Source organism: Hakea prostrata, chromosome 5, assembly GCF_041222555.1.
Source record: "Hakea prostrata isolate BN-2017 chromosome 5, UWA_Hpros_2, whole genome shotgun sequence".
Classification (NCBI taxonomy): Eukaryota; Viridiplantae; Streptophyta; class Magnoliopsida; order Proteales; family Proteaceae; genus Hakea; species Hakea prostrata.
In genome coordinates, this window is record NC_142604.1 from 4727584 (window position 1) to 4780254 (window position 52671).

At 38.3% G+C, this 52671-nt stretch overlaps 4 protein-coding genes and 1 pseudogene across 5 annotated transcripts; 3 read left to right on the plus strand and 2 right to left on the minus strand.

Moving 5' to 3' along the window:
• Positions 1-1454: 1454 nt before the first annotated feature.
• LOC149014560 (exopolygalacturonase-like) lies at positions 1455-3189 on the minus strand. The gene is made up of 6 exons (XM_089155276.1): positions 2998-3189; positions 2760-2903; positions 2497-2673; positions 2115-2404; positions 1797-2025; positions 1455-1691 (listed from the first exon to the last, which is right to left on the minus strand). Exons 1-6 carry the CDS (start codon positions 3187-3189, stop codon positions 1455-1457), a joined length of 1269 nt encoding a protein of 422 aa, XP_089011402.1.
• Positions 3190-8363: 5174 nt separating this feature from the next.
• LOC149014561 (cinnamoyl-CoA reductase 1-like) lies at positions 8364-20953 on the plus strand. The gene is made up of 6 exons (XM_089156354.1): positions 8364-8780; positions 12164-12333; positions 12852-13037; positions 18635-18797; positions 19512-19701; positions 20069-20953. The coding sequence occupies exons 1-6, from the start codon at positions 8666-8668 to the stop codon at positions 20199-20201; spliced, it is 957 nt and encodes a 318-aa protein (XP_089012480.1). The 5' UTR covers positions 8364-8665; the 3' UTR covers positions 20202-20953.
• A 2518-nt stretch (positions 20954-23471) lies between these two features.
• Positions 23472-25365, minus strand: LOC149014562 (exopolygalacturonase-like). The gene is made up of 7 exons (XM_089155280.1): positions 25356-25365; positions 25016-25086; positions 24780-24920; positions 24515-24691; positions 24133-24422; positions 23815-24043; positions 23472-23708 (listed from the first exon to the last, which is right to left on the minus strand). The coding sequence occupies exons 1-7, from the start codon at positions 25363-25365 to the stop codon at positions 23472-23474; spliced, it is 1155 nt and encodes a 384-aa protein (XP_089011406.1).
• A 1432-nt stretch (positions 25366-26797) lies between these two features.
• Positions 26798-37203, plus strand: LOC149014563 (uncharacterized; annotated as a pseudogene). Its single transcript, XR_016173415.1, has 9 exons — positions 26798-27378; positions 27681-27910; positions 28025-28800; positions 28862-29124; positions 31522-31659; positions 32362-32602; positions 33980-34114; positions 35695-36565; positions 36653-37203. The product of XR_016173415.1 is annotated as an uncharacterized LOC149014563 (transcript).
• Positions 37204-43370: 6167 nt separating this feature from the next.
• LOC149014564 (3-hydroxy-3-methylglutaryl-coenzyme A reductase 1-like) lies at positions 43371-47623 on the plus strand. The gene is made up of 4 exons (XM_089156002.1): positions 43371-44475; positions 45396-45577; positions 46155-46498; positions 46680-47623. The coding sequence occupies exons 1-4, from the start codon at positions 43472-43474 to the stop codon at positions 46920-46922; spliced, it is 1773 nt and encodes a 590-aa protein (XP_089012128.1). The 5' UTR covers positions 43371-43471; the 3' UTR covers positions 46923-47623.
• Positions 47624-52671: the final 5048 nt, after the last annotated feature.

Consider the following 52671-nt stretch of genomic DNA (forward strand, 5'->3'; position numbering starts at 1 on the left):
CTACCACATTACTGAGAGATTTGAGACTTTCGATTAGAGTTCTTGTAACGCCGTTCTTTGCGATTGGTTGTAAGATCTCCTTTTGTCTTTCATTTACAAGGTGGAAAAACTCTTATTCTTAGCCCGTGGACGTAGTATACCACATTGGTGTGTGAACCACGTTAAATCCCTATATGTTTTCATTATTGTTTTTTTTTCCGATTAGCTATTATACGGTGTTTGTTCTGACAATAATCTCCATAATGACTTAGGCCTCTACCGTCGCACATAACAGATTCTCTTTCATGGTGATCAGAGCTCTTGCTGCTGAATTTTAGAACTCAACAAAGGATTCAAGAAGAGGATCAAAACCTCTGATCAAGTTGAAAACCAAGACTTTAATACCAAAAAATGAAGAACTAAATCAATGGATTTGAAGTAGATTCTTGGCCTTCCGCCTTAAGTTGCAGAGGATTGAAGCTTCAAACTGCACATTCACTTGCGTTAGTGTGAGGGAATTTTTTGATAAGTTCTAATTTTTTGTTCTTTTTGTAAATCTGTTTGGTATATCAAATAAAAGTAAGAACCCTTACCAAAAAATAATGATAAAGATAAAATAAAAGAAATCAAAACGAAAGAAAGATGTGATTTTGTTTAGTTTGGTAATTTTTTTTCCCTCGTATTTATTTTGGTAGGTTAAAAAAAAAAGTGTTTCATACACGTGGGTTCCCTTAGTGGACCACAAACTAATGTTGGGTCCCCTAAGCGTAATACATTATGTGTGGGTCCCAACTAGACTAACATTGTTAGCCGCCGTTAAGTATATTTAAATTTCAAACGGAGAAGGACCAAAATGCCATCATATTATTTAATACATTGTGTTACTGTATATATTAACCATAAAATTAACGCTTAATGACCAATTATCTCTTTTTAAAACCATATATTAATTTTCTCCCCCCACCCCCCCCCCAAAAAAAAAACAATATATTAACACAATGTATTAAATAACGTAAGGGGCATTTTGGTACCTTCACGTTTGAAATTTGAATATACTTAATAACGACAAATACTGTTAGTTTGACTAGGACCCACACATAATATATTACATTAAGGGGACCTAACCTTAGTAAAGAAATAAACGAAATCCAAAAGGACACAAATGTATTTTCATCATAAAATTTATTGAATTAACTGTTAACCAACTGAGTGTTCTTAGTTGGTTATACATAAGGAAATTGGGGGATGGAGATATTACATATGCCGCCGGCATGGTTGAACCCACGACCTCTCACTTTCGAGAGAAGTCAGGTTCCTAGCCATCCTACTAACCCTCCATTGGCTAAGGGGGGCATGGCTTAAAATTATGGTAAAAAGAATCCTTGAATCGGTATATTCCACCTGACAAGATGTTAGATTTCAGTGGGCCCCCCGGGGGAGATATTCACCCTCTGGAGAGGAGCCGAACCCTATGTTTACAGGGTGGATTTACATGCTGGAGGAATCTGGGTTCCAATATATTTGGCATTGACATGCTGACACGATGACGTAGTTGCGGTTCCTCCTGTTGCAGGTTCCAAGTGAATATCTTCAAGATTCACATTCTTACATGGCACCCCTTGGCTACACTCCAATGTCACCGCCACTGGAGAAGCTGAAGTTCCTGTAATGTGCCTGAAGGACACGTCACTCAACGCAACTTTTGATGGTGCCTGCAATATTAATCCATTTGTCATGTTCCAAAGTGTTTGTTAAAACGCCTCAACGAAGCAAAAAGTTGCAGCAATGAATGAATTTGGTGGTTTCTAGCTACTAACCTTTTCATCACATTTGGCGTAAGGACAATATGTCTGGTCGATGATGATTGGATTAGTAACACTTTTCATTTCAATGTGTTCAAAGGTCATGTTAGAAGCCGCACTGGCGTCAGGTGAGTTTTGCCATGTCTTGATCCTAATTCCATTCGTTGTTCCACTTAATTTACAATTTTCAACAGTAAGCCCTCTCACATCACCTTCCTTCGGGTATTTCCCCAAGCTTCCAACACTACAAGAAGCAATCAAATCAACAAAATTCGTGAATGAATTTGAGGTTTTGTAGCAGGATTTAAGATCAAGATCGATTCATGCACCAACCTGATGCCGTGACCAGGTCCGCAAGTGACACCATTGATGTGGACATTGGAATTGGCTTGTCCGATGGAGATGCAATCATCGCCGGTACCAATTACAGAATTAGAGATGCTAACACCACTGCTTCGTTCTATGTGGATTCCATCTGTGTTAGGGCTGTCTCCTGGTGCAGTGATTGTGATATCGCTCCCTTGGAAGTCTGTGCAGCTGAGCAAAGCAATGTGGAAGAACTTGCTATTTAAAGACTTTATCCCCTTCACTATTGTTTTGGTCATGCTAACAAACTTCACACTCTGCAACAAAATAAGTTACCTTTGTTAATGAAACCCTAACGATAGATTACACAAAACCAGCAAGTAAAATAGTTGAATCCATATCCACTTACTGTTGGAAGAACTTTACAATCTTTGAGACTTTTAGGGCATTTATTGGCAGGCCATGATACAGCGCCTTGGCCATCAAAAGTCCCACCTCCGGTCAACGTCAATCCGGTCACCCATCCAAACTCGACCCAATCATCTGAATCATACTTGCTCAAATCCGTGATTGCCTTCAAGTCACCCTGTACAGATAATCGAAAACCTCATGTTAGGGGACAATCCAATATGTTTTGAGAAGAAAGAAATGATTTGTTTGCTATAGAAATACACCTGCATCCTGGACAGTAAGGGAACCAAGTGTTTTGCGGGGCCCCTTGAATTTAAGGGGACCAACTAAGAAGCTTCCTTTTGGTATGGAAAGTGTCGCTGAACCTGAAGATTGACATGCTTCTTTCCAAGCCGCCATGAAAGCCTGCAAAATTTAGGGTTCATAATCTCTCTCTGCAAACCATAAAAGAAAAAATAATAATAATAAGAATGAGAATTAAGAATTGAGGATTGATTACGTTGGTATCGTCGCTTTGTCCATCTCCTTTAGCGCCATAACGCATAACGTCGAAAGTGCCGTCGGAGCCTCCTGGTGCAGCTGTTGTTTCTTTAGGGGTTGGTGCAACTGCTTTTTCTCCAAGGATTCTTTCTCCATTAACAGTCCAGGTAAAAGAAGTTAAGAAAAGCCAGAAGAGAATAACACCTTGCATAATTCTTCCCTTTTTTATTTGGCTTTTTCTTTTTCTTTTTCTTTTTCCTGGATGGAATTTAATTTGTTTTCAGGATGATCTTTCCCATTTTCCTCTCAACAGGAGATTCGAATTTATATGAAATTCAACATTATGATACTTGGGTTGGATACCAACGGCCATAACTAACTTCTTCCAAGAATATCTATTTTTTTCTGTAGCCACAATTGTCAGTTAAAATATCCACCAGAAATCAGGAATGAACTACCTATTATCCCTCTCTTCCTCCCTTCCTTCTACTTCTGCGGATGTAAGCACTCTATCTTGGTGACATCTTCACAAAGCGAATCAAATGCATAAATTTTTATTTTTAATATTAAAAAGAATCCTTAAATTGCTAAATCAAACAACATATATTTCCTGCATGATTATTGCATGCATCTTTTACGTTAACAACCTTCTAATGCATGTTTTTGCTCCAATTAGTCGAGTGGAAACTTTTGGTTCTGATCCATTTTGCATTGGTTTGATCTCTCGAAATCTCTTAGAGTAATGGTTTGAAACTGGAGAGTTCACCTCTTTAAAGACTGAGCTGGAAGAACAACTTCACTACTCTCAGTGCTCTCTCTCCTGAAAGAAAAAAAAAATGGAGAGAATTTCCATTATGCTCTTCATTTTATTCATATCGACAGTAGTTGTTTCATTACCAGATGATTCAACGGAGATAATCTCCAAGTTCCAACAATACCTTGCCCTGAATACTATGCTATTGCAGATTACATTCACTCTCAAGCCAAATCCATCGGCCTTGAATCGCAAACCCTTGATTTGAAACTCTGCAGGGATTGCATCACCCAATGAAAATTATCGTGTTTTCTTTGCGGAGAGATGTCCATGGTGGTTAGTGATCAAAGCCACTGGGGTCAAAACTTTACGACATAGGTGCCATGGAGAACTTATTGAAGAGCATAGAGATTGTGAGGAGGTTCTGAGCTGCCCAACTGGACATGGTGAAGGCAAGTTTGAAGGAAGAAGGCGATGTCATTTCAGTGAACATAGACTTCTTGAAGGCTGGGGCACCATCTCCAACTGTAAGCTAAAGTCTCAAAAAGTAAAGAATTCTTAAAGGTTGAAAGAATATATTGATTCGAGACCTAAAACTCATTAGAAGTTTCAAACATAAACTAATAATTCAAATTTGAGCAAAACAGGGGAGCATAGAATGTCAAATTACCCAAAAAACCACAAAAGATAAGAATAAGGGGAGGAGAAAACTGTATATAAGCAATAGGAAGGGAGAATGATAGGCCCTAGGATCATGCCAAGTGGCAGAGAAAGAGAGGGGGGGGGGATTAAGGTTGATTATGTGTTATAAATACCGGGAAAATGTGAATAGTTAGGGATTATTTATATGAGTGCTAACGGTGTGCTTTGTGGGTGATTGGCAAAATTATAAGCAATTTATCATTATTTTATCAAGTAAATAACATTAGTTTTGTTGAGTATGGCTCATGCTTCTCATTGTGTTGCCGACAGGCACGGGTCCCGCTACCCGGTGAGCGGGCGGAGGTGTGGAGGCAACCCCTCCATAGCCTGTAGAGGGTCCATGTTTTTGTGGGCCTCGAAGTTTGTTTTTAGTTTGGGGCTAGGCCCATGAATAGCGGTGGCTTAGGGTTTCTAAGCTCCTATATACTTATTCTCATGTAACAGAGTATTATATGTAGTTGTTTTCATGAATAATATAGTGAAAAACCTAATGTTATTGGACATAGCCTCAGACTGAGGTGAACCAGGGTAAAATCCGTGTCTCCTTCTTCCTTGTTTTCTATTCGATTGTGTGTGATTGATCGCTCTAATATTAACAATTTTGCATTCGATTTGCGGGTTCCTAACAGAGAAAAAGACTTGCAGCTTTATTAAATGGTCACTGTCTTATCAGTTCAAAATAACTAGACAATGAGCCCAATCATCTTTTGTTCAGAATAAGATAAAAGTAATTTTCATCTGGACATTTAGTAAAATTTCTTTCATTGATTGTTGGGATCTCCTTCACATAATACCTGGATGAACTTTGGGTTTTACATTTTTACCCTGACAAAATATTCTGTTGATATTATTTATCTATGATTTGGCAGTTTTACTGAGGTAGATGAAGCTTCTAAGCTGAGTTCAGAGAAATTGGTGCGGTTGGGGTTGAAATTCAGGCCATTAGAAGAGACTCTTGTTGATTCTGTTGAAAGCTACCGGAAGTCTGGTCTCTTGGGTTAACCAAATGACACTTTTCATTGACTGTTGATGAAGATGATCTCATTTGACACTCTACAACTATGCATGAGGGGTTGCTTCACAAGGGTTGACGCTTTAGGTCATTTTTATGTCCTTAATATATATGGTGTTTTGTTATGACAGCTGAGAGACCATCTTTCTGCTTCTGAGTTTGCCTTTACATTTTTTGAAGATCATAAAGCCTTTTTCTTTTTAATAAAAGAATGAACTGTTAAGGAATAAGGCTAGTTAGTATTGACTGTCAAATGTGGATCACATGTTCTTCTCTTATGATTGTTTTAGTTTAGAATGTTTTGGGACATTATAGGAATGTAGCGGGTTTCACTCGCAAGATAATGGATTCCAAATGACAAGCTTCTGGAGTGTCTCAGGCATCTTGATACATAGACATGATCTGGATTCACTTGATTTTGCATCTATTAAATGGAAAACTACCCAGCAAAGAACATTGTTTCATCTTGGCCATGCTCCCTTCTCGGGGTCATGCTTCAGTGCTGCGCCATTACTGCACAGCACTATGCTGCCTACAGTCGAGATTTTGATCTTGACTATCCATTTTGCACAAGTAGGTTATCATCCTTTTGTGAAACGGACGGTCGAGATTTTGATCTCGACCATAGGCTGCAGGTGCTCCACATTAATTATGCAGCATTCAAGCCAAACACCCTTGGATGGTGTGTTTGTTACATATATCGCGACTTGCCACCTTTTAATTTTCATCAAGTGATTATTTTTTCTCTTGTTGTATTGGTCTGTTGCTGGTAGATTCAAGTTGCTGCTTGATCATATGCTTTGACATGGAATCTTGTAGGTTGTTTTGATAAATAGTAAAACCTAAGAAGGTATCAGAATCCAAGAGAAGGAAATTATTCCGAATCAAACACATATGACAGAAGGCAACAGAAACATGGCTTCATCGTTAAGTGGAAGGGGAAAAGAACAAAGAGAGGCTGACAGCGTTAATTTGCTGGAACATTTGGTTATCGCGGAATGATTTGCTTTTCAAAGATATTAATGTGCTTTTCAAACTCAATACGGATGTTACATGGGTGGGCTCGAAATGTGGTCTAGGCCTCATGATTAGAAATCATAATGGGCCCCTTTGGTAGTGGTGTTTACTTTGGCAAAGATCTCTGAAATTATTGAAGGCGAGGCTCTGGCCTTGAGAGAAGGGCTTCTCCTTAGCGTTAGTGAAGGTATCAAATATATTGAGGTAGAAGTGGATAATCTAAGTCTAGTGAACGCTGTATTGGGTACCTCAGAAACTCCTAGGTGTATTGACCCTATAGTTTGGGATATTAAATATCTAGCTTTTGAAGTGCTAGATTGTAAGTTTGTGTATTCTCCCAAGAAAACTAACGGGGTTGCTGACTCCCTAGCCAGGAAGACAATCTCCTTATTGAGTAGGAAAGAGTGGCCGATGTAAGTTTTTGTTTTTGTTCACCTGATTGCATTCCTGTTTCTTATTCTTTGAAAATTCCATTTGTGATTTATTGGCATTATCTCGTCTACTAGTCTATTCTTTTTTTTTCTTTTTTTCGGTTAATCAGTCTATTCCTTTTTTCAGTGCTAATACTTAGCATGCCATAATTTGTTCATCTTTCAAGAAAGATTTATTAATGAATAAACTATTATGAATGATTACATATAATGTCAATTAATTAACCAAGGTTGGAGTGGGACTGCGGCAATGAGAAAGGCTTCATTATGACCAAAGGGTTACGGGTTTATAAACAGTTGCTTAGTGAGAAATGATCATCTATTGTGCACAACAGTGCATCTATATACCAAATAGAGGTTGAGATTAAAATCAAACATAAGGCTATCAATAATTTTTTTAAAATTTAAAATCAAGTTTTTAGTGTCAACATTTTTTTCCAATATAGGTGTACTATGTATGAACAGTGAAAGCCACCAAATTTTTTGTTGGTGATGCTGAATATGCAAGATTAAAAGGTGATCACAAATGTTCTTTCAACATTGTATGTAGAACGGTATACTTAGGATCTTGGGTTTCATTAAGGTACTATTATGGTAAACTTACAAAATCTACAAAATACTGGAATTGATTTTGAGTAGCCAAAATCTTCTTAGGATCTTGGATTTCATTAAGGTACTATTATGGTAAACTTACAAAATCTACGAAATACTAGAATTGATTTTGACTAGCCAAAATCTTTCTCATCTTGTTTCTTTTCGAGTATCTAGAAATTGTTGGGACTTAGAGGAGTGGAGAAGACATTGTTCTAATTAGATAGTTTAATTGCTTTTCTAGAAGTAGGGTTTAATGTTTCCTCTTGGATCCTCAGTTGTGTTCCGCTCTAGCCATCTTCATGTATCTTTCCCTCTGTAGGGGCCTTGTAAGTTTAACAATATTTGTATAACTATTTATCAAAAAAATAGTTCACCCCCTTCTCATGTATCAAGCAAAGGAGTTGAACACCGTTGTTATGTGTGATTGACTTGGTAAAATCATGAAGTTTTTTTTCTTTGAAAAAATTACAATCATGAAATGAAATTTAGTAATATTACAACAATCAAATGGATATGGACATTTAGAATTTAACCATTATTCTCTCAAGTTCACTATACATTTGGAAATTCTATAAAAAATTATGAATCAAACACCTTTTTTATTATTATTATTATTATTTTTTAAATTTTTTTATTTTGTCTATTTTTTTAAATATGCATCAAACTTGAGACTAAAAATTTCATGAAAAGTAAAACAACAAAGGAAAATGCTAAAAGTGAAAAATTATCTCGAATTAGAGGCATGATGCAAGCCCTCATTTGATAATAAAAAATCATCAAATGAGGGATCTTTCCTGTCTATTTCGCTTCTGTTTGCTGATGGGCATGGCTCCATGCTTGCAATTTTAATCTGCAGATTTTACCCAATTGTCAGATCTTAGCTGAGTTCTTGCTTTGTTTTTTTTCTTTTCTTTTCTGGTTAAAAAGATATTCATTAAGTATCCACATATACATGGTTCTTGCTTTCTTGGTGATGGACCTCGGAGATGGGAAGAACGAGAGCAATAGATAAACACTCCAGTCGCTTTCTTACGCAGAAGTCAGCTTTTATCAGATAGCCATTTGGCATGCTTTCTTTCTGAAAGCATTTTCAGATTAGATAATACAAATACAACAGGGATGCTGGTGTCGAAGGGAAAGGAGTTGGGTTCTGTAAATTTTTGCAGGTTAATCGTCAATGGCAGAGAGGGGAAGAGTTTGTGTGACTGGTGCAGGTGGCTACGTGGCATCGTGGCTTGTGAAGCTTCTTCTTTCTAAGGGCTACAGAGTCCATGGAACGGTTAGAGAACCAGGTAAGTCCATTGGGTACTAGATTTCAAGGCACTCCATTTCTTTACTCTTTATTGTTTCGTTTCTTTATTTGATTGATTTGATCAAATAATAATGAGTTTTTTTGGTTGTGCTTCATTCTTAAAATGGGGGTTGACACATGAGTTATATGCCTTAATTCCTTTAGGTTCTTCACCCAGGTCAATTTTTTGTAACTTAAAAGTTGTTAGAAGAAATAAAAGAGTAAAACCCTTCATCGTCCAACCTGTAGATTCTCAGAGGCGTTAATTTTTGTGTGACTAGTCCTTAATCTACAGGTTTGGTTTTTGTGCTGATCACGTAAATTTTGACTGATATTTCTTGGATGCAATTGATAATGAATTCATGGAATAGACTGATGAGTTCATGGACACGTTTGGAATTGGTTTCTGTAGAGATCTGCATGCTATCCCTGTGTTATTCAACAACAGCCAGAGAGTGGAAAATAAAACCTTCAGTAATTCTTTAATCGATTTTCCAGAACTAAATCATGTCCCTACTTCTTAGATCACTTGGTGGCAACTTTGGGATGACAAACTGGTTTATTTGGGGGTTGTACGGTAAAGTTTCTGTTTTGTTTCCCTTTTCTAAGGTAAGAAATAGTTGTTGCTGTTTCTATTTATTTTCATTGTGTCTCACTGTTTCTGGGTGCTGAATCACGAATGGTTGCACGGAAAAATAAAACATTTCTGTAACAAAAAAATGGGATGAAACAAGGAAGAAACTTTGAGTTTTTAGGATTTCAAAATAGGAGATTATGTTTTGATGTGAAGAAGACAAAAATACCCCTCTGCTGATTCAAGAGAAGCGTTCTTTTTTTTTTTCTTTTTTTGGGGTGAAGTTTTTTCTAAGGGGTGAAGCCAGTTTGTTTCAAAAGTTAAAAAGCATAAGAAACAGCAGACACATGGCACATCCTCTGTAATTGCATCAGTTTTGTACAATTCCCCAAAAGATTGTGCAATGTGGCATTTAAGAACCACGGACCCAACCAGAACCAGAGTTTCAATAAAATTCAAATGATGGGTGGGTTTAAGTACAATTCAAATTTAGTTTAAATTGGATAACCATTAGATAATTTAAATGCCACATGGCACAATCCTATGAGGGAATTGTAGGGAATTGCAGAGAAAGGAATTACAGAGGATGTGAATCCGATTACACATACATGATTTGGGTTGTTTCTGTTCCGAAAAGGGAAAAAAAACAAGAAACAAGAAACAAGGACCAGAAACATACAGCTTCTTCCTTTACGGGTTCTGATTTAAGGAATGTAGGGACAATGGCAGGATTAGTAGCACAGTAAACAGTACATACTCTTTCTTTCCCTAACATGAAGTCCAACAAAACAGCTAGTAACTGTGAATTGTATAGGGAAAAGTTCTCTTGGATGACTGTCTTGATGGGGTTATCTTTGCCAACTGGAGGTGATGTGGTCATCAAGGCTGTTAACTAGTTGAGAAATGCCTTTTGGGACCAAGTGTCACATTGAGCTTACTTAAAATGTTGTGGTGCCTTTGTTACTCAAAGATTAATTTTTTTTTCTCAGAAAATACACACATTCAGACAAGAAAAAGACACACACCTAGTTTTTTTTTTGCTTTTGTGAAATCCTTTTGAATTGAAATTTGACATGATTGGCTCCACCTTAGCAGCCTCATGGCAAATAGGGTCCTATCATACTTATCTTGTTAAGCTCTTTTTTCTAATCAATTTAAATAGTAGATAAAGGGAATGTGCTGTTTTTCTTGGAAACATTAGGTATTGTCAAACAAGTGTTTTGTTGGTGGCTCCATCTGAGGTGTTTGTAATGCCAAAACTCAGACCTGTGCACCATCTTTGTGGATCCTGAACTCTCAACTCACCACTCTGTTTCTTGAATTTCAGCCATAAAGTGATATGATTTGGCAGACCCAGACAGTTCTTAGGGCAGGGATGGACACCGAAATGTATAGTTTTATGGTTCACCATGGCTCTAGGGCAAATCATGTTTTAACATGGCTCTTTATTCTTCCATTTTTCCAGTTACAAAGGGCTTTTGGTTTAAATTTTAAGCGAATTCAAGCTTAAGTGTCCTTTAATAAGAGTTTAATTGGGTTTGTAGACTATGCTGCCAGATGGGAGAATCCTTGTAGATTTTGGTAGTTCATTGTTAGAACTGAGTTGAGGATAATTTCAAAAGATTTGTGCATGGTATGGGCACCATCCACAACTAGCTTAACAAGAAGGCAACTGTAAAATTTTGGCTTTTCCATCACAAGAGCCTTTTTTTCCTGGGTCTCAAAGGAATCTTATTGCACAAGTCATGTATGATCCTTTGGATAAACAGTTGTGGACAGGTTTCATATCTTGATCCCTATTCTTTCTTTCAGTTTCTTTCCAATTGACACCAAATTGTTGATAATTTTGAGGGGAAAAATTTATCATGTTAATCAATTAACTTCATTGGATTAAGCAAACTTTGGTTTGAAACGATGTGGTTACACTAATTCTCCTTGAAAGGTCTTAATGGAATAAGCCAGTATCTTAGATTGAAATACTTTGTGTGAAGAGATGAACTTATATGGATGTTTAAGTATAATCTGTGTGTTCTGATTTGCTACCTGATTTGTAGGTGGAATGTAACAAATATAGGGGCGATAAAACTGTTCACAGTTCTGCTGAAACTGAGAGCAAGTCTGATAGCAGACCTAATAAATTTCCACATGAGTTTAACATGGACAAAGATGTCACTCATATACTTAATAAATTAAGTTCCAGATAGAGAAGACAAATCTATTAATAGAGTTAGAGGTGGACTAGAACTTAGTTGACCTCCAAAGATGACTACCAAGTGTTCAAAGGTTATCTTGGCCATATAAGTTGTAGAATGAAGAATAAAAATGAAAAGCTGGGACACTCAAAAGATGATCACATGGGGCAAATGGGATGCAAGAGAGAATATGTTCCTGCAAAATTCATCTTGGTCAACTACCAGCTCAGATCACACCCTGATAATTGGGTCATCTAGATATTGGATTCATGAATGTAAAATAGAGTCTAGGATCATGTGATCCACAGTTGTTCCAGAAATGTCGTTGAGAGTATTTAGTGGACGGCATCCCCACACCTGAAGCTTTGTAGTTTCACATGATAGTCGTTTTCTTCAGTTCCAGACAGGTACAAGGGGTTAGAATGTAACCTATGCGTTATAGATTCACAAATCCCACAGAATGAAGGGGTTTTTTATTTTTAAATTTATTTATTTATTAATTTTTTTTTTTTTAAATAAAGATAATTTGTTCACTGAAGGCATCCAGCATAAATTCTTAGCAGAGACCCTGCTAAAATGTCTGAAATTTCCAGTAAGATAGTCTGAAAACTCTTGCAGGGGATGTGAAGTATGCTCATTTGATGAAACTAGATAATGCCTTGGAGAACTTGCAGCTCGTCAAGGCAGATTTGCTAGACTACAGCTCTCTTCATGCAGCCATTGCAGGATGTGATGGAGTATTTCATGTTGCAAGCCCAGTCCCCCAAGGAGAAGTTCTGAATCCCGAGGTAAAGATACATCCTTGATGCTATATCAACATAATCATGTATGCCAGCTGGTCCAAATGTGTTCCATTGTATCTGTACTTGTGTTTGTCTCAAATACTTTGGAGCTAGCCTGATGCACCTGAGATAAGTACTAGTAGCAGCAGCTTAGTCCTTGAGGCATAAGACATGTGCTGCTTATATAGGATGTAACCTAAAGAAAAACAAATCTAATGCAACTATCATTATCTTATTATGCCATGACATTCTTTGGTTGACCAGAGAAAGGTAGCGTGAGGTGGTCCTTTGTTTTTGTGGACCATCTTCCAGGTTTCCTCATTTCTTAGGCCAATGATGATTTCTTCTCTGGCACATCAAATATCTGTTTCCCTCTTTCCTTCCTTGTGTTTTTAACAAGACACAGAATGAAAAGTGAATTAAAACTGATGTTGAGCAATTTTGATTTCCTACTAAAAAGGACTCGTCTGCATTAGATTTGCACATGCATTTTCTGTGTCATAACTTAGATAATTATTTTGTAGGCAGAACTTATTGAACCTGCTGTTACTGGTACTCTAAATGTAATCAAGGCATGTTCTGAAACAAAAGTGAAAAAAGTTGTGGTTGTGTCATCTGGAGCTGCTGTTGTCATGAATCCATCCTGGCCAAAGAATCAGGTTATGGATGAAACGTGCTGGTCTGACAAGGAATACTGCAGGCAAACCAAGGTAAGCTATTGAGAAATATATGACACATTCACTGTACTGGTGTTTTTAAAGAATAACTCAGATCAGTCGGAGCAAGTGAAATGCTTGGATGTCTCCATCATTTTTGATCTGCAATTCCTGAAACTCTCCCTATCTGTGCTGTATGTTTTTATTATCGCAGGTATGTTAATGGCAGAAACAACCACGATTACTATCCTACCCACAACAGGACTTGTGCTCTTGGCCAACAAGCTACCATCACTACTTAAAACTCCCAATCTAGGGTTTGGAATAGCCCCAAATTCTGCCCAGTTTATTGTAGTCATAAGTATGTCAAACCCTCAAACATACATCAAACCCAGATCTCCGATCAACAGTTACATGAGGATTAGCAACTAAAGAGCACATAGAGAATAACAGCATCTAACAAATTACAAGACATAAATCCACCATACTCCAATTGAGCTCTCCTTCATGGCATTGATGAAACCTCCGGATTGACGGTCAAATCTGAAGGTTAGATGTTGCTGGATAGCTAAACAGAGAACAGAATAAAACAGAATAAACGAATAACCAAGGTACCACAGATCTGAATCAATTACTGAAGGTCTCACAATTTCGACCACTGTTCAGCCGCATTGATCTGGTGATTAATGCCAGCTGAACAGCAAGGTAGTAGTGTTAGATTGAAATATATAAAGAAGAAAGTTTCCCAAACAGTAGGCAAGATGGGATCTATCAAATACAAGAAGAATTCGGTTTCTCATTCCAAAACCAGCCAATCCTCATTGCTGGTCTGGCTTCAAACCAGATTCAAAACTGACTCCTACTGTCTCACACAGATGCAGCAACATATTTAATAATGGAAACCATCATTACCTCCTTTAAGCCCTTCTTTCTTGTTAATTAAAAAAGTCACTGTTACAGACATAGAAACTATTATGTTGTTATAAGTTCTAATGGCAACAGTTAAAAATAGAAAGAAAATAGTAAGATCCTGCTTAAAAGTCCTATGCAAGACACATAGTAAGCATAAAACATTAGTGGACTGCTGGGCTTGAAGGTTGACTCTATCTTTTAAAGTTGGCTGCATGACACAGCCCAATTTATCATAGGCCCAATGGTATAATATTCATGGGCCACACATGGGCTAGCCCAACTTAGAAATAACACTAATGGGCTACACTTAGCCCACATTCTAGAAGGGAGGGAGATTCTAGAGGAATCTACATCTATAAAGTATCTTGTCTCTAGAAATATCCCTAGAAATATCTAGACCCACTAGAATATTCCTAACCATTAGATTCTAGACACTTGTACAAATCACAACCATTCATTGTATCCTACCTCACCTATAAATAGGGAGGGACTCATTTGTACAAAGCATCAAACAAGTGAGCAATACAAGTTCTCTCAAGGTTCTCTTTGAGCTCTAAGCTTTCTTCTACTCTCTCTAGCTGGGTTTTAGGCTGACTTAGTGCAAGAAAGTGCTAAGTGCCGGCACGGTGGCTAGTCAATAACAAGGCCGTGACATTTGTGGTATCGAGCTTCGGTTGGGTGGCAGCGTGGGGAAAACACGATGACGAGCGAGTCCGAGACGTTCAATGGTGCACAAAAGGAGCTAAACCGTGGGAGGGAGACCCACACCACCAAGGATAGGCGCAAGGGCAAGGAGAAGTCCGTTGAAGTTGGTGCTACTATGGAGCCACGTCTAACACGGGTAGAGTTGGCGATGGCCGAGGCAAGGGAACGCCTCGACGTTGGGGAGCAAAGGACCGAGGAGCTCGATGGCCGGATGGACGAGCTCAAGGAGTTCCTATTGGGTGCTCTCAACACCATGGAGCACAAACAACAACAACAGCTGATGCTCTTCAAACCCAAGTGGTGGAAAGGATCGCCGTGGTGGAAGCTCGTGTGCACGAGTGAGTAGAGAAGTAGCAACGGCAAGAGAACCACGATTGGAGGGAATGTGTGGCGTGAGGCACCAAGGGTGGAAGTGCCAAAGCCTAAGGCATTCGAGGGAATAAGAGATGCTCGGGAGGTTGACAACTTCCTATGGCACATGGAGCGGTATTTCGAGGCTACGCGATGGAGGACGAGTCTACCAAGATCAAGACCGTGCAACTCTACCTCACCGAAACCGCAGCTCTATGGTGGAGACGAGGTACAACGACATGCAAAGAGGTCGTGCACCATGACACATGGGAAGACTTCAAGAAAGAGCTTAAGAAACAATTTTATCCGGAGAATGCTGCATTCTTGGCCCGAAAGAACATCAAGAGGCTAAAGCACACGGGGTCGATTCGAGACTACGTGAAGGAGTTCTCAACACTCATGTTGGAGGTCCAGTATGACCGAAGAGGAACTCTCTTCGACTTCATGGATGGGCTCCAAAATTGGGCCTCGCAAGAGCTACAACGCGAGGTGTACAAGATCTTGCTACGGCCATGCGGCGGCGGAGTCCTTAATAGAGTTTAGAAGGGACGAGTCAAGGCCAAGAAGAGCAATAATGGCAAAGGTGGGGGAGAGAAGGGGTCAAAGACCGACCACACAAGGGAAGGCACAAACAAGTCTCTTCGAACAAGGAGGGTGGCAAGCAAGAAAAGAAGAAGAAATCCAGCACAAAGACAAGTGCCCTGGATGGACCACACAGGGATTGCCCAAAACGGAAGGCCCAAGTGCACACTCGAAGATAATGGTGAAGAGGAGGCGCACAGGGATCAGCAGCGGCGGGCATCAAGGCCAAGGAAGACAAAGCCCCACATCAACAAAGGGGTGATGTACGAGAGGTGCGACAACGGCAAAATGGCAAGGGCCATGGTGAACGGGGGCAACACACAACTTGCCAAGGAGGAGGCAAAGCGTGGGGCTCAAAACGAGCAAGGAAAGAGGGAGCCAAGCAGCCAACCGAAGGCACGCCCATCGAGGGAGGCCAAGGAGTCGAGATGACAAGGGCGGAAAGGCACCGTGGACTTGCGGCGGACAATGGACGACGACTTGGTGCGGCATGGAACGACACGGGTCAAGGTCGACCCATGCCATTCTAAACAAGGTGTGCAATGGAGGAAGGAGCACCTGTATGGCCCAACGATACAAGGGACAAGGAGGGGCCGAGGCTCCGGCCGCAACCGAAGAAGGGAGCCGAAGAGGGGCAAGTCACACAGGCAGCACCTGGAAGACAAGGAGGATGTCCCCAAGGCAGCCGACCGAAGGAGGTCAAGAGAACTCAGAGGAGTTCAAGGACGGATGCCCCCGAGTGCCCAAAAGCCACAACCAAGGCAGAAAGGTTGGATGTGGCTAAGTCCACAGACAAAGCCACGAAGAAGATGAAGAAGTGGGCCGACATAGATAGACGACCGCAAACGCAATAGGGGACATGGTCATGGTGAAGTACTACCCCAACAATCAAGTCCGCGAAAGGTGCACAAAGGACGGCCGCGGAGAAGGGCCGTCAAAACGTGAAGAAAGTGGGTAAGGTCCACCAACAGACCTCCCACCAAAGCAAGATCCATCCGCCCAGCAAGATGTGAAGCCACCAAGGAGATGCGGAGGATCCAGTCGTGGGACCACAAGGGCACCACAAGCAAACAACACAGACAAGGAGGCGAACAAAAGCGGACGAGAAGCCAAACGGGGGGCCTCAGCAGAGTAAGGAAGTGGAAGGGATTGCCCGAGAGCGAAGCAAGGGGAACAGAAAACGAGGGCAGCCAAGAAAAAAGGAGGTCCACGATGAAAACACGACGAGGACGCGACGGAATAGGTGGGGGAGAAGACAAGCAAACAAGGCCCAAGGAAATACAGGGACACAGCAGCCCAACAGAAAAAACAATGGGCACACAGCCACACAGAAGGGAGGGAGATCTAGAGAATCACATCTATAAAGATCCCAAAAATCCCAAAATATCTAACCCACAAATATCTAACCATTAGATCAGACACTTGACAAACACAACCATTATTACCACCCACCATAAATAGGAGGGACCATTGACAAAGCACAAACAAGGAGCAAAAAGTCCAAGGTTCTCTGAGCTTAGTTTTTTTAGTGGGTTTTAGGCTGACTTAGTGCAAGAAAGTGCTAAGTGCCGGCACGGTTGGCTTAGTCAATAACTAAGGCCGTGACATGCAGCTATCTATGTCTTCTTCCTATGAATGTACCATTGCTTGAACCTGGATCTACATCAATTCTCCCTGAATTGAAAGCATTCATCTGACAAGAAATGTGTGATTTTTACCACATTTCTATGTCATTGTATTGGTCATCGACGTCTTTATTTTCATTCACCATAGGTGTGGAGAACTGTGGCATCTATAGGGGCATGTTCAGTGTCACCCTCATCTGAATGGTGTCCCAAATAAAGTGTTAGATCAGCCACATAGACACTTCTATGATGGTTGTATCTGGTGGCAGCTCAAGCAAGTATGCAGTAGAACCAACAACAACAATAACAAGAAGCATTGTCCCAACTAAATGGGGTCAACTACTTGGGTTCTTGCCTTCCAATCAGCTTTGTTTGAGGCCATGCTATCTATAAGGCCTAAACTATGCGTGTCCTTTCTCACCACTTCTCTTAAGGTTATCTTAGGTTTGTCCCTAGCTCTTCTAGTTCCTTCAATATGGATTATATCACTTCTCCATACAGGAGCATTTACAGGCCTTTGTTGAATATAGTCATGCCACCAAGCGACTGTCTTGTAGTTTATCACTTATGGGAACTACTCCCAGACCAACTCTAATATGATCATTATTCTTTATCTTATCCTTTTTGGTTTTGCCACACATCCATCTTAGAATCCTTATTTCTGCTACACTGAGTTTATCTATACGATTCTTTTTAACAGCCTAACACTCTAGACCATACATCATAGCTGGTACCTTTTAAATACTCTTTTTCTTGGGGTGCAAGTTATTAGTGCTTGGATGTGAACCTTTGAGGAGCAATTCAAACTAGCAGCATGTTGCATGGTTGAAATTCAACACTTTGATGAAGATGGTGAATGGACACCTCAGACTTCTCATTACTAAGGTTTGTTCAACTGTATGCACCTTGGTAACATGCTGTAAAAACTTGTCCTCCATTGCTGACCCTTGCATGAGATGGGACAAGAAATAAAAGTCTTTTAGGCTGTAAACTGACTATTATATCAAAGGTGCTTTCATTAATTCAATTAGCCAAACTTTTATCTGCAAAGCCTGCAATGTCAATAATAGATGATTAAGTCTTCTTATATCTTTAACAAGACATTATGAAAGACTAGCTAAGCTGTATTTCACTACTTCAGTCTCATCATCCTTGTGTAAAAAGAGAGACATAATTTTGTATTTGCCTGCAACTTCAATGTCTTCTGAAAATAGTTCATAAATATCTTGTCAGTCCCTTAAGTTGTGCTTCCACGTTCTAATAAAATGGAATAAATGTTTTGTATTTGTTTCACCTGATACTATCATCTTGATTAGAAATTCCTTTTTTTATTTTGTTTTATTTTATTATTATTAAATTTTTTTTAAACTTCTGATTTATTCTCCTTGTTAATGTTAAATATTTTGGGATTGTTTCTGCATAGGAAGGTTTTCTGTTCTCCATAGACCTTAATCTATCTTTTCATGTTGGTGCCAGAATTACTATTGTCTTTCCAAAACTGTAGCAGAAAGCGAGGCTTATGAATATGCAAAGCAAAGTGGGCTCAATGTAGTAACGGTTTGCCCAACTGTGGTTTTTGGGCCAATGCTACAGTCTACACTAAATTCGAGTAGTTGGGCTTTTGTCAGGATTTTAAAAGGTCTACTTTTTTATAGCATAATTATGTCTTTTCTTTGCATATTTAGTATGCACGTGTCTTTTAACTTATACATTCATGTACTTGCATAAATAGATTGTAGGTTGGGACTAGTAAAATTGACAAGCATCAGGCTTCTAGATGTGTTGTCTTCAGAGATCTGAACTGATCTTAGAATTGTATAGTAGTTTACACTCCATGAATCAATTCCTTTGGTTTGCTAGACTTAAAGCTCGAGTTTGCAATGAAGATTGGGGTTGACTAATTTGTTTTCCCTTTTGCAGTAGAATGAAGATTTTACTGCTCTTCCTCTGAAAAAAATAAAAATAAATATGTAATGGTAAAATCCATGATTCGAGTGTTGAGGTTTGCCTTGAAGTTGGGGTGACTAGTTTTCGGGCTTCTGATCGAATTTGTTTTCCCTTTTCCAGTAGAATGTAAGATTTATATACCGATGTGTGGCTATTCAGCTGCTAATTTATTCTTTTTAATTTTTTATGATCAAGGTACAAAAGTGCATGTATATATGAAGCATGCCTAAGACTTCATAAAACTCTGCTTTTATGTAGAGAGGAATCTACCTATGAGAAACTTTCCTTCAACATTGTTAGAATCATTTGCCTGTTAAGCTAACTGACCCTAGGTCTTCTTTTCCTTTTTTACCTTCTTGGAAATGGATCTTTATTTTGAGTTGATGTTTCCAACATGACTAAACAGATGGATCGGAGTCTGTGGAAAACAGATCCCGGAGCATTGTAGATGTCCGCGATGTAGCTGAAGCATTGTTGCTGGTATACGAGAAGGATGAAGCAGAAGGGAGGTACATTTGTACAGCACACAAGATCTCAGCAAAGGACCTGGTTGACAAGCTGAGGAGCTTATACCCCAACTATAGCTATCCAAAAATGTAAGTCTGCTTTCATGTAGTAAAAGAAGTACCAGAGGGGCCATTAGACCCTTGTGCAATCTTGGTTCACCTTCCCATCTTTATACTTAATGCATTTCAATATATGAACCTTGGCTTGGCTGGGCCTAGATGAACACAATCCACCACAGCTGGTTTAGCTCTTACGTGTATTGGGTTAGACTTATTAGATCTGGATCAAGTATGTGGGTATCCAGTTATTCCATACCTGGTCCAGGTTGCAGCTCTTGCAATTTTTCGCCTACTTTCATCGAGTGTTGGGAATCTCCTTCACATTATTACCTGAGTAGTGAACTTTGGCTTTTATATTTCTACCCTGACAAAATATTCTGTTAATATGATTTGGCAGTTTTACTGAGGTAGATGAAGCTGCTAAGCTGAGTTCAGAGAAATTGCAGCAGTTGGGGTTGAAATACAGGTCATTAGAAGAGACTCTTGTTGATGCTGTCGAAAGCTACCAGGAGTCTGGTCTCTTGGATTAACCAAATGCATTTACTTTTCATTGATTGGTGATAAAAGTTTTAACTCATTTGACATGGAATTGATCATGGGATCCATAATGTAGTGGATTTCACTCGCAACATAATGGATTCCATATGACATGCTTCTGGAGTGCCTCAGAAATCTCTATACAAAGACAGTATCTGGGTTCACTTTATTTTTCATCTGTTAAATCATAAATGGAAAACTAGTCATTGTTTCACAGCAAAGAGCATTGCCTCATCTTGGCCATGCTCTCTTTTTGGATGGTGCATTTGTTATGTATATCGTGATTTGCCATGATTTAATATTTGTCAAGTGATTATCGTTTCCTTTTGTTGTATTTGTCTATTGCTTCATTTGCTACAATATGGAATCTTGTAGAATATTATGGAAAATAATAAAACCTATTTTGAAATTTGAACCCAAAACGGTATGAAATTATTTTGAATGAACACATACGACAGAAGCCAACAGGAACATGGCTACAACCTGGATTGTAGTCTTTTTCCAGTGATGGATTATTGAGGATGAAAAGTTTTTCTCTGCTTTGATTTTTTTTTAACTTCCTTTTGATTCTTCCCTTAAAATTCCATTTCTTTTCTCTCATCATTTCTTTGTGGAAAAATACTTAAAACTATTGAAACGTGAGGCCAAGTATGAGCTGAAGTCAAAGCTTTGTTGAAGAAACATTATTTTATGTTGGGCATATTACATATAGACTTCTCTGTATTTGTAATTAATTACATCCATTATCTCTTGTAAATGCTTTCAATTCTTAATGGTAGGAAAACATTGTAATTGATTTTTTTTTTTTTGAAACAAATAGATGTAATTGATTACAAACACAGAAAGCTTGTATGTAATTTGCCCTCATGGTGATGAAGTTGGTATTTTAAGTTAATTTTCACTTAATTCCTGAGAATCGAGACAGTTATGAGGTTCAAACGGCCATCTTGAAACTTGAAGGCGAGGTTTGAGAGATGCGGTCAGAGTCATAGTGAAGAACAAAATTCAAATCATAAAATGCCCAGATTTGGAAGTAACTGATTATGGTTCCACAGAACAACCAGCAAAACGAAGCCTCTTCTTCAGCAGCTCCTGCTTCGAAGATCCCTGCAGCCAACGATGATATTCTCGTCATCAAGATCTTGCTTTATCGCGAATACATCAACTGATCAACAGCCAAGTATTCCGGTTCTTAACCAACACTACCCTCGAAGGCGTCCTCCTTCATTAGGTATCCATCTCTTCTTCTTTTTCTTTTTCTCATTCTTACCTGTGTTTTTAAGCTCTTATTGCTTAAATGATTCATGCAGGACCAACTTTTTACGCTGGAGAGTAACGTGGAAGAGATGATCGATCAGGCTAAAGATAAAATCACACATCATGTCCAATTAGCTGGGCAGAAGACAGTGATGAGCGATTCCTCGGAGATGGCACTGACCTTGGCCTTGATTTTTAGCTGGGAGGAGCACGAGTACTCAACCGAGTTGGCCAAGTCCATTCTGAAGCAATTAACTGATATGCTGAATGACTCAGAAGCTTTGAAGGAATCGTTTGATGTACAGAGGAGGCTTGTGAAGGCCATGCTGGACTTGTCCCGTACAATTGGCAAATTCAACGAGTTGCAAATACGATGTCGTCAGTATTTTCACCTGGATTCTCAACCTCCGTTGATAATATCAGCAATGGTCTCCGAACAGATCCAAATGGCTGTTCTTTGGATCATCAGGAGTGTCATTGCATGCTTGCAGGAAATGAAAAGCCTCGTTGATTTCGGTCCCAAGTAAGCTTTAATTTTGTATAGCAGCAAATATACCTTCTTCGTTTTTATTTTTTTCCTCCTTTTCGATGATTTTCATTTTACTCAGAGGTAGCAAGAATGTCCTCTTTTAACCGATTTGTTCTGCCTTTGTTTCCCTAACCAAGATGCAGCAATAATGGAGGCTGCAAGCCGGGCGAGGGGCCAGGCCCCCGGATACAGAACAACAAGTCAGGTAAAAGTAACACTATGTTGCCCACCGAAAAACGGCAGAAGAGCGACGAACATACCCGATTGGAATATGAACCGGACCAACATATTAGGGGACCGAGACCGGGAGACGGGGGAAGAGGGGGCGCCACCCAAACCAAAGAGTCTAAAGATATGTACTATGTTCGCCCCACACGAGAGAGATTAGAGTCTGTAAGCCCAGCGATGGTTGTAAGATCTAGTCCAACAAGGAGAAAACCATTCCGCGGGACGAGATACAGGGGGAACCAGTAAACCAAGTTTCAGCCCGATTGCTATTTCGCGATGTTGTCTAACAAACCCAAAAGACGGGCCTCCCACCCAAACAAACCTGGGCCCGGAACAAACCAACCAAGGACAAGAAGAGGACAAAACCCGATCAAGAAAACCAGACTAATACCAAAAACGAAGAACAAACAAGGATGAAAAGGCCCCGCCGCACCAGAGAGGGAAAAAATATTTGTCTTTTGTAGATTTGGCCAATAAGAAACCCTACCAAAAAAGTAAAGATAAATAAGCGAGAAGTGTGATTTTATGTTTAGGAGTTTTTCCTCGTTTTTTTGTGTTAAAAAAAATTTCCCATAACCTTTAAAGATGCTAGCATGTTGGGCCCTTAGCGTAAGACATTACGTGAATGGGCCCAACTAGCACCTACATATTAACCATATCAAATTTCAAACGCTGAAGGACCAAAATGCCATCTATTATTTAATACATGGTATACATATATTAATATAATTACCTACCCAATAATCTCTTTTAAAAATCATATATTAACACAATGTATTAAATAACCTAAGGGGCATTTTGGTCCCGTCAAGTTTGAAATTTAAATATACTTAATAACGACAAATACTGTTAGTCTGATTGGGACCCACACATAATATATTACATTAAGGGGACCTAACATTAGTAAAGAAATAAACGAAATCCAAAAGGACACAAAGGTATTTTCATCATAAAATTTATTGAATTAACTTTTAACCAACTGAGTGTTCTTAGTTGGTTATACATAGGGAAATTGGGGGATGGAGATATTACATATGCCGCAGGCATGGTTGATCCCACGACCTCTCACTTTCGAGAGAAGTAAGGTTCCTGGCCATCCTACTAACCGTCCATTGGCTAAGGGGGGCATAGATTAAAATTATGGTAAAAAGAATCCTTGAATCGGTATATTCCACCTGGCAAGACCTTAGATTTCAGTGGGCCCCCCGGGGGAGATATTCACCCTCTGGAGAGGAGCCGAACCCTATGTTTACAGGGTGGATTTACATGCTGGAGGAATGCGGGTTCCAATATATTTGGCATTGACATGCTGACACGATGACGTAGTTGCGGTTCCTCCTGTTGCAGGTTCCAAGTGAATATCTTCAAGATTCACATTCTTACATGGCACCCCTTGGCTACACTCCAATGTCACCGCCACTGGAGAAGCTGAAGTTCCTGTAATGTGCCTGAAGGACACGTCACTCAACGCAACTTTTGATGGTGCCTGCAATATTAATCCATTTGTCATGTTCCAAAGTGTTTGTTAAAACGCCTCAACGAAGCAAAAAAGTTGCAGCAATGATCAAATTTGGTGGTTTCTAGCTACTAACCTTTTCATCACATTTGGCGTAAGGACAATATGTCTGGTCGATGATGATTGGATTAGTAACACTTTTCATTTCAATGTGTTCAAAGGTCATGTTAGAAGCCGCACTGGCGTCAGGTGAGTTTTGCCATGTCTTGATCCTAATTCCATTCGTTGTTCCACTTAATTTACAATTTTCAACAGTAAGCCCTCTCACATCACCTTCCTTCGGGTATTTTCCCAAGCTTCCAACACTACAAGAAGCAATCATATCAACAAAATTCGTGAATGAATTTGAGGTTTTGTAGCAGGATTTAAGATCAAGATCGATTCATGCACCAACCTGATGCCGTGACCAGGTCCGCAGGTGATACCATTGATGTGGACATTGGAATTGGCTTGTCCGATGGAGATGCAATCATCGCCGGTACCAATTACAGAATTAGAGATGCTAACACCATTGCTTCGTTCTATGTGGATTCCATCTGTGTTAGGGCTGTCTCCTGGTGCAGTGATTGTGATATCACTCCCTTGGAAGTCTGTGCAGCTGAGCAAAGCAATGTGGAAGAACTTGCTATTTAAAGACTTTATCCCCTTCACTACTGTTTTGGTCATGCTAACAAACTTCACACTCTGCAACAAAAAAAGTTACCTTTGTTAATGAAACCCTAACGATAGATTACACAAAACCAGCAAGTAAAATAGTTGAATCCATATCCACTTACTGTTGGAAGAACTTTACAATTGGTGAGACTTTTAGGGCATTTATTGGCAGGCCATGATACAGCGCCTTGGCCATCAAAAGTCCCACCTCCGGTCAACGTCAATCCGGTCACCCATCCAAACTCGACCCAATCATCCGAATCATACTTGCCCAAATCCGTGATTGCCTTCAAGTCACCCTATACAGATAATCGAAAACCTCATGTTAGGGGACAATCCAATATGTTTTGAGAAGAAAGAAATGGTTTTTTTGCTATAGAAATACACCTGCATTTGGACAGTAAGGGAACCAGTGTTTTTGCAGGGCCCCTTGAATTTAAGGGGACCAACTAAGAAGCTTCCTTTTGGTATGGAAAGTGTCGCTGAACCTGAAGATTGACATGCTTCTTTCCAAGCCGCCATGAAAGCCTGCAAAATTTAGGGTTCATAATCTCTCTTTGCAAACCATAAAAGAAAAAAATAATAATAATAAGAATGAGAATTAAGAATTGAGAATTGATTACGTTGGTATCGTCGCTTCGTCCATCTCCTTTAGCGCCATAACGCATAACGTCGAAAGTGCCGTCGGAGCCTCCTGGTGCAATTCTTTGTCTTTTTAGGGGTCGTTGCAAATCGCTTTTTCTCCAAGGATTCTTTCTCCATTAACGATCCAGGTAAAAGAAGTTAAGAAAAGCCGGAAGAGAATAGCACCTTGCATAATTCTTCCCTTTTTTATTTGGCTTTTTCTTTTTCTTTTTCCTGGATGGAATTTAATTTGTTTTCAGAATGATCTTTCCCATTTTCCTCTCAACAGGAGATTCGAATTTATATGAAATTCAACATTGTGATACTTGGGTTGGATACCAACGGCCATAACTAACTTCTTCCAAGAATATCTACTTTTTTCTGTAGCCACAATCGTCAGCTAAAATATCCACCAGAAATCGGGAATGAACTACCTATTATCCCTCTCTTCCTCCCTTCCTTCTACTTCTGCGGATGTAAGCACTCTACCTTGGTGACATCTTCACAAAGCGAATCAAATGCATAAATTTTTATTTTTAATATTAAAAAGAATCCTTAAATCGCTAAATCAAACAATATATATTTCCTGCATGATTATTGCATGCATCTTTTATGTTAACAACCTTCTAATGCATGGTTTTTGCTCCAATTAGTCGATTGGAAACTTTTGGTTATGTTCCATGCGATTTCTTTTGCATTGGTTTGATCTCTCGAAATCTCTTAGAGCAATGGTTTCAAACTGGAGGGTTCACCTCTTTAAAGACTGAGCTGGAAGAACAACTTCACTACTCTCAGTGCTCTCTCTCCTAAAAGGAAAAAAGAATGGAGAGAATTTCCATTATGCTCTTCTTCTTATTCATATCGACGAACGCCGCCGGCCCCCCCGGCCCGGGCCACGGGGGGGGGCGGCCGGGCGGCGGGGGGGGCGGGGCGGGGCGGGCGGGCCCCGGCGGGGCCAAAGGGGGGCGGGGGGCGGGGGGGGCGGCCGGGCGGGGGGGGGGGGTTAGGTTGATTATGGGTTATAAATACCGGTAAAATGTGAATAGTTAGGGATTATTTATATGAGTGCTAACGGTGTGCTTTGAGGGTGATTGGCAAAATTATAACCAATATATCATTATTTTATCAAGTAAATAACATTAGTTTTTGTTGAGTATGGCTCATGCTTCTCATTGTGTTGCCGACAGGCACGGGTCCCGCTACTCGGTGAGCGGGCGGAGGTGTGGAGGCAATGCCTCCATAGCCTGTAGAGGGTCCATGTTTTTGTGGGCCTCGAAGTTTTTTTTTAGTTTGGGCCTGGGTCCATGAATAGCTTGGCTTAGGGTTTCTAAGCTCCTATATATTTATTCTCGTCTAATAGAGCATTGTATGTAGTTGTTTTTATGAATAATATAGAGAAAAACCTAATGTATGATATAGACTCACATTGAGGTGAACCAGGGTAAAATCCATTTCTAAACCAAGGAATAAAAATTAACCAAATGTAATAAATGCAATAGACAAGGTCATCCAGGTTAAGGAATAGATCGAACCCAATAAGTCCATAGAATAAGGATTGTAACAACCACAACTACAAATAAGCACAAGAAATACGATATACGCTATCCTCCATCGTACACGCCACAAGGACGAAAATACACACCACATGGGCGAGAGAAGTACATGCAATAAAGGCGGAAACAAAAGCTGCGGCATAGAAATGCTGAAGGCAAAGAGAAAGAGAAACTTAGAAATTTTTATTTTTTGTTATTATTTTTTTAATAGCTGAAAACTTACAGGGATTAGGGAAAGATAGAAAACAGAGAGAAAGCGGAGAGAAAGCGGAGAGAAAGAGAAACTGAAATAGGAGAGGATCGGAGAGAAAAGTGCGAAGAGGAATGAAGAGGAGTAAGAAACGAAGGGAAACAAGAGAGAGAGGCGGTGAGATAACGGAGAACAGAGTCGGAGAAAGAGAGAAACAAATGAAACGAAGAAAAAAAAAAAAAAAAAAACAAGAGAAAGCAAGAAGAGAAGGCGCAGAAACAGAGGCTCTCCACCTCAAATCACGGCGACGGTCGGTTTTCTCAGAGCTGGAGAAAAGCGCTTCCACTAGGGTTTTCTTTTCTCACAATAAGCCCATGTCTGCCATGTAGTAGTGTAGGCAATTATTTTGCCAAGGGCTTAGCACTCTGCATACCCACAAGTTGGGATAAAGCCTTTCTGATGGTCATGTTCCTTTCTTCAGGGGTTCGTTATGAATCTACAGCCATCCGAAGCTGAGGCAGGTTTTGACATACGAATCCCACCAACTGCTGATGAGAAAGCATTGGAGAAAAGAATTGCAGAGGAATGGGCACTTTCTTCTCGCCACATGACATTTGAGGTATGGAAGAACTTGAAAGATTTTATTAATTTGAAGCATTTTATTTATTATTTTCTTTGCAATTAAACTGGTACTGGAGCAGTTGCAAATATTTTTCGTATGAACAAGTTCAGTGAAAGGAAAAGTGTAAAAGCAAATTGCTTCCCTCCATCTATAGTTTGCTACTTCTGGTCACTGTTAATATATTTTTTGCAATCCTTCATGAGTGTCAAATATCCCTAGTAAGATCAGAAGCATCAAAATTGTTATTTTTGTGTTTTGGTAATGCATTTTTCGATTCTTAACTCGTCTGCTTGAGACAGTTCAAAAGCAAGGCTTCCACTCTCGATGACTTTGGGAAGCCAGTCCTCACTGCTTCAGATAACTCTAATCCATGGTGGGAACTTTTACAAGGAGCAGTAAAGAAAGCAAATGGAAAACTTGACAAACCAGAGCTTTATCCAACGTCTAACAGATGCTCGATACTACACAAAAGCAGGATTGGAAGCAATTGGCTTCTCTCCAATAGCAAACACTACTATTCTGCTATGAGGTAAAATGTGTCAATTTAGTTTACCAAAAAAAGCTTTGTATCAATTTACATCATCGGTTTGAATGTATCTGAAATCTGACAAAACTGACCCAAGCGTGGCGTCACTTTGGATAGTGATATAGCTACGGGGCCATTCCCACGCCATTTTGGTGGTTTTGGTGGGTTTGGTCTCTGTAGTTCTTACTCTTTTTGAAGAAGAGTTCAGCTCTTGAAAGCTCAGTGCCAGTGTGCCACTTTGCCTCTCTTCAGTGACCTCTCTCGTGAGAAAAAATGGTGGGAATTTATGGAACTTACTCTCTCTCTTCAGTTCGTAGGTTTCGAATTTTCATTCTCTTCTGCTTCTTTTTCACATCGAGAGTAGTTGTTTCATTGCCAGAGGATTCATCGGCGATAATTTCAAGATTCCAGAAGTATCTTCAAATTAGCACAGCTCACCCTAACCCTGACTACCATGCAGCTGCCGATTTCATCCTCTCTGAAGCCAAAGCTATCGGCCTCAAATCGCAATCCCTTGAATTCGTCAAGGGCATGCCTGTTGCTCTCTTGAAATGGCCTGGTGCAAACCCTGATCTTCCTCCCATTCTTCTGTATTCCCATACCGCCATACGGACGTGGTGCCTGCCGAGCACCATAAATAGGTTCATGCTCCTTTTGATGCTCACATCGATGAGGCTGGAAATATCTATGCCAGAGGATTGCAGGACTTGAAGTGTGTTGGCATGCAATACCTGGAAGCCATATGCCGATTGAAGAAATCTGGGTTTCAACCGATTAGGACTGTTTACGTTTCGTTCGTTCCAGACGAGGAAATAGGCGGCCATGATGGGGCTGAAAAATTAGCTGAGTCGGAAGAATTCAAGAAAATAACGACGGCATTGTTCTTGATGAAGGTAAGATCAGTTCAAATTTTATAGAATTAGGGTTCAATTTTTTGATTGTGAACTCTGAGAGGACTGGCATCCTCGAATGAAAATTACTGCGTTTTCTTTGTGGAGAGGAGCCTGTGGTGGCTTGTGATCAAGGCTACTGGTTCCCCTGGTCATGGGTCAAAACTTTACGACAATAGTGCAATGGAGAACCTCATGAAGAGCATCGAGAGTGTGATGAGGTTCCGGGCTGCCCAATTTGACATGGTGAAGACGGGTTTGAAGGAAGCTGGCGAGGTCATATCAGTGAATATGGTCTCCCTGAAGGCTGGCACGCCATCTCCAATGGTAAGCTCCTGAATTAGCTATTTTTTTTGGATGAATGAATACTATATTACCCAAAGCGGAGAGAAGGGACAAATCTAATTCTCAGGTAACAACAATATTTCTGTCCTAAATTAGCTATTAGTTTGTCTTGGTGCAATAGTTCACTGATAATTATCCAAGATTGTTAGGATAACAGATTTTGAAAAAGACTCACTAGATCAGTATTTGTCAATCAAAGTCTACTCCTAAATGGTTTCATAAGCACCACCACGCTTCTGCTGTTGTCTCATAGGTGGCTCTCACTTTGATCATAGCTTCATTGCCCTATAAATCGTGTAACAAGTTTTTGCATATTACTGAAGTTGAAGTGGTTGAGATATCATCTAATAGATATTGGCATTTTTTGGTAGTACATAGAATTCAAATTGGGTTTACCTGCATGAGAATTTTAATTGAATTGGAACACTTGATATCCTATTTAATCTGACGAACTTCATATACAATTCCTCAATCTTAGTCAGTAACTGGTTGCTCTGATATCTAAGAAATTATTCTATCTAATATGTTTCTTCTTTTCATATTTCGTATTTGAATTTATTGGAGAAGCTGAAATTCTGTCTGGAATACTTTTCTATATTTCTCCTGCATTGGGATTTCTCTTCCGAAATCCATGTTCTTGATAAAAACCTTACAACTTATAGAGTTCATTCAAATATTGTGTACATAGTTCCATATCAAAATATGAATTTGAGAACCTAAAGTGTTTTGATAAAAGAGCTTAAGTTATTTTTTTGGATGAATAAAGAAATATATTAAAAACAACGCCAAGAATACAAGGGGAGAATAATGGGGAAGGGGGGAAGAAGCCTCTCACGTGGGAGGTAGAACCTGTGAAGGGATTTCTAAATGCTCTGCATTTTAGTTTCTATATATAGTTACAATAATATGGTACTTATCAATTATTTAAAAAGTATTTTAAAAAATCCCTGCCTTGATGTTTTCCTTCCCTCCACTATAGCATTGATACATTTTTTTCATTGAATTCTATCAATCTTTGGTGAGATTTGGTTGGTTTTTAGTTTAAGTTTTGCTGTCTCCGTTGTTATCTCAAGTGGCATTTTTTAGGTCTTGTTGTGGGTGGAATAAGGTGGGAGTCTTGGGGATTTGTTGATGCAGTTGACGTGATAGGATTAACTTTGAACTTTTTCATGGAATATGAGTTTATTTTTCTGATATGTATATTTCAATTTGCAAGTGAGGTTTGATTCAGGATGAACTCTTAGTATTCTGTATAACCATGGGGTTTCTTCTGGGTCAGACTACAAAGAAGGTTGCAACATTCTGACTGGAGGCAGATCAAGGGATTTAAAAAATGAAGTAGAAAAGAGCTGTTAAACATAGGGAGTTAAAATAATTCATTATGTTCCTTTCATAACCGTTGGGCTCGTGGAGGTTTTGCTGTAAAATGTAAAAGGTGCATTTTCTAATTGTACCAAGCCAGGGGAAGTAATGGGTTTTCTTTCAATCCAGTTGGAGAGTGGAAAGTGGAGTAGCAGGGCGGAACTACCTAATTGTTGCTCCCTTTCAAAATGGGCTAAATAATGACCATGGGTAACATCCACAGTGCATGTTCAAGGAGGGGTACCTCTCCCTTCCCTTTTCCTTTCTTCTTTGTTAATTCAAATGTTTTTTGCCTTTCAAGAAAATTTGGATTATTAATTCCCAGAATAGAATCTGCAAAGATCTGGATCTGATTGTAAATCAATTTGTTTATGGTTATTCCCTACATTCAATTTAAGAAGAAGACAAATTATTTGTGTTGTACCTTACATCTTCTTAAAAACAATATTTTGATTGTACTCTAACCATAGCTATCTGTCAACATTTAATTATTACTGATCAAACTCAGGAGATGATTTAGGAAGTTATCCTTTTTCAAGCTTATATTTAGTTGGTGAAAACCATGCAATGAACAAAACTGGAAGCATTGAAACAAGGGAAGACATTTGTATACAAGCAGTTTAAGGATGAGCGAAAAGAAGGGGTAATTTCACTGAGGATGAAACCTATACTTACAGGTGTATATTGAACTGAACAATGAGTAATCATGCCTAGGAGGAATCATACACAATTACAACTTTTCTCTTTGCCCAGGGCATGAAAAAGTGCCATTTCTAAAAGGAATTGTGGAATTTGTTTCAGTTGGAAACTATTTTCTCTTGTCCCAACATGTTTCCCCCACCACTTCCATTGGATAGCAGTGTAGCCTTTTATTTTATCAAGGGCTTGGCATTCCCCATGGCCCCAAATTTCAGAAAAAACACTCCATAAAACCATCAACAGATTATTAACCTGCAAGCTTTTTCTTTCTGATTTTAGTATACCTTTCTTATATGACTGCTGTATTCCTTCTGTCAGGGGTATGTTATGAATCTGCAGCCATCTGAAGCTGAAGCAGGTTTTGACATTCGAATCCCACCTACTGCTGATGAGAAAATGTTTGAGAAACGGATTGAAGAGGAGTGGTTACCTTGTTCACGCAACATGACATTTGAGGTATGGAAGGACTTGGAAGATTTTGTAAAAATTTGGGAACAAAGCTAGAAACATGAAAAGGAAGCATCTAATTCAGGGAGAGGGATGGGTTTCGATAGTGGTATTCTGTAAGCTAGCCTAGCCCCCTATAAATCTATTATCTCCTTCCTCCCCTGCTTTTCTAAAATGACTCCATTAACCCTCAAAGGGGGGAGAGAGAGACATAAGGTGCTAGCAGCTTACCCAGCCTTTTCTGTTTAATGTATTAATTCCATTACCATCGAACTGGGACTGGAGCAGTTGCCGATATTTTATGTTCACATAATCAGTTGAAAGGAAGAGGGTAAAGAAAATGACTACACCCATCACTGTACTAGCTGTACTTGTCTTTTCTTCAGATTGACTACTTTAATCAGTACTACCATTTTTCTGGACTCCCATGTAATGTATCTGTCTCCTCCACAAAATAAGGGAGAAAAGGTGCTTTATCATATGGGGAAGAGGAGAGACTCATGGGAGTGCTGGCATATGCCATCTCTCAGACCAAATTCCTTTTCCCTGTCTTTATTCTTATCCTTCCTCTCTGTGTGCGTGAATGTTTTGTCATACTTAAAACTTATCAATAAATTTGTGAAGGCAGAAGCATCAGAACTTTTAGGTTTGCTTTTTTTTGGGATTTTAATTTTCCAATTGTAAATTTCTAACTGTTTTTGCTTGGGACAGTTTAAAGGCAAGGTTTCCACTTTAGATAAGTTTGGAAAGCCAGCCTTCACTGCTACAGATGACTCCAATCCATGGTTGGGCACTTTTAGAAGGGGCAGTAAAGAAAGCTAATGGCAAACTTAGCAAACCGGAAGTTTTTCCTGCCTCAACAGATTCTCGATATTTCAGGGAACAAGGATTGCCTGCAATTGGTTTCTCTCCCATGGGAAACACTCCTATTCTGCTCCATGACCATAATGAGGTGAAATGTTTTTACAAAATTTTCCTCTATGTAAAGTCACTTTTTTGGCTTTTCAATGTACCCATATATTTTCCCATTAAGCTTCTCTTTTTCTCTCCTTCTTCCTCTATTTTTATTTTAAATTCACATTCTATTTGCAAATTTCTGTAGATATAACTGCAGAGGAAATTCTATTGAAACATAGTAATGGTCTACTGCAGAGGAAATCCCTCTTTTTTTGACATAGGTTTTGTTTGTATTTATTTAAGTTGCTTGTTTCTATTTTAGAACTTTCTGCCAACCTAGTAGTTTCCTTTTCTTTAGTTTCTTGCTTTTAATCTAGGTCTCAGCCTAATAAGGAACATGCTATTTTTGGGTTCAATACTTGAGCTTATATATTATAACCTGCCCATAAAGGCAACTGATCGCCTTCCCCCCGTGATCTATCTTCCCCCTTACTAGATGGTGCTGATATTCCGTTGACTGCTGCGGCACTATGAGACTTCAACTTTTCCAATCAACTAGTGCTGGAAGGTGATCAAACCCAGGATTGCTGCTGCTGATCACCTCCGGAAAAGAATTGAGACACCCCCTGCAGATCGATCAGAGTTCTGCTAAACTCATAGTCATCCTTTCTCTGAAACTCTAGCCTTATCTCAGAAAGGTTTTGGAGGACTGACCCAGACTAATAAGAGACCTGCATGATCCCAGATGTAGGCCCTCCTGTTGGCTGAATGGTTCTATAGCAATGACCTTCTAATTTTGATGCCAACATCCTTTTCTTTTTCCCATCTTAGACCTCCACTTCTGCTTATTGGAACTTTACCAAATTTGGAGCCCAAGACCGATTTGACACTGAACTGCCGGTTGCATGACCCAGACTTTGCTTCCTTCTAATTTGGTGTTAGCCATCTTATTTTGACTAGCTTCTATTATTGATGATCTGCTGCTACATCTATCAATCCTACTGTGTGGTGGTTGTTAGCTGAGCCTCCTCTACTTAACAAATGCATCTCAGATAATGGTGACTGAGGAATCAGCCTGCCTCCATGCCAGGAGGCCATTAGGCTGGAATACACTCTGGCTAGATCTGATGTGGAATTGGACTGCGTTAAATATAACCTTGAAGATGTTTTCCTTAAGCATGTTTCAGTGCTAGTTTTAAAGTCTAATTGCAAGTTGCAATCTTGTTTCACTTGCATGTTTACATTGCAGCCTTTATTTACCTTTTTCTTATACACTTTTGGACTCCTTAACTGATACAATTATCTTTCCTGTTGCTATTTATCTTCTTGCTTGCCTGGTTACCTAGCTTTTTATTTTTTTTTGTTTGACCCTGCAAACTATTTTATGGTAACCAATTATTTTTGTTCTTAACTACTTTATATGATTTTGCAGCTTCTAAATCAAGTGGAATACCTGAAAGGAATTGAAATATATGAGTCAATCATCGAAGCATACACATCCTACACTGAGAACACAAGGAATGCTGCTTCCAGAGACGAGTTGTGAAAATAAAAGTAAACTGCACTGGTACGTGCGATCTCATTGATCTTGAAATTCACTCGGATTGCTGGCCTCTAGTTTAAAAGCCTGAAACTGTTTCTTTTTAAGTGGTCTTGGACACCAACTTGTTCTGATTCTTCTGAATAATCAATCAATGAGGATGAATCTGAGGAATTTTGTCAAGAAGAAGAGATGACAGGAACCCGATGTCTCAGAAGCACAATGAAATAACGAATTAGGAGTTCATCACGAACTTGTCTTTGATAGTCTGATAAACTTTTATCAGAAAAAGGCATGGATTGGTGAAAGAAGCTGCTTATTCAAACTAGTTCCCACCAAGCAGTGGTGGAGCCACCTTTGGGCCGGGCCATGGTTTTTTAAAATTTGAAACACCCCTGTATTTTTTTCTTTGTTTTTCTCACTTTATGTGTGAAATACTAGGCCTCCCTCCAAAAATTAAAAATAAAAATTTAAGATAAAGATGATGGTCCAGATGTCATACTTGATGGTCCAGATGTCATACTAATTCATTATCTAATAGTTATCATTAATCCCCTAGTTTTAAGGAATAAAATGTTCAATTTTAATTATGTTAAATTCTAATTAAAAACTAACTTACGATCCATTAATTTCTTCCTATTTGTTCTCTCATATTTACATTCTTATTTATTCTCTCATGAATTTCCTCTATTATTATCTTCTTCTTTTTTTTTTCTCACACGCTCGCTAGCAGACATTGGAATTTTCCTAAATCTTCTCCACAATTATCAGGTATTCGCTCTCTTTCTCAAATTATTCCTCTCTCTCACACTCAACGATTTTTCTAGTATTCTTTTCATAAAGCATAATTTTATTTTTTCTTATTTCGTTGCTCTTTCTTTCTACTAAAATTTAATTCTATTAATAGAGCCATTGATTTTATCAGATTTAATCATAATCATTGATTTATTTTTTTAATCCTTAAATTTTCTCTTAAAATTTCATTTCCTATTAATGGAAATTTAAATCTCTTTTAGAATTTAGCCATCAATTTTATCATATCTAATCGTAATCATTTAATTTTACTTTTGAATCCCTAAACTTTCTCAAATTAAGCTTCAGATTCCTACTAATAACAATTTAAGTTTTAAGTTTTATTAATTGGATGTTTAAATTTCTGCTATTAATATTACTATATCTAATCATAATCATTGATTTTTTTAATTAATTTATTGTAAATTGAGTGTTTATCCCATATTTAGTTAATAGACTTCAAATCTATTTTTTTCTCCTATAATTTTTCCCACAATTTCTTTTTCACCTTCTTCTTTTATGATTTTTAAAGTTTTTCTCCCACAATTTTAGCCCCTACTTTATTTAATATATTATTTTATAATTTACTTATACTGTGGACACTGCATCAGAATATAATAAAACATTCTGATATGAGACCCACAGTGGGTTCTGCATTGGCCCACGTATATTCGGCCACCCCCAATGTTCAATCCTTGGGGGTTCAATCCTAGCTCCGCCCCTGTCTGCAAGTTCCAATCATTTTGAAACAATGAGAAGGTGTGCCATGATGTCATTAGAGTTGATGGTGATGGAAATTTCTTTGATGTTAGCAGGCCGGTCGAGTTGATGAATGAGAGCTGGGAACTGTCCAGCTTGACGGAGGTCCTCAATAAACAGCATGAATTACTAAGCAACCAACTTGACATTTGTCATCGCCAGTTTAGTGAAGTGAGACATCTATGGCTATGGATTAAGTAGAAATCACTGAATTTATTCCTTTCCTCCAGATTTTCTTAAATGGGTGATGGTGGTGATGTAGAGGGAGAGAAAAAGGCTTACAATTATCAATTGCTAGTTCAACTCTACGAAATGAGCCACAGTGACAACATGAAGATTCTGAAAACATTGATTCAGTGTATAAATGGTTTGACAGAGATCTTTGTTATTTAGGATTTCAAAATCAAGGTTTACTAATCTCTCTGTGCTTATTTTTCCTGTAAATAAATATGCATGGTGTCAAAATTAATATGATCTTGACGTGCTAGGAGGAAAGGATGTATTGCTACTGATATCAGACTTGGATGTTAGCCAAGAAGACCCCTGGATTCTTGACAAGGTGTACAGGGAAGACAAAGTGTTCCAACAAACATGGAATGATGGATACCAATACGAAGCAGTGTGGATCCCAGTGGTGGACGATGCTGCAAAGCTGTTCATGGAAGAAAACAATCAGATTCACTAAATTGGCGTGGAGACTCTGTTTATAGCTATTGCTTCATCTTCCAAGCGGCTGAATACATAAAGAAGCATTGGGACTTCCAGGAGAAGCTCATCTTGGTGGTGCTGGATCTGCAGGGTAGTGTCATCAGCAAAAAGGCCCTCCCAATGTTGTGGATTTGGGGAACCAATGCCTTTACCTCTCACTATCGGTAAAGAGCAAACCCTGACTTGGTGCAAAGCATCAACCCTGAGATATCCAATTGGGTAACTACCTAAACATTAGATTTAATGTGTTTCACTAGCTTTGAAGCTCTTGAGGTTCCTTTTTTTTTTTTTTTTTTGATGTAACAGATAAAGGAAGGGCAACACATTTGCCTGTATGGAGGAGAAGACATGGATTGGATCAAGAAGTTTACAACCAGTGCACTAGAGGTGACAAGAAAAGCTAATATCAAATTTCAGATGACATACATAGGAGGAGCAAGAGTATCACTGAGACAATCACCAAGGAACATCTGGGTTGATGCTTCAATCATCAACATTACAAAGAGCATGAGGAAACTGAACTTTTTTTTTGCCAACTTTGAAGGCTGTTTTCAAATTTATAGGGAAATGGTGTGCATGAGTTTGACCGGGCAAGTGCAGTCAGTGGCCATGCACACAAAGGAGTTGAGAAGTTGTGTATATTGGGATTTGCCACGATTTTAATTTTCATCAAGTGATTATTTTCCTCTGTTATATTAGTCTATTGCTTCTTTGTTGGTGGCAGACCCAAGTTGCAGCTTGATCATATGCTTTGACATGGAGTCTTGTAGAATATTTTGGAAAATAATAAAACCTAAGAAGGTTATTCCGAATCAAACACATTACAGGAGGCAATAGAAACATAGTTACAACCAGGATAGCAGTCAAGTTTTTTTTTTTTTTTTTTTTTTTTTTTTTTTCATTGATGGGATTGTTGAGGGTGAAAAGTTTCTCTGGTTTTGTTTTTGTTCACCTGATTGCATTCCTTTTTTTTCTTCTCTGAAAATTCCATTCCGTTCCACTCATCATTTCTTAGCAGAAAAATACTGAAACCATTGAAACTTGAGGCCAAGTATGAGTTTAAGTCAAAGCCTTGTCTTGGAAGAAAAATCATTTTATGTTATTCTTTTACGTGAGGCCGAGTTTGAGAGATAATGGGTCTTTGTGGGAGAGTCCACCATAAAATCTATTGTTATTCTATAAATACTATTTGAAAATAACGGTTTAGGTATTTCAAATTAGATACTCATGGCTTAATGCTTTTTAAACAATGTTGTGCTTAAACTCTTAATCCTAACAATTTTAAAGCATTATAAATTTTTTTGAGAATTTCATTCAAAGGTGATTCACATGTAGTCTGCAGTTCAAAGGTACCACCTTCAAACTTTTTTTTGAATAATCCAATTGAACGGTACATACCTTATTTATGTTCCTCTTTGAATCAAAATAATGATTAATGATTATTTATCTTGGTTTGAGGAATAAGGTGCTCCTTGTTGATCTGAAACCAACAGTGAATTTGGTTAGTTTTTTCAAATTGAATATTATGAGAATTACATGGTCAACAAATAAGGTGCATTTATTTGCCCTACGGATTAAGGAAAAGTAAGAACAATATTCAATGCTTGTATTTTTTCATGATTATGATGTTTGACAATGCCATGATTACAACAAGTTCGTTGAAATTAAATAAAAGAACACTCCAAGTCAAACGAATAGTTCAAATTTGAAAGTGATTTGACAATGGAAAACAACTCTTCACTCTGTCGACATGTACGTTTACCGGTTCTGTTGAAATCAATCTTGTTTTTGTCCAAGATACCCCCCGAATTCCCGAAACTACCTCGCATCTAGGTAGGGGGCGGTCGATCCAACTGTGCAACCGACCCCAATTGATCGGCCCTCTATCTCCTCCAAGCGAAGGCCAATTCTGACGGGCTTCGGAGGTTAAAAAGCTCACTTCAAGGCCAATCATTGGTATAGTTTACCTTGACATTTGAGTCCTCTAGTATTGATTATCAGGAATGCCAAAATCTCCTTTTAATGCATTTTAGACTAACTTTCTCTCTTCTCTTAAACATCATTGGAGTGATCGGTTCTTCTTTTTTATCATCCACTTTCATTGGTTCGATTTTTGAACCTTCGGGCTCAATTTGAATGGTCTAGAGTTGTCTTTTACTGGAACTTCCGATTCGCTGTCTTGAAATAAAGGGGTTAACGGATTAGGATTTTAGGGGGTCTCACATTGTGGGTAAGAATAATTTCTGCCAATTGGAGATGACGTTGTAAACGCTCGTCCCAAAGTTGTAAACCAAGTTGATTCTATATTTCCTTGCTGAATCTGCATTTGATAAGCAATGTTCTACATCAAGTTCTGAGAAATCGTAGAGTACACAGTCTTGTGGTAGATGGTATCCTTTCCTACAAAGTAGATCTACAATAGGTAATTTGTGATGCAAAAGTTTCCAAATAAAAGTATGAACTCTAGGAGCCAGATGTAGGTACTAAAGTTTATTGGGGTTTCCATATCCAGTCTGTAAGCTGAAAAGACAAAAAAAAATCCTAAATAGGTAGGTGACCAGATAGTTTCATCATCTTTTGGAAATAAAGGCAATGTAATTTGGGTGATTGCTTGTACCATCTCTAGTGACTACCATTCATTTATCAGCTTTAAATTCGAAGTATTTGATTCTTGATTAATGAAGACTAAAACAGTATTTGGTGGGTCAGAAGATGCCGAGAGGGGGGCAAAGAATTCCGTTAGTACCTGGGATCTAGTTGTCAGACCATGGATGCATTTTTTATCCATTCATCATTATCGATGATGCAGTTGAGGTACATGTAAGCTAGCATGGATGAAACAATCCCACCCTAAAAAAAAAATATAGGGATATTTAGGTGTTAATAAGGGTGTTAAGGTTGGACTAGACCAAATTGGCCCATTACAGCCCAAACCACATCAAACCTATTGGATGGCGTAAAGGCTAAGGGGTCAAAAGTCAAATGGTTTTGGGCTGGTTTGGTCCAACTTATTAATGAAATGTTGAAATGAACTGTCATAAATGCCCAAACTATTATAACCTGTTACAATTACACTAGCGTATTAATTGTGCAAAAATGATAATCTCTTATATTTCTGTATTGATGATATCTCATGTATTTTTTTTAAATAAGATTTTAAGTTTATTATACTCTTCTACTAATGGACCCAACTTTTTTTTTTTTCTTCGGTACAAAGACGAGCTATACAATCCAAAGGAACAAACAGAAAACTTAACTTAAACAAGACTCTCTATCCACCATGAGAATTCCTTCTAATCCAACTGGAGGATATGGGAAGAAAGCCCATGGGTCCAAGGGACAAAGTTGCACCCTAGACATCCAGTCAGCGGCTTTGTTTGCTTCTCTACCAAGATGAACAAACCTCACCTTTTCATTAACACCTGAAAGGGTTTTTATTTCCTCAAAGAGGCGAACAATACTCCCTTGTGCATGCCTACAAGGATCGAGGAGAGCAACAGTTTCCTTAGAATCAGATTCGACTTGAATTTGACAAAACCCCTAACTCCAAGCCAATCTAAGGCCTTCAATGATCGCTATTAATTATGCTAAAATGATATCTCATGTATTCCTTGCACTATCATAACTTGGACAATTACGCTCGTAATATGCTAAAATGATATCTCATGTATTCCTTTTTAAATACGATTTTGAGTTTATTTTATTCTTCAAAGAGGTTAAAGAGCTTGAAGAGAATGGCTTGTTAGGATCCGAAGTCCAAAAGGCAAGATCCAAAACGCATATAATTCTTAATTCAAAGTGGGTCATAGCGATTTAATAATGGGTCGTTATAAACGCTGTAATCCAAATTCAAACCGTTAGTCAACCCAAATCCAAATTTTACCAAATCGAAACTAAACTAAAATACTATTTTGCAAATGGTCCATGTTTAAACTTAAGTATATTTAACTCCAAACCATTATCCTAAACCAAAACCGCCCCAACTCGAACCATTGACACGTTTAAAGTGTCAACATCTTAAAGCTAAGTTTGCATGTGAAATGTTATTTGGCATACGCATATAGGAATATTCCTCACAAAAGGTCACATGTCACCCGACATAATTGTTCACATAGTTTCAAAAAAAATGTTCCTTTTGTCTAGTGAACAAAAAAAATGGTTTTTTCCCAATTATTTTTATTGTCTAAGTGATAGTTTCCTTCATTTTGGCTAAAAAAGGATAGTGTCCTTTCATTGTCAAGGTCTGTTTGCAATTTTTTTTAAAATTTTTTATTATCTATTTGTAATAATTATGTTCCATTATTTAGCTAATATGAGATATAAATTCCCAATATAATTCAAATATTTAAGGAAAATTACGATGCAGTTAATAATCCTCTACGATAAGGTACATGACACATAATGAGCCAATCATATAGAATCCAGTGCTTTAGGAATAAAATCACTTTATTGTATAAGTCTCATGATTGACTCTATCTAATTGGTTCTTAACGTGTCATGTACATTGTTACAAGATGCATACTTCTCTATAAGGATGCAGAAGCAAGTAATGAAATCTCAACATTATGGTTTTCCTTCTCAGTGCGCCAAGTTTGCGCTTAGTTTCCTTGTTTGAATGCAGTTGATGAAAATATAAAGAAGTCAAATTAATTTTTGACATGTTTGTAAAGTTAATTTGAAGCTTTTAAATTAATTTAAATTTTTATTGGAATTAGGAGAAAAGCCATGTCTTATATTTAAATTTTAAATTACCTGAAAAGAGATATCCCCTCAAGGATACATTTTATATGTACCAAACAAACATGCTAAGGGAATAATTTACCAAGATAAAAAAGGTAAATTTTTCTATAAATTTCCATGGAACAAGTGAACAACCAAAAAAACATCATGACCGTCTCTCACTTTCCCATCCCAAGCAACCAATAAGGCTGCGTTTGTTTGCGGGAATAAAGGTGGGGTGGGAAAAGGGTGGGAAAATTCGAAAAAGGTAAATTTCTTACTTTTTCCAATCCTTGATTCAAGAACCACCGATGGGCTCAACTTCCACCCACGCTTTTAAACCCCACATATTGGGGGATTTGGAAAGTTGGGAAAAGTAAAAGTGGACCCACCCCATCACTTCTACAAAACCCTTTTCTTTCCTTTTCTTCTCCCTCACCCCATTACATGTAGGACCCACATGTTTTTTTTTCCCACCCCTTTTTTTCCCACCTCACCTTTGCAAACAAACGCAGCCAAGTCTATCATTTTGAGATTTAAAGGAAAAATAAAAAATCTATATTTTTTTCAAGAATTTTTTTGCCCCACCTTTATTCTAGCAAACAAACGCAGCCTTTCTGTTTTGATTCTGAAGTGCCTTTTCACCGTTGGACTTGGGCAAAGCTTATTGATACTTGGAGGTTGGAAGTTGGGACAAACTATTAAATACCCATTTAAGGTATCATGGATTAGTGACAGCTAATCAAACTGTTAAGCTTAATCATATCACTTTAACAACTTCTCGCGTGGTCTTAGCGTTGTTTTATGATTTTTATCATCTCACATGGAAAACCGCTAGCTTTGCGTCAGAGTCAAGAAGATTGCGTTGGCGGTCTTGATCGACAGGCAGAAGTGAGACACAGCCGTTTCTCATTATTGAAATTCCAAACTTAAGCAACTAATGTCTGAAAACCATAAAGATAAGATTTTGGTTTGAGTTTGGTTTGGTTTGGTTTGGTTTAGTTTAATTGGTTTGATTTAAATAATATATGTAATTGACATTTAGGGCCTATTTGGTTACATGAGTCTAGAGATTTCAAATTTATGGAGTTATAATTTATAAAATTAGATGTTTGGTTGTGGAATGAAATCTGTGGATTCATCCTAAAAAACTATTTGATCTACATGATTTTTGTAAATGTGCAAATGTATAGCTTTTTTGAAATCTCTGTATTTCACCCCTTACTCATAAATCTACAGATTCATCATTTTAGTGTAAAAAGGTGAATCTTTAGATTTTATGAATCTAGAGATTTTTACAACCAAACAGGCCCTTGAGATATAAAAAAATAAAAAAATATACAACAAATTTGTTTAATACTAAAAGTGGGTTTTATATTTTAACTTTTTTTTATAATAGACTTTTTGTTTATTATGAATTACAGTGAAAATTTCATTCTCTTTATTTATGTGTAGATTTACTTAAAATTTTATAATTAGGATGAGTAATATTCATCTTTTTATAAAATTCATATTTTTTCTCTCCTTTCTCACTTGTTTACTATCATTTTTTAACAATTTTTTATTTTGACACCAAATGTATTTTTCATTTCATAATTTATTTTTGACAAAATTCACCAAATCATTTTTCATTCTTGACTAATAATAAATTCTTGTACTTTTTATTTTTAAATAGACATAATAGATAATGAGTCTCATCTTTTTTAAATTTTTCTTTATAAAAATAGGCAATGAATGTTTCAATTAATAAACTAGTTAAAACTAATTTTAAGTTTATAAAACTAAACAAAATAGTAATTTTTCATTCTTTTAGATATTTTTACCTTTAAAAGCTAATACTATTAATATAAGAATAAATTTTTTTGAAGAGAATGAGAAATGATGATTTTTTTTTTCTTTGGACAAAATAATAATTTTTTCTTTTGGTGCGATTACTTTTAGGGTAAAAATATTTAAAGGAGATGAGAAACTATTTTAATTAATTAATAAACAAAATTAAATCAATTTTATTTAATTTTTTTTATTAATATAATTAATATGTAATTTTTCCAATATTTATTTTAACTCCTTTTCTTTTAGTTTTCCCATTTTTTTATCTTGCCAGCAAACGATGCCTTAAACAGTAGAAACTAAAAACCGGTTCGATTCGTTTTTTATATACGGTTTATATACGTGCTTCCCATGCAAGATGCAACCATGGCGGCATCTGAGTCGTCCGTGTGTTTGTCTCGGGTCCGGGTCGACTCGTTTTTGGGTTTCTATATAATTGGAAGACATTTCCTCTGGAAGTCACCACAGACGGCCGACTGGTCCCGGATTTTTTCTCTCTCTCTCTCTCCCCCCTTTTCTTTCTCCGGTGAAAAACTGCTTTTGCAGATAAGAGAAGAAGAGAAGTGAAGAACTGCCATGGAAGCCACACGAAGAAGAGTGGAGAAAGGTTCAGAAGATCAACAGAGGAAACTCCAACACTCGTCGATGAAGAAGAAAACTATGGATGATCATGATAATACTCTTCCACCGACTCCAAAAGCTTCTGACGCTCTTCCTCTCCCTCTTTCCCTCACAAATGGTATCTTCTTCATTCTCTTCTTCGCAGTTGCTTATTTCCTCCTTTACCGGTGGCGTGATAAGATCCGAACTTCAACCCCTCTTCATGTCGTTACCCTTTCCGAGATCGCTGCTATAGTCTCCCTGATCGCTTCATTCATTTACCTATTGGGTTTCTTTGGCATCGATTTCGTTCAATCCTTCACCACCCGTGCTTCACATGAAGATTGGGATGTCGACGATGAGAATGAGAAGTTCCTCATCCAAGAGAATTCTCGCCGTGGTCCATGCCCTGCTGCTTTGGATGGCCCTATTTCACATCCCATCGCTGCTTCTACTCCCAAGGTTGTGGATCCTGCGCTCAGTATGACACCCATGGTTGGAGAAGATGAAGAGATTATCAAATCGGTTGTTGATGGAACAATTCCCTCTTACTCGCTCGAGTCAAAGCTCAAGGATTGTATTCGTGCGGCGAGAATTCGCCGTGAGGCGTTGCAGAGGATGATGGGAAGATCGCTCGATGGATTGCCACTGAATGGGTTCGACTACGATTCCATATTAGGGCAATGCTGCGAGATGCCGATAGGGTTTATTCAGATTCCTGTGGGTGTGGCAGGCCCTCTGTTGCTTGATGGAAGGGAGTATACGGTGCCTATGGCTACCACTGAGGGTTGCTTAGTAGCCAGTACCAATAGGGGTTGTAAAGCCATTTATGCATCTGGTGGTGCCACCAGCGTCATACTCAGAGATGGAATGACTAGGGCACCTGTTGTCAGGTTCGCTTCCGCCAAAAGGGCTGCAGATTTGAAATTCTATCTGGAAAATCCTGTCAATTTCGAGACTTTGGCGGTCGTATTCAACCAGTAGGTTCATTTTAACTTCTTCAATTGATTCTTTTTCTTTAAGCTTTCTACGCATAAGTTTTAGATGTAATTTTCTTTTAGTATATCGACTTTGGGTGCACATATTAGCAATAGGCTCATTTAGTTGGTTGGTTCTTTTTCTCTGAGCTTCCTGCAGATAAATTTAGATGCAATTTTGTTGTTTAATCTCTTCTATTTCTTCACCATCTTTACCATCTAAAGATGGAAAACCTTTACAGCGGTTTGGCGAATTGTTAAAAACTTCTTTCCCCCCTGAAGTTTTTAACTTGGCGAATACTAGTTTTTCTGGACAGAAGATTGGTAGATTTTCAACCTCTTCTCTCTCATTCCTTGACTTGGTCTTGGTTTTTGTTCCCAAGACAACAATAGGGATTCCTGTGGTCATGGTACAGCAAGGAGTGAAAAGTGTTGGATTTCATATCTGGGGTTTCCCTCTGTACTCATTATCGTGGCACTGATTTCTTACTGTGAGGGAGTGATTTGGATCCTTTGATGGTAAGTGCTATCAGTAAGGGAGATTAGTCCCAGCAGAAATACTGCTATTGTGGTAGGAGATCATCTTGAGAGTACTCAACGGAAGGCTAATTGTGTTGGAGCTTCTTGATCTCATAATTGGAAGAGTGCTTAAATGATGTGGGATGCTGCTGATTACTTTACAACATTAAGGTTATTAATTGAGAATCAGAATTTACCCATATGAAACATTCAGAAATATAACACACCACGCCTGGCATTGTTTTTTCCTTGTTAGTTAGTCTTATATGCTCATTTTGAATTAGCAGTTCAATTTCATTTGGGAACTAAGGGTTGGACTTATTGAATGTTGACCTTCTGGTGCATTAAAAAGTTTAGCCCAATGAATCTATGTCAATTAATCTTATGAATTGCCTTGATTGCAGATCTAGCAGATTCGCTAGGCTTCAAAAGATCCAGTGTGCCATGGCTGGGAAGAACCTTTATATAAGATTCACCTGCAGTACTGGTGATGCTATGGGAATGAATATGGTGTCTAAAGGCGTCCAGAATGTCCTTAACTTCCTTCAGAATGATTTCCATGACATGGATGTCATGGGTATCTCTGGTTAGTTACTTATCCCTGTCTTATCGTTGAGTTCTTGAAGTCATGGTAACAAAAATTCTTGTTCAACTAATGTGATAGAAAAGAAGGAAGCTCTTTCTCAAAGCCTTGTCCTTTGGGTTTCCTTAGAAGCCTACATACACTGTCTGTGACATCGGAAATACCTTCTTTGTACCTAAATTCAACTGAAACTCTTCTTCGTATTAGCCAACAGAAATCCCCTTTTCCCCGAACCAAAGGTTTTGCTGCCTCCTTTGACATAATCCCAAACTAACCAAGTGTAAATTTGACTTCATTTGATCTCTTAAATAAGGAATAAAAGTTTTCAACCATAAAAGACATGGAACCACAACTCCATAAGGATGAGGTTGACATGGGGTAAGCTGTTGAGCCGCTCTGTCACCCTTTTATCAAAAGGGTGTCAGTGATTTCACTATTGCAACGGAGCTGAATTCGTGTAGTCAAGTTCAATGCACATTGGGGTGAATCCTAGTCCTAGGAGAAGAATGATGGGTTCTGAAACTCCTTGCTTTTTAGTGCATCTTTTGCTGATGGTTTTTTTCCGTTTCAAATTGTTCAGGAAATTTTTGCTCGGACAAGAAGCCAGCTGCAGTGAACTGGATCGAGGGGCGTGGGAAGTCTGTAGTCTGTGAGGCAACTATCAAAGAAGAGGTCGTGAGGAAAGTACTTAAGACCAATGTTGCTGCTATCACAGAACTTAACATGCTCAAGAACCTCGCTGGATCAGCGGTGGCTGGTGCACTAGGCGGCTTCAACGCTCATGCAAGCAACATAGTCAGTGCTGTCTACATAGCAACTGGCCAAGATCCAGCCCAGAATGTAGAGAGCTCTCACTGCATAACCATGATGGAACCCACTGATGATGGAGGTCTTCACGTCTCTGTAACCATGCCTTCAATTGAGGTACCTTGTCCATTCCTATAAGAGTTTTTTTTATTACTCTCATTACGATCATGAACCGAAAGATTCTTTCCCCTTTTTCAATCTTTATGTTGATGAAAGATGAGATGCTTTTGTTAGATTATTAAATCAGATGGGATCTGAAGTGATATCCATTGCATGTTCTTATGCTTTTGTATTACAGGTAGGTACAGTTGGTGGTGGGACACAACTTGCATCGCAGTCAGCTTGTCTTAATTTACTTGGTGTGAAGGGTGCGAATAGAGAATCACCAGGATCAAATGCAAGGCTGTTGGCAACCATTGTAGCTGGTTCCGTGCTTGCTGGGGAACTGTCCCTCATGTCTGCAATTGCAGCTGGGCAACTTGTTAATAGCCACATGAAGTACAACCGTTCAAGCAAAGACTTTTCCAAAGCTGTCTCTTAGGACAACGAGGAAAGGAACTTAGTTTTCACTTAGTATGGGAAAGCTACTTAATTTTTTTAGGGGGGGGGAGGGGGCGTGTTAGTGTTGTTTAGTGGTAAACCAAGAAATGGGGCTTAGGAGATTTCTTTTTCTTTTTCTTTTTCCTTTTTTTATTTATTTATTTTTTATTTTTCTTCTTTTTCTTAGAAAGAAAAATCTCAGGTTGAAGAAGTTGGTTACAACAGAAAAGGCTTGAGAAAGAAAGCCCCTTTCAATTCTTTTAATTATTTTTCTTTTAGGGTCTGTGAGTTTTTCCTTGAAAAGCAGGTTTTGTGATGAACGCTAGGCAAGAGGAAAGGGGTATGGTTTGGTTTGGATGGGCGAGGTGGGAAAGGCTGAGAATCTCGTGTGTTGCATTGTTGGAGCTAACGAATTATGACGGCAAAGTTAGTGCTTCAGTGCTTGGATTTGTCGTATTTGGGCTTCTAACTCTATTATTTGTTTACGATGTAATCAGTGGTTATCTGTTGGTTTCCTGATTTCTTTTCCTTCTGCCAATCGTTGTGGGTTCTGTATTATCATTTTGAAGGGGAAAATTTTTCACTTTGTTTTGTAAGGGTGTACACAAATGTATTACGCATTATCATATTTAGAGCCATTGGATTGGAACTTCTCAATTTTAGCCGTTGCTTCAAAACTATTTATTCATTATTGATATCATTTTATCTGTTGCTTAGTTTGTTTTTTTGGTTCAGTACTGCTTCGGTGTTTTTTTTTTTTTTTTTTTTTTTTTTTTTAATGCTAAAAGAAAGATTCTAAAATTATTGTAGCAAAGACATATTTTGTTAAAATTTAATACAGCAAATGTTTGGATAGTCTATCGATGTTGTAAATGCAAAATGATTAAACCATTGCTGGAGTGTCGGACTTCCTGGAGCATTGGGTTTGGTATGTTTAATACATGTCGGATTCCACCAAAATTGGGACATGTATTATTGGCCATTTGTTGTGATTCTATGATAAGAGTACATCTATCAGTTCTTGTTCATCGGTCCATATTTCCTCTAGTTGTATCTTCCTTATCTTTGCTTGATCTATTCCATATTTCACTCTAACAAGTGTGGCATCCACTATGTCACCCTTCCCTAAGCTGCCGGTAGAAACATACTGGAGCTCTCCCTTCCAAAATAGTCCAATGCTCCATCCCGTGCTTTTTAATACTGGATTGTACGCCCTTGCACAAATCATGAAAGACAAAGGGTTCAGGTTAGATATATTTGTACATAAGCAAGTAAATGGTTTATCATTTGTGACAGGACTCATATTGTTTGTTGTTTCAACATCATTACTTACAGAAATCCGTAAATCATGAATCCATATTAAAGTGTTGTGTAACAGTTTATTGGGGTTGGAGATAATTTTGTTATATGTTTTGTTGTTTATTTCTTTCCAGATGAACTAAGAGATTATTATAAAGATAGACACCATCCATTTTTTTGTTCCTCTATCAATTCCATTGTCTAGAAAGAAAGAGCAGCAAAGATCCATGAAAGATGAATAAATCCATCTTTCGGTTCTTAACCCTAGGGGAACAACTGCCCAAATTCTTTTTGTCCAATCATAAGAGATGAACACGTGCCACAAAGTCTCAGGACTTTTTCCACAGAGTACTGCTTCGTTTGGTTACAAGAAGAAAGCAAAGGAAATGAGAGAGGAACTTTTATCATTCTGTCATTACATAAGCAGTAAAGTGAAATTTGAGAATGAATATTGAATCATTTGGAGTTGCTCATGTAATCACATATGACAATGAATACAAATGATAACGAAAGTCACCCATCCCTTCCCTAAGCTTCCCATGCAAGTTTGATGAGCAAATTTGTTGTGTTTATAGCTTATTATATTGAAACAATTTAGGTCAAGGTTTAAAATATTCCACCATACCATATGATACTTGTCGATAAGTATTCATATTTGACCCAACCGATACGATATATCTCGATACGTTTTTCCATTGAATTACATTAAAATATATTAGCCAGAGCGATACAATACTTGATAGGACGATAATATGTTTATCAAAATCACCTAACCAATAGGATACTTTAAACCTTGATTTATGTCAGATTCATTGGATCTCCGAGCTCTTCCTCGAGAGTATGATATTCTCTACTTCGTCAAGGGATCTATTATAGAAACCTTTCAACATTCAATAGTCACAGTTTGAATCTGAATTATTTTTTTCTTCTAGAAATTGTTTGACTTTTTATTATTATAGGAGTTGAAGCCTATTACATATAGCACGAAAACTCAAGAGAACGTTATATGTACCATCGAGATTCAAACTCGTGATCTCTTCATTAAGAAGTGTCATAAATTATTGTTTAGTGGTATTTGAGTCTCAATCTTCTTCCATCGAAACAGGTGGGAATAGCTTTTCACACTTCAATGAAAGGTAGCTTGTCCCAGGGGTAAAAGCTTCATCTATTACATGGCCTGGAGCTGTTGCCCTGTCCTTTTGGGTAGGTGATGAAAATAATAATTTCCATCATCAGTGTAGAAAACTGAATAAATATAAAATATAATTATTTGAAACTACTGATAGAACAGTTTGATATTATTGTATTGATCTAGATTGATACTGGCACTAACAAGAAATAACGGAAGATTCTAAATGGATCTTCCACTTTCTACACTCTAAATGCCTTCATCGAAAATTTTGCAACTTTGACAAACCCAAATAAGGTCCACTCTGTTTTTAATATCTGGAGATGTTATAATTATTGTAAGAAGGGATCAAATAGAATCCGGATCTTCTCCTCGTCGTTTGTGCTCCCCCATGGCTTATTGACCACAAAAACCAGTGGGTCCCACTGGTGAATTTTTTTAAAATTTTTTTTTTAAATTTTTTTCAAAAAGTGTTTTTCACCGTGAGCCCCACTGATGTTTGTGGTCAGGAAGCGTCGGGGGAGCACCCGTCGGGGTCGCTGATCCGGACTCGATCAAGTAAGCCATGTCAGCAATATGTTGCCGTGTCAAAGAAACCCAACACAACACAAGACCCCAACATGAGAGTTACCATATACGGCTAACGGTCGAAAAATTGATAGTTAGAGATATATTGCCTTGGTGACATTTATTGGAATGTTGGTTAATTTTTTGACGATTTTCCACCGATTTTTGTGTTTTTTTCTCTCTTCTCTAGAGCTTTTCTCTCCTGTTTATTGCATTGTTACCATATTTTGCTCTGATCTTTGACATTTACAAGTAAATCTTGCTTCATTATTGTCGACTATCACATTGTTTGCATCGATCAAGCTACATTTTACATAGATCTGCGAGTTTTTTCTAGACATCTAATTTCACCCTTTTACAACAAGACATGTGCCGATCAGGAACACTAGTTTAGGTGATAAATGCTCCCAATGTGTTTATTGGCATCAAATTAGATGGACAACAAAATTTAGGCCAAATGACTATGAACCCCCCCCCCCCCCCGCGCGGAAACCGGGGGTCTATTTTTCACCCGACACAATGCCAAATGCTAGCAACATTTCGATCCTTGGAAGGGATTCGTGCACTTGTCCAGTTTAGGCGTGCATTTGAATATTGTCTTTGCCACAAATTATGACATATATTATTTCAATTGTGAGGGTGTTAGGTGGGCATTCCTCCGAAGCGCAATGAAGGCCACCAATCTAGGCCATGACCCTTCTTGATCAGCCATTGTCCGTTTCATCTCAAATCAATTGATTCACGACAGATGAGGGTATCAATTTGTGGCTGAAATTCTTATCCTAGGTTGGGAGATAAAACCTTTGGTATATAATTTGGAAGATGGGGCATAAATGTTTGGTTTTTAGGTTTAAAATTAAAAGGGTGTAAGAGATGCATCTAGAAAAAGGAATTTTCTTGTTCTTTTGCACTACTGAAATGGTCCCAACTCTGGTGTATGGATTCATGTCAAATGTGACCTAATTATAGTGTTTTTACATGAAGATCACACCAGATTTGGGACCACAAGAAAGTACTAGTAGGAGAAGAATCGTTTTCTAGCTGCATCAAAAGTGGCATGGATGACATGCAATACTGATTTAAAAATGCGTCTCTAACCTAACTTTAATTCAAAACTTTGATGCCAACTTTTTTTTTTTTTTCTTTCTTGTGGTACATAAACGGGATTAGAGACCCCAAAGGAGGCTTTACAGCAAAGAAGAATTCCATTGGACCTAACATGCAATAGGTTTGATGAACCAAAAGAAAACATGAGCCATATCTTGCTGTAATGTAATATCTGTTTATTTCTTTAAAATTGCTTGACGGTCATGTGAAATTTTGGACCATCGGATTCAAGATTTCGATACGACGGACCAAGATGTACCGCTTAACCGTCCTGTACATTAAATGCGGACTGCAGCAAAGTCTTTATTTTTCTCTTTGCTTGCAAATATGACTTGCATATACCATCAATTGATTGCTCAGTTGACAATGATAATACCTTTTAGTGAAGAGGTTATCAATTGATTGTACATTAAATGTGGACTGCAGCAAAGTCGTTATTTTTTCTCTTTGCTTGCAAATATGGCTTGCATTTACCATCAATTGATTGCTCAGTTGACAATGATAATACCTTTTAGTGAAGAGGTTATGGATTCGACATTATGGTATATGTTAGAGTCACTATCACTAATATAAAATTATCGATTCCGAAAAAGAAAAAGAAAAAGAAAAAAGAAGAATTTATGACTTGCACGAAATGATTGACTTTTTAAACGAAAGGGAAGGAGCCTGGTGTTTGTGGCAGCCCAAGCCTGGAAAGCCCACGAAGAATACTAGGCAGCTATAAGCCCAACCGTAGTGCAAAGGCCGGCCCAAAATAGCCCTGTTCGGCCCAGCCCAACTGAGTTTGGACTCCTCTAGCAGATTATTTTGAGTTAAACATTGATGCATCTTTTTCGAAGGATGGGAAGAAGATGGGCCTGGGCTTGATATTTAGGAATTTCTCCAGGAGAATTCCTCAGTCACCGCAGCCTTGGAACCGGCTCAGTTCTTTAAATCCATCTTTGGGGGAGGCTTTGGCATTGCGATCGGGTCTTCTTTGTTCGGTAACTGGGGAAAAAATCATCTGTTGTGCACATATATTCCAAATAATCGGCTGAGATTTAAAGCTTGATTTCAAATTTGAAAAGTCCAAAATTGTCTTGTAGTTTTTTTGTTTTCTCAGCCAATTATTTGGCATATATGTGCATTGCCATACACAACAAAAACTGTGCACAGCAGGGGATGTTTTCCCCAGTGATTGTAAGGTGATTTTAAGAAACGTATGGTCCTGTATTGAGTATTGTATCGCTCTGGCTAATATATTTTATTGTAATTCAATGGAGACGTATCGAGGTGTATCGTATCGGTTGGGTCAAATATGAATACTTATCGGCTAGTATCGTATGGTATCGTAGAATATTTTAAGCCTTGATAAAACTTTAGTGAATTACATAATTAAACGGTCCATATTTAATCTAGACCTATCTCAGAGGAACACACGATATAGTTAGGGCTTGTTTGGTTACATGAGTCTAGAGATTTGAAATCTATGAAGTCATAATTTATAAAATTAAACGTTTGGTTGTGGAATGAAATATGTAGATTCATCCTAAAAAACTATTTGATCGATGTGATTTTTGTGAATGTGCAAATGTATAGCTTTTTTGAAATCTCTGGATTTCACCCCTTACCCATAAATCTACAGATTCACGTTTTTAGTGTAAAAATG

What these genes read in the sequence shown, in the direction of transcription:
- LOC149014560 (XM_089155276.1), bottom strand. Translation starts at nt 3,189, where the DNA reads ATGCAAGGTGTTATTCTCTTCTGGCTTTTCTTAACTTCTTTTACCTGG. An exon ending in TTACTGTCCAGGATGCAGGT is followed by an intron (nt 2,674 to 2,759) that starts GTATTTCTATAG and finishes TTATCTGTACAG; the next exon opens with GGTGACTTGAAGGCAATCAC. An exon ending in ACGCCAAATGTGATGAAAAG is followed by an intron (nt 1,692 to 1,796) that starts GTTAGTAGCTAG and finishes TTAATATTGCAG; the next exon opens with GCACCATCAAAAGTTGCGTT.
- LOC149014561 (XM_089156354.1), top strand. Translation starts at nt 8,666, where the DNA reads ATGGCAGAGAGGGGAAGAGTTTGTGTGACTGGTGCAGGTGGCTACGTG. An exon ending in GAGAAGTTCTGAATCCCGAG is followed by an intron (nt 12,334 to 12,851) that starts GTAAAGATACAT and finishes ATTATTTTGTAG; the next exon opens with GCAGAACTTATTGAACCTGC. An exon ending in AACTATAGCTATCCAAAAAT is followed by an intron (nt 19,702 to 20,068) that starts GTAAGTCTGCTT and finishes ATGATTTGGCAG; the next exon opens with TTTTACTGAGGTAGATGAAG.
- LOC149014562 (XM_089155280.1), bottom strand. An exon ending in ATTGTAAAGTTCTTCCAACA is followed by an intron (nt 24,423 to 24,514) that starts GTAAGTGGATAT and finishes TTTTTGTTGCAG; the next exon opens with AGTGTGAAGTTTGTTAGCAT. An exon ending in GGACCTGGTCACGGCATCAG is followed by an intron (nt 24,044 to 24,132) that starts GTTGGTGCATGA and finishes TGCTTCTTGTAG; the next exon opens with TGTTGGAAGCTTGGGAAAAT.
- LOC149014564 (XM_089156002.1), top strand. Translation starts at nt 43,472, where the DNA reads ATGGAAGCCACACGAAGAAGAGTGGAGAAAGGTTCAGAAGATCAACAG. An exon ending in TTGGCGGTCGTATTCAACCA is followed by an intron (nt 44,476 to 45,395) that starts GTAGGTTCATTT and finishes CCTTGATTGCAG; the next exon opens with ATCTAGCAGATTCGCTAGGC. An exon ending in TAACCATGCCTTCAATTGAG is followed by an intron (nt 46,499 to 46,679) that starts GTACCTTGTCCA and finishes TTTGTATTACAG; the next exon opens with GTAGGTACAGTTGGTGGTGG.